We start from the raw sequence: 65040 nt of genomic DNA on the forward strand, positions 1-65040 counted from the left end.
TAATCCTGTAAGTAATCAAAGTAATCCGTACTTTGATCCATACTTTGATTTATTTTGTTAGTTTTGAACGTGTTGACTAAGACACAGATTATGTTATCTTCAACCTCACACAGAGACAGTTCACTAGTGGTTTCTTTGGTTTATCTGGTTTACCACTCTAGATCAGTGTGCTGGAGAAGTCCCTCAGTGGTTAGACCCACAAGAGCTAGAATGATTCATACTAATGTTTCATTTTGTTTTCTCTTGATAATTCAGTTTGCATGTTTGCTGTTAAGTCATCGACAATGGAAGTTATCCTTTACCTTCCATGCTATGATGGAAGTTCACAAAAGTTAGCTTCAAGACACGTTGCAAGGAAAGGAGTTTTCTGCAGGAAATGCTGCTGGTAGCTGTAAATAACTAAGGTAACACTTAAAACTGCATATCTGAAACATAAAAAGGCCACGTTGCAGCTCACTCTAGCGCCATTGTGGTCAAATAATAGATTTGTAGATTTCTGGTTTAGTTGGTGACAGTTTACTTGATGATAGATCAGACAGGGTGAATGTTCTTACTGCACAACACCACACCATGGCGCCCTCGTCTCCTAAAACTTACACCATCCAATTTCTGAGTTGACAAAGCTAAAAGATATTCTGAACAACAGTATTGTTAGCACAAATATATTCAAATAGAAACGAGTACTCATAAATCAAAACTGTGTCATTAAAGGACTTTTGCTATCGAAATTGTTTGTGTCCTTTTAAAAGGAGAAATATTGGTGTCTGTGTACAATTGATTGTCAGCCTCATTGAGATGATATTAATTTGTTATCAAATCATGGTAATCATCTCTGTAGTTGCTGCTCTTTTCATGAGCCAGCATTTTTCAGCTTTCTTTATGTCTTTTACTTAAACTTTCCTTGGTGTTGATTCCAGTGTACGTATAAACTCACAAGCTTTCAGAGTTCGTATACGTTCTCATTTCTGCATCACCAAATACATTTACAGTAGCTAAACTGTAAAAAGATCTCTCTGGATTGGTTTTTAATTTCAAAGTTGTTTTTTGGACTAGATGACACTGTTTGCACTTAGTTTCTGAATGTTTGCTAAGTGTTGTCACTTCACTTAAAATGACCTTGGTTAAAACAGATCTAGTAAATCATTGTCAGAACCTGTCAGTTCCCAGCATGTCTTCACCAAGAACCAGTTATTTTCAGTTAATAGTTTGTAGTAAAAAGAGCAACATCGTCACAAACACTATCAATAACACTTTACACTTTGTAGTATTATGGAATATTTTCTCATGTTGAACTGGGTTACTTTTATCAAACTGTTTGCAGCGTTGCCAAAATTCTAATTTGCACACACAGCAGGTAAGTACTTATTGAACATGTCAGCAATTTTTTAAGTAAATATATTTCTAAAAGTCCTCTTGACATGAAATTCTCACCGGATGTTGGTAACAGCCCATCCAATCCACACATGCAAATTAATCAAAGAATAGATGTTCATGAATTAAGTTTTGTGTAATAGTGAGAAATGACACAGGAACAAAAGTATTGAACGCACTTATTGAAATTAACTTTGTACAAGGTTGTCTTTGTTGGTGACAGCTTGAAGACGCCTCCTTCATATAGACTAGTGGCATGCGTTGCTCAGGTGTGATTTTTGTCCATTCTTCCTCACAGTCGTGAAATCCTGAAGGTTGTGTGGGTCCCTCCTACAAACTCTGAGCTTTACTTCTTTTCAAAGAGTTTCAGTTGGATTCAGGTCAGGTGATTGGCTGAAGCCATTGAGAGTTTCTTTAGCTGTGTGTTTGGGATCATTGTCTTGCTGAAACGTCCACTCTCGTTTCATTTTCATCATCCTGCTGCTGTACATAGCAGCCGTTTTTCTTTCTTTTTTTTTTCTTTTTTTTATCAAGAATGTCTTGTACATTTTTCCATAAATCCTTCTTTCAACATACCAGTGCCATATTCTAAAAAACAGCTCCACGTCATGATGCTCCTTCTTCCAAACTTTACTGTTGATATGGTATTTTGGGGTGCCTTTTGACCTCCAAACATGGGGTGTATTATGGCATGAGAACAGTTAAACTTATATTCTCTGATCAGACTATATTCTCCCAGCATTTCACAGACTTGTGTAAATGTTGTTCAGCAATCTTTAAATGTGCTTTAACATACTTTTTCTTCAGCAGTGGAGTCTTTCGTGTGCAAACAGCCCATGGCAGCATTACTTCCTGTTTTCTTTGAAACACTTGTACCTGCTGATTCCTGGTCTTTCTGTAGCTCTCTGCAAGTGCTCCTTGACTCTTGGGCAGCTCTGCTGATAATTCTTTTCACTACTCTGTCTAAAATGTTGCTAGGAGTTGATGACTGTCATGATTTACAAATAATTCAAACCCATCTCAGGGCTCTAGAGTGCGACCAATTTGGTCGCAAATGCGACCAAATTTTTCAGTGGTGTGACTAAAAAAAAATATTTGGTTGCACCTGTGCGACCAAATGTTCGGGTAGCAAAAAAAAAAAAAAAATCTGCAACCTTCCCTGTGGTCAACAACAGACACACATTATGCCCCTATCGTGGACTAAACCAATCAGAGATAGTAAGGGGCGGGACCTCTCTGATTGGCCGTGGTCCAGTTGAAAGTGCAGGTGGAAGTGGGAGGTGAGTAGCTTGAATAAAGCGATATCAATTCATTAAATCCTGAATCGACTTTTAAACATAACTGTGTTTCGCCAGAAACGCCAGATTCTCAGATTAAAACTCACAAAACCATTTCAACAACAACCAAACAGCAAATGAGAGCAGGTACACGGATTCCACACAAAGACGTAAACACAGAGGACCGACGCATCAGAATCAGCTTTGTCTTTCTCGGCTTTCTCACCCGACGGCCCTGTAGACGGACACGCTGTCGGAGCTTAGCGATTCTGATGCGTCCTGTCCGCGTTGTGTTTACGTCTTTTTGCGCTGATTCTGAGCTGCAGGTTTTGTCTCTCCAACCAAAATTCACCGAGCCAGCAGCAAAAGAAGCAGCAAACTGCGCTTCACATTTGATCAATGTCATCATGAATTTTGCTGTTTTGCTTCCACGACTATTAAAATCACACTTCATGCACAGCTAGCTCTCTCTCTATCTCTCTCTGTACTTCAAGAACAGTTTCCCGTCTCCAATCTCTGTTTTCTGTATTGTTCATTCGCTTATTACCCACCAGTCTACCGTTGTTTACAGCGCTGTCGGCTGCTGTCTTTTTCTTTTCTTTTTTTCACTTAAATGACCTCGGACAAGAAAGCCTATTTTTTCTGTTGTTCAATCCTGAAGTAATTTAAACTTTATATGCAGAACATTGTAGAATATTTTTAAGGTTATCTGCTATAAAAAGCCAGACCAGGAAAATCTCCTTCATGTTTTTCTGTTTTATTCTCAGTTACTTTCACACAAAGGCATCTGCTGTGATGTTCACAATTCTGATGAAGTCAGTACTGATAAGTGATCAGAATTATAATATTTCTGACTGTCTGAGGCTAAGTTGAATCGAATCGGGACTTTGAAAACCGGAATCGAATGGATTATAGAAATCAGTGATGATACCCAGCCCTAGTGAGAGGCACGACAGAAGTGGATGTAGCTGTAATAGGAAAAGAACTATTGCTAACTTTTCTGTTAAGTTAAGGCCCGATCCTTCTGAAATTCATAGCCAGTGCTCTGACACGGTGTCATCAATCTTTGAATGCTGAAAAAGCACAGTGTATCCAGAAAAACACATTATATTATATAAATTATTATAAAATTTGTGTGCGCCTAACTTTTGTACCGGTACGCCTAACTTTAAAAAGTTAGGCGTACCGGTACGCCCATGGCAAAAAGTTAGTCTAGAGCCCTGCATCTGGCATACCTTTTCATCATGACCTTCAGACTGCCCACTGGAATCATCAGGGGCATCATTAAAAACTTGCCATCCAACAAGAATGGGGGAAACATTCTGTTGAACTCTGTATTTCCCAAATACTCACAGTGTTTCCTACAGAAACACAAGTTTTCTCTTTTTATTGCAAACATGGTTGTACAGCATATCATCCTGAACTCACTCGCACAGGTCGACATGGTCACAAGTTACATCTACAGTTTGTTGACCGTTGCTCTTTTTGTCACTTGGTAGTGGGGCATGAACCCAGTGATTCTTGATTACTGGCATTATTACAAAAGCTGAGCGGAAGAGATAACCGAACTCAGACTGGAAGTTGTATTTAATCAGCCAAACTATTCCCATCAGTGGGCCGTGCTTTGATAGTGCCTCAGGGCAAATGTCGCAAGCTTCTATTGTCTTCCATTCCTCATTCTACGTGTGCATTTAGGAGAAAATCCTGATAGATGTCTACATTGCAGAAATTAATCCTATAAAAACTGCAAACCTGCCACATTTGGTATGATGTTTGAGTTTAATTCTTCCCTCAGTGTTCTTTCTGTTCCCTTGTGCCAAGTCTCCTGTATTAAGTTCATCCATTATTTAGTTGTTGCACCTTCTGCTTTATTTTCTTCCCTTTGATTTGCTTTTAGTGTTTGCTTCCCTTGTCTCGTTGTCTGTATATATAGTTGCTGTCTCCCCTTGTTCTTTAGGTCAGAGCGTCTGTTCCCTTTTACCCGGTGTTTTCTAATTTTAGTGAGTCTCCAAGTTTTAGGTTTCCCTTTTTGTGTTGCTCGCCTAAATAAACAGCTTGTTTTCAGTTCAATGCTGTAAGTTTTCATGCTTCTGCTTTTGGATCCTCAGAGTGGTCAGTTGGATCTACTGACCTTAGAAGGTGAACCTTTGGGATTAGTTGTTCAGCTTCCACGCCTCTCTTATGTGGATCCAGCTCTCACTTTGGATTTGGGAGAGAGACATCCTCTCTACTTTTAAATTTAGCCTTAAAACTTTCCTTTTTGATAAAGAACTGGATCAGGTGACCCTGAATTCTCCCTTAGTTACACTGCGATAGGCCTAGGCTGCTGGGAGATTCCCACATTGCACTGTTTGTTCTTCACTCACCTCTTTCCACTTTCTATGTTTTTACACACCCATCTGCATTTAATTATTAGTCATTATTAATCCCAGACTCTTTTCCATAGTGCATCTTGTTCTGTCTTCCACCCCTCACCTCATATGAATGTTGGGGTTTTCTGTTTTCTTTGTATTAAATTAAATTAAATATGTTAATATGAAGACAAACTCCCAGTCTAGTGCTTTCAGCGATGACAGATGTGAAAGTGAGTGTCTTGTTTTTATTTAAAGAAGATTTCTCAGTGTCTGATCTACACGATGCATGTTTGTGAAAGTGAATCATGGCATGAACAAAGGTTATTTCTGAGTTGCTGATCTTCACCATAAAGCAGCGGTCCCCAACCCCCGGGCCACGGGCCGGTGCCAGTCCGTGTGTTGTTTGGTACCGGGCCGCGAGAGTTGAAGCTCGGGTGTGAAGTTTAGCGGTTTTAAAGGTTCTTATCGTTAACTCGGTTTCCCTGGGTCTTTTCCTGTGTTTTAGTTGTGTGTCTTATTTTGAAAGAAATATTTATGCGTTACCATAGTGACCAGAGAGCATTAAGGGACATTTAAGAAGTACGCTGCCAATAAAGTTACACAATTACACAATGAATTCGCGTTTATTATTATATTTACAAAATACACACTTTTTGTCTTGGTCGTATCATTTTATTTTTTTGTATTTATCCGCGACACCTTAAAGGCCGGTCTGTGAAAATATTGTCTGACATTAAATTGGTCTGTGGCGCAAAAAAGGTTGGGGACCGCTGCCGTAAAGGGTTATAGAAGCATCTCGTAGGACTTGGGTCACTTAAGACTTACCCAATCCAGAGGAAAGTGAAGTATGCTGACTCTTCTGTGGTCATTTTTTAAAATTTAGGAATTTTACCTTTGAGGGAGGGAAGTATGTTAAACTCTGGGATGAGCAGATTTATCTGGGTTTAATCTTCACAGCACGTTTTGGTCAGAAGTGCATTATGGCACAAAAACACAAGACTCCTGAAAACTTCACACTTTAGCATTTTTGATTCTCATCAGGCTGGAAAAGGTCACAAGATTAACACATTTGGACTACACCAATATACAGTCAGGTTGCATAGATAATAGAGGAAGTTTTTTCAAACTTCCTTGTCAACCACTTCCCAAGAAAGACTAGGGAGTCAACCACTCCTGGGGAGTCAACCACTCCTGGGGAGTCAACCACTCCTAGCGAGTCAACTAATACCCAGGATTTTTTGGGGGTAAGTGGTTGACCAAGAACGTTCACTCAAACTGTAAGGAGTGTTGCAGTTCAGGAGGTCACAAACATTCATTACCAATGTCAGGCCATTTGGAAATATAGCAACATTTTCATAACAAAAATGTCAGCACATTTTGTATCTCAATATAAGAGGAAGCGAGTCTTGCACCTTACATAACACATGTTGTTTTTCTACCAAGGAAAGGTCAAATAGTCACAGTCAGGTTAATGTTTTGGATTGACCCAGTCATTTGGTTCACCTTAATCCATGAAATGTTGGTGATGAACCTGATGCATAGTTCATATGAAGAATCCCACCAACGTACGCAGGAACAGAGTCAGTTTCTCCAAGAGGTCATCTGCCTGTGCAGTTCAATAAAGATCAAGTCAGAAGACTGTTAGAACAATGTCTTGTGGAGGGATGAGAGCAAAATCTTACTTTTAACTTCAAATGAGTTTAGAGAAAGGAAAGCATTTCATTCCAGCATTACGGTGCCAGGTTAGGCTGGATGTCTTACTGTTATTGATGGAACAATAAATCCTGCATTCCACCACAAATGTAATTTTAAAAAATCACATCATCTGTCATTTCAGCATAGACCAGAGACACACCTCAATGCTTCACCCTGCACCTTCACCGTGTTGGTGGTCATAAAAGTAGCTCCAACTGAACCTACAGGCGTTTCTGCTTTAGAAACAAATGCGTAAAATCCATTACACAGAATCTTGTTTTGGTTTTTTTTTTTTTGAAAGGCCAAGTCAACGTCCTGAACTTCCAATTCAAATGTTGGGGAAGGATCTGAAAGCGACCAGTTCATATGAGGAAACCGAGCCCAGAGTTACACTTAAATGTGTAATTGCAGAAACACATGAACGAGAGGAGCCTGTAGAGAGTTTGCAGCGCTAATCTCGGAAAAGCAAAATGTGTCTGATTGCAAAAGCTCCCTGACAAGACAGGGTGGGAAAAAAAGAAACAAATATCATTTTAATTATGTTTGCAAATGCAAAAATAAAGCAAAGGTTCCCCTATTTTCTTTACTTGCACATATGCATTACTCATTTCCTCAAACAAAGATGATGACGTTTGTATGTTTATCTATTTAGGTTTAATAAGTTTATCTTTTATCTTCGGGAGGGGGGGTTGTAAGCTAAGACTGGAAATTGAGAAAAATCCAAAGCAATTCACAGACTTTGAGGCACTGTATGTGATTAAAAGTTCTCGTACTGGTACTTTGAACGTGATTGATTTGTATTTGAGCTTTAGCGCAATGTTTGTTTGAGACAAATAAAAATGTCAAAATAAATCAGACAATAAGGTCTCTCCTTTTTGGCGAGGAATTTAATTTAAAGACACGGTTGCTTATTTGTTATTATTTGTGTGCACAGTTGGCTGTGTTTAACTTTTGCCATTTACAGCAAATTAAGTCATTTATTTACTCCGCCTCTTCTAGGAAGTCATCACTACCCCTGGACATTGATCAGTCAGAGTCTTATAAAAGGCCCGCTGACTGCTGCTGACAGCAGAGGAAGGTTTTGGAAGGAAAAACCATGGCTGGTGGTTCTCAATTCATTTGGATTCCGCTCCTCTTCACCTGTGTACTCTGCACTTCTGATCCCAGAGCTGGTAGGGGGAAATAATATCGTCCTTTTTATTGTCAGTTAATAGGGGTTGAATTAAACAAATACCTGTAACAACAACAACAAAAAAGTAAATATTTATGTTTTCTCATTTATTTCAGGCCACAACAGGTTGGTCAGAACTGGGAATCCCGACTTGGACGCAATCCTTTCCAGGATCCTTGTAAGTCCCAGAAAATGTGACTTAGCAAATGTTTAGAGATGAACAGAAGTTTGGCTGCTACTACTAATGATACATTTCTTCTTGTGCATTTACCTTAGCTATCCACTGACTTTCAAAACAGCCCTGTAAATGTGACGGTAAGTAGTAATCATTAAATAGTTATTACATCATGTGATTTATCTCTATAAATGTTGTGATCAATAAAAGTTTTAGTATGTCTGTATCTGTATCTCCCACTGAGCATAAGATCGCTGGGCTCAGTAGCTTCTTTCAAAAAACAACTAAAAACACATCTTTTTAGAATTGCTGTTTGTCAACTGTCGTCTGTTTTGTTTTATGCTTTGTTATCCTTGTGTGAAGCACTTTGTGATCTTTTACCTAGAAAGGTGCTATATAAATAAAGTTTTACTTACTTACTTACTTACGATAGATATAAGAAACTTGTTATATTATCTTCAACTGATCTAAGATCAAATGTTTTATTACAGTCAATTGTCATCAAAACTTGCACCGGTAAGTGATTTTTATTATTTTTTTTACATCTATTTTATTTAACAATACACTACAATCCAAAAACATGTTCCCAGTAAGCTGCTTCTGCTCATCTGGAATGTTTTATTCACTCATCCAAGCGACGTCCAAATCACTCGGATAAGTGATGTAAAAAATGTTTCCCACTGAATATGCTGCATCCACATGAACAGAACCAAGTTTCTGGGATTTAATACCTGGATTATTGAGCGTGCATTACACAGATTCAAAATGTGATGCCAGTATCTAGCTGAGCGAGTGTCTTAGTGTAGTCTCTACATTATTAGTCAGATAAATAAAGATTTGAAAAACTAAATCTAAAATCTTACATTTAAATGTTTACCTCCTGTCACATTTGACCTCTAACCCCAACTTTAAGGTCAATAGATTGAATTGATAATATTCCTATATAGAGCTCTTTAAAACTAGGTTTCTTACTACTTTCTATAGGCGTGTAGGAAATGATAGACAGTATGGTAAATGGCCTGCATTTGTATAGCGCTTTACTCAGTCCCTAAGGACCCCAAAGCGCTTCACACTAAATTCAGTCATTCACACACACACATTCACGCACTGGTGACGGCAAGCTACATTGTAGCCACAGCTGCCCTGGGGCGCACTGACAGAGGCAAGGCTGCCGGACACTGGCACCACGGGGCCCTCTGACCACCACCAGGCGGCAAACTTGGGGTTAGTATCTTGCCCATGGATATTTGGCATGCAGCCAGGAGGCAGGCAGCCTGGGATCGAACCACCGACCTTCTGGTTAGTGGCTGACCTGCTCTGCCACCTGAGCTACAGCCACCCCAGTATGGGGATTTTTAACAGGTTATAACCATTTGAATACAAGTACAATGTTCCCGAATACTTTTTTGAAAACAAAATCAACTCGTGTGCAAAAACTCTTTTCCACTTGATATTTATTTACTAAATATTTAAACAAATTTTACTGAAATGAATGTTGCACACATGCTATAGCCACATAAAAAAATAATTATAAGTAACTATATATAATATATAATTGTGTAAAACTAATTATAAACAGAATCATGTCGAGTATATTAAAATGGGTTTCAGCAGGGCGAATAACAAAAGGCTGCACTTTGCTCTTGTTTTTACTGCGCTACTAACTTCTTAAAGTACATTTAAAAAGTACAAAGAAATTAAATATATATAAAATACAATACAATTTCCCTTAAGAGTAAATACTGCACAGAAAGTGAGCTGCCTTGGCAGATGTCTGCTTATTATTATTATTATTATTATTGTTGTTGTTATATTACCTCTGCAACTTTTAAGGATATTGGATGAACTTCTTAAATTTACATAAAAAATTAGTGTTTGACTCAATCAATCATTACATACATATTTTAATACATTAAACATGGTCAAAGTAAGAAAAAAAAAGAGGTCAGCTTACATAGAGGTTATTTAAAATGAGCCAAAAACTTCAGACTGCTCTAAGCCCTCTGTTTTAGACAGTTGCCCACATTTGGCCTTCTCAGGTGGAGCTCTGGCTGTGAGCAGACATGCTCTACTCACCTTCTGTTCAAATCTTCTGTTTGCAAAGCGCAGCCAGTCAGAAGAAATTAGTCTTAAAGAGACAGGAGGGGAGGAGCTGAAATACTTAGTTTCAAACAGTGGGTGAGCAGTGAGACTGTTTATCTTGCTGCTTTAATATGTGGCATTGCTAACAGTGGCAGGGTGGGGTTTGTGGCTCAGCTGCAGGGGAGGGGTGGAGCAGTGGGTTCAGGGTACGGTGTCAGGGGAGGCTGACACACACCTGAGCTCCATCATCTGATCATGTCTCCCCTATAAAAGATGGTGGGGTGTTGTGTGTGGGTGGCAGCTGGAAAGCTGGGACAGTGTTGGTGAAAAGTACCGAACAATTAAGGTGAAAGCTGTGTGTGTGTGTGGGTCCTCATTCGTGTCACCCTAACATTTCCTTATCAGGTGTGAAAGAAACTTTGGAGGTGTTACAAAGGAAACTTCAGCAGGCGAATCGCCGTTACAACCAACTCGGTGAGCATACATCCAGCGAAGAGTTTAAGTAGGCCTACTTTTGCTTTGGTTTGCTGCAACCTGTACACTTTCTTACAGGTGACGAGGCCTTTGGGCTGAGGACAGAGGTCATACAGCTGAAAGTGGAACTTGCTGCATGCATGTCAACAGCATCGTCTACATCTGGCAGTAAGCCTTTCCTTGCACATATGTAACAGTTGGAAACAATTTATATCAGCAAAAGTTAAAATGCATGTGTCATTTCCTGACAGCGTACCAACCCAATCTGCAGCTCAAAATGAAGCAGGTGCTGGAGAAGCTTGATGGTGACACACTTCTCCGTAAGTTTTTTGGAAATACAGTAAAATCTCTCGCACAGGTCACGATTTAATCATAATTAATTAAATTTTAATCATATGACGCTGCACAGTTCAGCTTTTATGTAAAAGTGTTTTCTTTCTTTCAGTTTTTAAAATAATGACACTCACCAGGGAGGTGACCACTTTGCAGGAGAAGACCAAGCTTGCTACTAATTCTAACAGAACTGCAGACGAAATCACAGGTGAGCTATTTTATCGTTAGCATGATGTGCTTATCTTGCAGTACTGAGAAATGTTTGAATTTGCCTCCACTTGAGCGCTATTCTTCTGATTGGAGCCACAGAAACTGAATGAAGATGTTTCATTTCTAAACTGGTTTCCTGCAGAGCTGCAGAAAGAGCTGGACAAGAAGACGGCTGAACTAAAAGATCAGATACAGGAAGCTGAAGAAAGCCTTTCAAATGCAACTCTCAGTAAGTGTATTTTTGAACCACATTTGAGGAACGGAAGGTCAACCGAAGGCGCTGGTGTTGTGCGAATGCATATATAAGCAGAAGGAAATGGCTCATTGCTTTCTTTTTTTTTCTCTCTTCTTTTAGTACTTCAGATAATCTCCCTGCAGAATCAGCTCTGGGCTTTACAAGAGGCAGAAACAAGAGGGGGAAAACCAAACTCTGGGAGTTCGAGTGGCATGACTCTGGGTAAACTGCGGGCTCTTTGATTTAACTAAAAAAAACTTTTGCTTATTATGTGAAAATTGCTTGTCCACAGTTCAGGCAGAAAAATTGACACATTGTTCAGTAACTACCATTCAGCACCATTCCTTGGTGGCTAATTTTTTAAACTTCATTTCACATTCTCTATTAGTGCTGCTAACAACAGCTTAGTATTTTGTCTAAATAAATTGCAATTAAAACGTAAAAGTTCTTACCCTTTAAACGTCAGTTATTCATGAAAAAGTGTTTGTCTTCATATAATATCAGACATGTTGTAAATAACAAAGAGTATATTCCAGTACAATAATAGCGAGAAAACCCCAACAATCAAATAACCCCTTATGAGCAAGCACTTGGCGATAGTGGGAAGAAAAAACTCCCTTTTAATAGAACCAGGCTCAGGGAGGGGCAGCCGTCTGCCGTGACTGGTTGGAGATGGGTCCATAGATTAATAATAACTCGTCATTAAATGCAAAGTAGTGTATAAACACAAAGAATTTTAAAAAAAAAACATGAGTGAAGCTAGGCCCATTGCAGTATAACAGCAGGAAGGTTCAGGCTAACATTTGTTAGACAACAAGAGGCCTTGGGTACAGAGTTGAAGGTGAGCAACTTTATTTGGCCTTGTAGCAAGTGGTCACCCAGTCAACTAAACAAAACTAAAGCAGCACCTGAAACTATGCTTTTTAATGCTGTAATGTAGCTACTGTAGCGAGTGGCACTGTGGTTAGTGGCTAATACATTTGCCCCCACGCAAAAGATCCAGGAGAGGATATAAACCTCGCATTATGGGGTTACAAGGTAGAGCATTTCTAGTACTAGCTCCAAGTTGAGATAAAGGGGTGTGTCTGGTATCTGTAGTAATTCAAACATATTGATCTGGAGCTGATGGCTACCTCTTTGGAAAAAAAGATGCAGCAGAAGTGTCATCAATGTGGCAATCTCTGGGAGTCGGTTCATTTTTGAAGCCACAGCTCAAGTGTGACTTTTTCTTGTGGTACCATTTTAACTCCTAAATATGCATAGCTGTGCACTGTGGTCTCCCACTTCCTTCTTTCTTGGTCACAGTCGGTTTCTGCGTGAAGGTTGCATAACACACTGTTATATGAAATCCATTTAGTTTTTTGGTAACTTTTTGGTTGCTCAGGACAAAATGGAGCAAAGAAGTGATGGTTGCTGAAATTGATCTAATGCATGGCTGCATATTCCGTAAAAAAAAAAAAATCTTAAGGAATTTACAATAGGTGTTATGAAATATTTAATAATTATTTAGATTTCAGATTAATATAATGCTAAACTAGGAAAAAAGGTCATCTTCTTTCATTTTATTATGTTATTATATTTCTGTATCCTGACCATTTTCTTCTGCTGCTCAGTGAAAGAACAGCTCAACAGGAAGATCGTTCTGCTGCAAGAAAAAGGAGATGGCTACTCTGCTAATTGTAAGTGAATCTTTCTAAACAGGCCTGCATTTCTTGTGTGAGTAATAATGTTAAAGGCTTGTCTTTCAACATTTCCCAACACTTCGTTCTCTGCTGGCTGTCCAGTGCTGGAGCTGATTTATGTGCGCACGAAGATTGCAGAGTTGAAGAGGATGATCATCGATGCTATTGAGAAATCCAAAACCTTCGCCGCTGGTGAGTTGTAGATCCCGTCTCTCCTTTGTGGAGCAGCACACGTTTATTCTTTTTTTTACTTTATTTATTTAATTTTTTTTTAATTCAGATGCCAGGAAGCAATGGATGCAAAAGATTGATCTCCTCAGAAAGCTGATTATACAGCTGAAAGATGAGGAGAACAACAGAGAACTAAGTAAGTGAACATTCAGCGTCGAGCACGTCCTTTGTGTAGTTATTGCGCCATTAACTCGACACCCTCTTGATTCTTTCGACAGCCTTGCAAATTATGAGAGTGCAGGCCGAGGTGCTACATTTTGAACAGCTGATGAGAAACGCCAAAAACATCACTGATTCCCAAATTCAAGGTAAATGGCAGCACAAATCTTTGAAACTTTACACTACGAAGTCAAGTCACATATGTACTTGTCTTATTTGGAACTACCAAATTATGATCTGCTAATTGCAGTAGAAACATTAATAGCTGTTTATTCATCCTAGGGTTCCGCCTTTTGTTGGACAGAGAGAAGCAAAGGCATGACGTTTTACAGAGGCAACTGGAAGCAGTGGAGTATGTTAAGGCACAGCAGAGTAAGTATAAAGGAGAGGCGGAATGATCACCTCACCAACCTCACCACGTATAAATGTGCTGCTAAGGCCCAACACTCAAGACAATGGTGTTTTCTTTGTCTTTGAACAGTCATGCAAGTCATCAGCCTAATAGAAGAAATTAAAAAGCAGCACCTGACAGGCCAGCCCACCAGTAAGTCCACCTGCACTAACTTTAGTGTTAAATTCAGAAAAACATTTAACATCATTTGTTTTCTGAGCAGAGAATACTTTCTTAATCCTTGACATTAAGATTGCGATCTTACATTATGATACTTTAAATCTGCAGCTGTGCGTGAAGTTACAGAAAAAAAATACATCGAAGCTCAGGCCAAAATAAGGGGTGAGTGCTTGGTGTGTAGTTTGTTTTTTGTTTTGTTTTTTTAGAAATTTTGAAAACTGTGTCTGATAAGAGCTTCAAGTACCTGATTTTATCCTTTTATACAAAAGAGCTGCAGAGGAAACTGCGACTGAAGACTGAATTAGATTCCAAATTTGTGAAAAGATATGAGCGTAAGTTTTTAAACTGGCTTTCAGCTACAACCTCTGATTATTCCTGCTTGATTTTAAAGCATGTGTCTCGTTTCTGTTAGAGGTGAAGATCGACTTTGACCGCAAGATTGCTGAACTGAACAGAACCGAGGACTTCCAACCAGCTCTCAGTGAGTCACATTGCCGTACGCAGTGTTCAGCGGTGTCTCTCGCTCGGCTTGTAATCTCGTTGTGTTGAATTTGTAATCTGTGTAGTGATGTTTCTGTTGCTTTCTGCTCCAGTTGTAAAGCTGATGAGCCTGCATGATGAACTCAAGGCTTTGAAGGATCAGATCTCTCTCTCAGAAGACAAAGACTTGACCTCCGGTGAGGGACAGAAGTCACAGATATATACCATACCTTTGTTTTTATTCTATTAATTAAGTGGATTTTTTTAAAGCAATTTTTAAACAGTTTTGCGCTTGAGACAATTAAATTACATCTTTACATTTTCCTTGGGAAAACTGGGAATTTCTCTGATATGTTTAACATCTCTTAATAACCCCTATTTCTGTCCAACAGAGCTACGGAAACAACTGGAGAGAAAACAAGAAGAACTGAGCTCAGGAATTGCAGACATAGAACGTCTGACTTCTAGCCCAGGAGCAAGTGAGTTTCTTGACTTTACTTTATGTGAACCAGAATTATTGTTTGAACGCTAACCATTGTTTTTAAGCTAAACTCAAACTGACATTCACAGTTATGTACATAAAGTGCATATTAAAAAGGGACATAACATCCAGTTTTAAAGGGAAAACTAGTGTGGAAGAACCTTAAACTGCTTCCTTTCTAGTGGCCAGCAGAGTTAAGGATTGTAAAGTATAATCATTTAATGTGAAGCAGCTAATAAATGGCTGAAATGCACGACGACTTTCTGATCCTTGTTTTAGACAAATCCACCAATAGTCGCCCTGCTAGGTCCTTGTGCTTTCAGCTGTCGTGCTATTAAATCACAAGCTAGTCAAACACAAACTGAATACAGATGAGACCTGGACTGTCACATATCATGGCTTTTATGGTTAAATCTAACTCAGGTCACATGTAAACCTGCCAAAACCAAGATTAAAGAAAATGAATTAACAGCAGAGTGAAAGAATAATGTTGAGAGAGGCTTTGCTTGATATGCTGGATGTTTTGGGGGTTTATGTTTTATCAATCATTAGTTCAAAAGAGTGTAAAGTAGAGACTTGTTGGAGTGGCACAGGGAGAGAAGGGAACCAATGAGATTCTGAGTTGCTTACAAAAAGCAAAAAATTGGTAGACATTGTTGCAGTAAGATTCATTTTCTAACTTAAGGACTGCACGTTGCTTTGCTTTAGTTTTAAAGATCCTTGAACTGCAACATGAGTTATGGACCCTTCGGAACAAAGCCACCAATGGAACCACAAGTGATCGAGAAGAGGGTTAGTGTTGTTTAAAGTCAAGATAGAACCTGCAAAATATAATCTAAATACATACTTTCCTTTTCCTCAGAGTTACAGGACAGACTTGACGGCTTCATCGATGAAATCAACAACAGAGCCGGTGAAAACACAAAACTGAGTGAGTCTTGTGAGAAACTCTAAAACTCTCTGCAGTCGTATCTTTTGCAGTCAGCTACATTTTTTTTTAACCTTTTTTTCCAGTTCTGAAAATCATCAGTCTGCAAAGTCAGCTGGAGCACCTGGAGACGCTGCTGTCACAAACCTACAATTCAAACTGTAAGTATCTCACCCAAGACCTCATGTTAGCATAGAGTGTCATAATGTTACTGTAGCAACTTGACATGTGTGTCACTTTCAGCTCCAAGCATGGTGAGCATAAGGAACACTCTAACAAATGAGCTTACATTCAAGAGAGCAGAGCTACAGAAATATATCAATGAGCTGAATAACAAGAATCCGGCTAATGCCAGATTAAGTAAGTCCAGAAAAACACTTGGATCAATCTTGATTGTTGTGAAGTAGCCTAAAACATAATTCTATACACCCTGACTTTTGTATTTTCTGTAGTTCTGGTTATCGCTGAACTCTACAAAAATCTCAAAAGAATTGAAAGAGAAAATCGTGACGATAACGCAGAATCCTCTTTAACATTAACTCGTAAGTATGTCCTACAATCACTGTATCACTTCAAGCGAAATGGGCTTTCATAGAGCGAACGGAACAACATTCATGCCACATGCCTGAGATCGAAAGCTGTTTGCTGCAGGATGTTCATGTTGCTAATTTGCACTATAGTGTTTCAGTCCATTTCTTTTCTTTTAAAGTCCATCAGATGTTTCTTCAAAACAAAAACAGGGAATATGCTCTTATGAAGGATAAATTCGCAGGTGAGTTGATTTTGTTTTTCTGAATAAATCCATAACTAACAGTTTGTGTCAGAGAGACAGTTTTTGTTAACTTGGATTTCCTTTTTCACTGAGCAGAGTTGGAGAGGCAACTGCTGTTAAAGACACATGAGTGCTCTGGACTCGAACAACAACGAAACCGTAAGTTGCGAATCTGACTTCGACCTCAGAGTGTCTGAGACTGAGTTTTGATGTGACTGATTTATTTTTTGTCAGAGCTGAAGACTGAAGTTGAAGATAAGATTGCAGAACTGAACAAAACGAAAGACTTCAAAACTGCTCTGCGTGAGTGTGGTGCAGTTAAAGTCTCTCTTGTTTTTGCTCACATCCTCACATTATATTTCAGAACTAATCTGTGCCGTCATATCTGCTCACGTTTGTCTCTGTTAGTCCTGAATGTGATCAACATGAAGGCTGAAGTGAGGGCTTTGAAGGAGCAGATCTCAAACTCAAAAGATCCAGAAATCATCTCACGTGAGTATCAGCTGTCATAGTCAGCACACTTCCTGGAGGAAAAATGTGAAACAAATATGACCTCAAGTCATATATCTGTTTCTCTCTGCTTCCCCACAGAGCTGCAGATGCAACTGGAGAAGAAGCAAGATGAACTGATTACTAAGACTGCAGAAATGGAGGAATTGATTGCCAACCCGAGAGTGGGTGAGTGCACTGCTGTACTCTGTGATCAACACTGTTGACAACCCGCTGCCTATTATTGCAATACTAAGCCTCTGGGGACAATTGACAACATTTGGGAGCCAGGATTTCCTGCTCTGTGCGTTCTGTGCAGTGGATACTTTTCACATGGGGACCTTATCTACTTGGAAAAGGCCTATAAATCAGTTAGCTTAATGTCTGCATGGTGTTAAAGAACAAATGATCTTGATGGCTGTAACTTTGCATAATTTTAGAAGAAGCTAAGATTTGTAAAATCACCATCATACTGGGAAAAGAATGTGTTTCTGTCACGTTTTTGCAATTTGGTTGCACTGACACACATTTCCATTTAAAATATCCCTCTAAATGACACAACCAAACCTTACCTGTCATTCATCAGATGTTTGTTTGTTTGTTTCAGTTTTACAAATCGTTGAGCTCCAGAATGAGATATGGGGCCTGCAGAACAAGGATGTGAATGGGACAGCTGGTGACCAGATAAAAGGTACTTTAAGGTTTAAGGTGCTGATTGAGGGTGACACAAAGTCATAGTAGGTGACTAAATGTTATTAATACAATTCACTGTTTTTTGCAGCGCTACAAAACAGAATAGACACACTCATGGCTCAAATAGGCAGCAGTGATCGAGATAACACCAAACTGAGTGAGTATGAAGTAACTGTGAGCACAAAGGTTCACTGACAAGTTGAATTTTCTTTCTTTTTGCCTTTTTCCCTCTCATGAAGTAATTCTCTCACAGCATGTCTTATAGCAAACTACTCTTTTTGCTTCTTTGTGCTTTAGCACTGAAAATCCTGAATCTTCAGAGCCAGGTGAAGCACCTGCAGAATCTGCTGTCAAACCGCGAGACTCTACAAACCAGTAAGCTAACTGGTAAGTATCTCCCATTGTGCTTTTCCTCTAGTGATAAGAGTGTGACAAATACAAGTGAGCAGGCAGAAGCACAGAGGAGTCAGATATGGGGCAAGTGAGAGTTTTAGTTTTCCCCATCCTTGTAGAAAAAACAAAATAAGTGTGAGAGATAAAGAAACTTGGTAGCTTTTGTAATTCACAGTACAAAACTGTGTACGATGATCTCTCGTGTCTGACCAATAAACCTGTTTTAACTTCTTTAAAATGACCTCAGAGATCACAAATGAGCTTGCAGCCAAGAAGGGAGAGCTGGAGAAACATGTCAATGAGCTGAAACAGAAGAACCAGGAAAATGCCAACCTGAGTAAGTCAAGAAAGAACATGGTGTCTGCAGAAATGATGAAGGAAAAAAGTTCTGCTTTGATTCTTTCTTCCTCTGTTCCTCAGTTTTGAACATCACTGATCTGCAAAGCCAACTTGAAAACCTTGAAAAAGTTAAGACAGCTGAGGATAAAGAAAGTGCTGCTACAATTTCTAGTAAGTATTTTTCTTTTGATCTCTAAAAGCAAGTATCACCTCTGATACCTTCTTCACCTGAAGCTAACTTTACATTTTGTTAGATCTCAGAAAACAACTGAAGGTTAAAGAGGAGGAGCATTCTCGTGATCAGGAAGTGATCCTCGGTAAGTTCATCTGTGGCATGTTTAAGTTTCTGCAACAAGAAGGATTAAGTTGATTTTTAAGATGCTTCCAAGTTTCGGCCGGTCTCAGCAGATTGCTGCCCCTCCCTGGTTCTGCCAGAGATTTGTTCCTGTTAAGAGGGAGTTTTTCCTTCCCTCTGTCACCAAAGCACAGCGCCTTGAGGCAACTGTTGTTGTGATTTGGCACTGTATAAATAAAAGTGAACTGAACTGAATTATTGGAGAAACCTGGAATGAATAGTTTTACAAACTCATAGTCAAAACCCACTGAAAGCCAACAAAATATAACAATATGAGCTTTCATGCTGACCTGTATCAAAAAATAATGAACAAACTGTCAATGAAACTATAATGAATATCTATTGGTCTAGAATCATGATGTTAATACTATTTTTTAATTTTATGAACCTAAATACTTTTACTCACTCATAGTTTTATGAGTGTAAATACAGCAATATTCAAGTTCAAGTTTCTCTTTATTTCAAGTTTCTGCAACATGTGGATAGACTACAAGTTTAATAGCATTACTAGCCTAGACTATTGCTTAGTAATGTAACCTTTCTCTTAGACTTGCAGCAAAAGCTGAACGAGACAGAAAGCTGTTCAGATTATGAGCAGAAAATTACAGGTGAGTGCAATCTTTGACTTGCTGTTCTTTCTCAATATAGAAAACTGTTCTCTGTGATCAGCACCCATAATAAATGTCTCTGTGCAGATCTACAGCAAAACCTGAATGACAAAATCAAGGAGCTGCAGTCCAAATCGAGCTCTGTTACTTCACTTGGTGAGTGTTGAATCTGTTAGCTGTACTGTATTAATATGCTCCATCTTCCACCATCCAGTTGATCATATTTAACCAATTTATTTCTGATCTCGGTGAAATGATTTAAAAAGGGAAGATATTAGAAGCCGTTAAGAAGCTCACAGTATTGCAACACTTGATACATTACAGGACAATAATAAATAATACATCATGATACATGTAGGTATATTTACTGATTAAAAACCCTGAAAGACCATAAGAATAACACCAAGATATTTACTGCATTGTGTATCATCATTAGTGGTGCATGCCTAATAGTACACAATGATAGTGCTATATTAATGTTTGCCATGTTTGTGCACTTGGCCAACAGATATAATCATATTGAGCAAAGTTTTCTTTTTTAATGCTTGGTGGTTGGCAGGCATGCCTAATTCAGCTCTGTGGCTAAATAATGCTAACGTGCTTTTTGCTTTGCTCATGTATGGCACAGAGATGTGTGGTTAGTTTCTCATCATTCTTAACATTTTTGTTATGTGACTGTATATAGTCATATTTGGTTTCTAAAAAATTCTTACAAAGAGCAAAAAAATCTAAACATAATATACATATAAAAATGATATTTGTATTCTTTGGAGACAACATAGTCAATGAATAAGTTGCCCTAAATTATTAAGTAAAAAAGTAAGCTCTTACGTTGTTTTGAGATGATGAGTTTGCATAATTTCTTTAAGTTCTGAGAATTTGGATGATTATTCGGTGTACATAGTACGTTCAGTTTTAAAAACAAACAAAACCTGACCTGTAAAGCTTGGGTTTGACATTTACGTGGACTACTGTAATATTGGCATGGCCCCTGACTATCACAAAAACGTACACGGGAAAACTGTAGCTTTAAAAGAGAGACTTAAGGAGTATAGCAAATGTATTGATATCTTTGGTCAAAAAAATGTAAGATCCAAATTGTAATATACAATGTACACTACAGCAGGAATGATTAACAACAGCCACAAAACATTTTAAACTAAAAATGTAGTTTTTCATAATATTTAGCAGTAATGGTGCTATGGTTCATGCAGTCCTCATGGTCAAATGTCTTCAGCATTACCATTGTCTGCTCATGCTGATTTTTAAGGATTTTATTTCTAATTATTCATTCCCCGTGTAGTGGTGACTTGAACAAATTTTCATGACCTCTGAGTGACGTACGGGTGACATACACAGAAAGAGGCAGGTGAAACAAATGCAAATGGAAAACGTGATATTGGGGTGGGAAATGGAAGAAATATAATACATATGAAAATCCAAATAATTTGAATGTTTTCTTTAAAAACATATATAGATGTTAATGATTGATATGACGGCATTTGTGCAATTATTATAGAGACATGCTATTATTCTGGAATGGAAATAAGGATGTTTTCACAAGGTGTTAAAGCTGCATAAAAGCTAAAAACAGGTCATTTTAGCCCATTGCAGGGTTGTTTGCAGATTTTAATGTTGTGTAATAAAAATGCTTTTATGTGGTCTTACAGGTGCATAATTGCAAAGAAAGGGACACTTAAGTCCTTTGCTAGGTGGTTGATTGGCAATATGATGAGGCCAAAATATCTGATAAGTTAGAACCTTCAGGAGCCTGAGATGTATTTGTATGCTAATTTTTAATGCTTAGTTCCAGATGGTCTAGTTTGCAGTCAAAGAAACAAACACACAGACAGATAGAGCATTTTAATATATTAAAGAAAAAATAGGTTTTAATAATGTGTCACTAATATAAACTGTCTCCCTGACTTGTTTCATCACACTCTCAGTGTTTTATTATCACTTCCTCACAGTTAATGAGTTTGTGGTGAAGCCAACCTGAGAGAGATGTAATGTAGACACTAAAGCCGGTGAGCAAGAATGTCATACTAAAGAGGATGGTTCTTTTAAATACAGGGGGGGGGGGGGGGCGAGCGAATCAGAAACCCCGGGCACAATGATGAAGCAGGCCTGATCAGAAACAGTTTATTCCCGAGACAGACAGTAGGAATAAAACAACCCAAATACTAATAAGAAAAAAGTATACAATAAAATGTTATTAATATACTAAAATCCCCCAGGAATAAAAAAAAAACCCACTTCAAAAACTGCTAAAAATATAATTCTCTGCATGCACTAAAATCCCATCCGGTTCCCTGATGTAACTGTCCACAGTCCAGGATGAATGTTTGTTAGGTGTTCATGAGCTGGACAGAAATTCCCTTTGCGGAGGGGGGTCCACGCCAGCCTCGTCCCAGGCTGACGGGGAGGAGCCTCCCCATATGGAAAAGAAATAGTAAAAATTTATAAAAGACTTGCATAAGATGTGGCCTACTTCATATAGTGAATCATATAAGGCTTATAAGATTTACTCATGAAAGTGGCCACTTTCATATATTGTTTTAGTAAGTACCCAAAACATACAAGTTTCATTTATATAATTTTTCAAGGGATCTTACATCTGTTTTTACTCTTGTATGCTTTTCATACAAGTTTCACACAAGACAGATGCAAACTTTATAAGATTTATACATATCTTTTCCATATGGGTCTATCCCCCTCTCATCCTTTCACTGGGCCCATCACACACTGGCGTCCGTCGCTTGATACCACCGCGGCTCCACTTGCGTCATCGCCCTGTAAATAAACAAATAGGTGCCAGAACCATCGTCCCGGAAGCGGCCCTGGCTTATAGCCATGGCAACCCTCTGCCAACACGGCTGCACCCAGTGAATGACAGTGGAGACACTACTCACAAATGTATGCAGAGGTATACCTCTCCCCTGCTACTAATCACGCACGTTGTCTCCTACTGTCGCCGTTCCTGCTGTCGGGACTGGGTCGCCATGTCACGCTGACTGGTCCGTCTCCAGATGAGGCACCGCACCCCCGCGATCAACCAGCGGGTCCCTCTTTTTCTCCTGGCCTTCGCGCGTTCCTCCTTATATCTGGGGCCTCTCTCCTCCAGTATCCAGCTAGCTTCCTTTTAATAGGTGTTTAGACAGCTGATAGGCCACCTCTGGACACACACATGCCTCAGCATGTGATCCAGCTAATTTGCCCCATGCTCAGCCAGTCCAAATAGAAAGTGTCCTAGCTGGTATTCACAAAATTTCTTATATGGATCATAGTTGTTAAAATCAGAGCCTTTGCTAAAAACACAACTTACATTGGGCACATGCACAGATGTTGTGCACATTTTCATGTTTCTTAGATGAGAACAGTGAACGCTGATGTTTATTCTGACTGATTCTTTCAGCTCTACAAATTTCTACATTAACTCAGCAAGTGGAGCAACTGAAAGCACAAATGAACAACTCTGTGTCCAAATCCAAGGTTGATGGTGAGTGTGTTTCATTGTCAAGTCAAGTAAGCAGCGCTACTGGGGTCCAGTATTCACATGGTGTACATTAAAGGGTTGTTGTACAGCTTTAATATTAGCTAAATAAATATTTACATTTACGCATAAATCCCCCCCAAACAAAGTTTTGTCTGATCTGCAGAGCTCCAAAAAGCCATAGATGAAAAGAACGAGGAGCTGGACAAACTAACAAAAGAGCTGAAAGAGAGAAGCACTCAACCACGTAGACGTGAGTACAAACAACCCTGCTGAAAGAATCCAGATTACTTACTCAAGTACAAATACTTATAAGTGTTCCAACCTTCTTTCAGTTCTGCAGATTATTGCACTGCAAACAGAAATCGAGAAACTGGACACTGTGGCGGAAAATGATAGAGATGACGAGAAGATTAAAGGTGAGTGACATATCTGTGTAAAGCAAAAATAGGATCATTTCTGTTTTGTTTTTTCTTCTTGAAAAAATCATCTTTTTTTCCCAGTACTTCAAGGAAAGCTCACTTATTTGATTGATGGAGTTAAAGATGAACAGGGTGAAAACATTAAGCTGAGTGAGTAACAGTCAGAGTAAAATACTTCCCTCACTCTCTTCTTGTTATATATGCATAAACCTTTTTTGTAGCATTTCAGATCTTGAATCAGCAAGCTGAAATAGCAAGACTGAAGAAGGAAGAAGAAAAGAAGAATCAGGCACAAGAAGCAAAAATTAAAGGTGGGCTCTCCTCAAATGCGATCATAGTAATACTACAAATATTTAAGGACATAAAACATCACTTTTGCCTATTTTTGTAGATCTGGAGAATCAACTGGAGGCCATGAGAAATCAGAGAAACACAAGAAGTGGTATGAGTTCAGTCATGAGTTCTGGTTCAGTCAGCAACGAGGAGTGAAATATCAAACAGCATCAGAGTCCATAACGTTTGTGTTTTGTTTTAGCTGCTCAGATTATGGAGCTTGAAGTGCAAATTAAAGAACTGGAAGATAACATAGAAGCCCTCAAAGAGTCTCATACTGAGAGCCTTGCAGGTACAGAACAAACTTTGAAATGTATATTGCATGAAGTAACCTGTATTTTAAGCTAATGGTTGTGTTTATTAATCTCAACTCACTTTCAGACCTTCAAAGGAGACTAAAGTTGAAAGAGAGGCAGCTGGATGACACTGAAAGTCAACTTGAGCATATAGATGCAGAGAATTATAAATATGGTATGAATATTGTTGAATTTGCTTTTTGGTGTCATGCTGTTCGTGTCCTTTTAGTACGATATAATATTCCAGTTTTTTTTGTATTTCCACTAGTGATGGAGATTGCTGATCTGAGGGTGAAACTGAAAGAGGCGGTGACGCAGACATCTGACAAAATCAAAGGTTTGGGATTTTTGCAGTCATTTAACAATTTAGTGCATGTAGAGTCAGTCTCATAAATATTTTGAAGACCTGCAACACATTTCTGCTTGATCTTAAATCCTGTTTATTTATTTATTTTTGTTTATTTTATTTAGGACAGTGCATGTTAATGAACATAAATGTAAAAAAAAAAAATTACATGAATGTAAACATACCAGATTATAGCCAAGGGCTAATTTCCATCTGTTGTCCTTAAGCATAAAAAATAGACATAATAATTCATAAAAATTCATCATTCATTCATAATAAAAACTCCATCACCAAACTTACACATACACACCATTCTGTTCCCAAATAAAACATTAAAACTATACAGCTCATACATGATCACACACTTGAGTTTAAAAGTACTTTTTTACTTTCTTTGTCAGACGTGGAGAAGAAACTAAAAACACAAGCTGAGAATAAAAAACTTGAAGCTGCAAACAAAGGTTTGTATTTTATTTTTGTTGGGTTTAAAGATCTATTTAACTCTTATAGTACAGGGAGTGCAGAATTATTAGGCAAGTTGTACTTTTGAGGAATAATTTCATTATTGAACAACAACCATGTTCTCAATGAACCCAAAAAACTCATTAATATCAAAGCTGAATGTTTTTGGAAGTAGTTTTTAGTTTGTTTTTAGTTTTAGCTATTTTAGGGGGATATCTGTGTGTGCAGGTGACTATTACTGTGCATAATTATTAGGCAACTTAACAAAAAACAAATATATACCCATTTCAATTATTTCTTTTTACCAGTGAAACCAATAGAACATCTCCACATTCACAAATATACATTTCTGACATTCAAAAACAAAACAGAAACAAATCAGCGACCAATATAGCCACCTTTCTTTGCAAGGACACTCAAAAGCCTGCCATCCATGGATTCTGTCAGTGTTTTGATCTGTTAACCATCAACATTGCGTGCAGCAGCAACCACAGCCTCCCAGACACTGTTCAGAGAGGTGTACTGTTTTCCCTCCTTGTAAATCTCACATTTGATGATGGACCACAGGTTCTCAATGGGGTTCAGATCAGGTGAACAAGGAGGCCATGTCATTAGTTTTTCTTCTTTTATACCCTTTCTTGCCAGCCACGCTGTGGAGTACTTGGACGCGTGTGATGGAGCATTGTCCTGCATGAAAATCATGTTTTTCTTGAAGGATGCAGACTTCTTCCTGTACCACTGCTTGAAGAAGGTGTCTTCCAGAAACTGGCAGTAGGACTGGGAGTTGAGCTTGACTCCATCCTCAACCCGAAAAGGCCCCACAAGCTCATCTTTGATGATACCAGCCCAAACCAGTACTCCACCTCCACCTTGCTGGCGTCTGAGTCGGACTGGAGCTCTCTGCCCTTTACCAATCCAGCCACGGGCCCATCCATCCAGCCCATCAAGACTCACTCTCATTTCATCAGTCCATAAAACCTTAGAAAAATCAGTCTTGAGATATTTCTTGGCCCAGTCTTGACGTTTCAGCTTGTGTGTCTTGTTCAGTGGTGGTCGTCTTTCAGCCTTTCTTACCTTGGCCATGTCTCTGAGTATTGCACACCTTGTGCTTTTGGGCACTCCAGTGATGTCGCAGCTCTGAAATATGGCCAAACTGGTGGCAAGTGGCATCTTGGCAGCTGCACGCTTGACTTTTCTCAGTTCATGGGCAGTTATTTTGTGCCTTGGTTTTTCCACACGCTTCTTGCGACCCTGTTGACTATTTTGAATGAACCGCTTGATTGTTCGATGATCACGCTTCAGAAGCTTTGCAATTTTGAGACTGCTGCATCCCTCTGCAAGATATCTCACTATTTTTGACTTTTCTGAGCCTGTCAAGTCCTTCTTTTGACCCATTTTGCCAAAGGAAAGGACGTTGCCTAATAATTATGCACACCTGATATCGGGTGTTGATGTCATTAGACCACACCCCTTCTCATTACAGAGATGCACATCACCTAATATGCTTAATTGGTAGTAGGCTTTCGGGCCTATACAGCTTGGAGTAAGACAACATGCATGAAGAGGATGATGTGGACAAAATACTCATTTGCCTAATAATTCTGCACTCCCTGTATAATGCAACAGCTCATTAGCTTAGCTTAGCACACAAACTACAATTAATGGGCAACAGCTCGCCTGGATTTATCTGCTGACTTCTATTTTCCAACTCTGTTTGACACGTATGGATTACAGTAATTGTTGAACATGAGCAGAATAAGTGTGACATGTAATTCCTTTGCAAGGCTTTTGCTGTAGATTAAACAAATAAAGTAAAACATATTAATTTGTCTTTAGGAATCATGTAGTTAGCTTTAGGGAGGCTAGCTGTTTCCCCTTCTTTCCAATCTTTATGGTAAGCTAACATTCACATTATATAGCATTTTATATCCTGAGATAAAAATTTACAACATAATCTTTAGCCCCTTATAGTACCGGTATCTACTCGGATCAACTTGCCACCTTTTGCAGCGGTTTTCAGAGTTTTCCATTAGCTTAATTACCTTCAGTCATGGCGAGCCCATCCCAGTAGAGACTAATGGAAAACGTGCTTTCAGTCCTTTTAATTTGTTTTGAGTAAGTCCTCCAGATCTCTTTTTTAAAAAGACAAAGACACAAATTAGGGGTTTTTTCTGAATATATCCATCATATCAAAGAGTTTTGTGCAGAGATCCAATTTTAGTTGTTTGTTTCTTTTAATTCAGAGTTGGAGAAAAAACTGCAATTAAAGACTCAAGAATGCTCTGGACTCGAGCAACAACGAAACCGTAAGTTGTAAATCTGACTTCAACCTCAAATTGTCTGAGCCTGAGTTTTTGATATGACTGTTTTTTCTTTTTTTGTTTTTTTTAATCAGAGCTGAAGACTGAAGTTGAAGATAAGATTGCAGAACTGAACAAGACAAAAGACTTCAAAACTGCTCTGCGTGAGTGTGGTGCAGTTAAAGTCTCTCTTTTTTTTTTGCTCACATCCTCACATTATATTTCAGAACTAATCTGTGCCGTCATATCTGCTCACGTTTGTCTCTGTTAGTCCTGAATGTGATCAACATGAAGGCTGAAGTGAGGGCTTTGAAGGAGCAGATCTCAAACTCAAAAGATCCAGAAATCATCTCACGTGAGTATCAGCTGTCATAGTCAGCACACTTCCTGGAGGAAAAATGTGAAACAAATATGACCTCAAGTCATATATCTGTTTCTCTCTGCTTCCCCACAGAGCTGCAGATGCAACTGGAGAAGAAGCAAGATGAACTGATTACTAAGACTGCAGAAATGGAGGAATTGATTGCCAACCCGAGAGTGGGTGAGTGCACTGCTGTACTCTGTGATCAACACTGTTTAAACAGTCTGACAACCCGCTGCCTATTATTGCAATACTAAGCCTCTGGGGGCAATTGACAACATTTGGTCCAAACCATAGTTTCCATGTGATGTCAGAGCCCACCTGGTGGACAAAACAGTACAGTGGCCCTTTGCCCTCCAGCCATCCTTTGATTATCTTCAAATTTAACTTAGCCAAAATGCAGCAAAACGTGAGCACACCTCTCCTAACCACACCTCACAGTCCAAATCACACAAATCCCTGCTTCTCCACTGAAATCCGGACTGTCATTGGAGGTCATTTAAGAGGAATGATTTACCTGACACTGGAAAACTACTTTGTTAACTTTAATGTTATATTATGACAATAATATGACATATTAATACTACTAGAACTTTTCTGGCTCTACACTGTAAATGTCCAGGTCAACAAAACATAAGATTTACGCATGGTACTTTGTTTAAGCTAGCTATATAGCACTTACCTTTGCTTTAAAAATAAATTTATTGTTCTTCAGCTCCCACACGATGCCATTATTTACCCATCCTGACTGAAAATACATGTAGTCCCTTGGTTTGGATATGTTAACTGCTGTGTCTTAAGAAGCATCGCAGTTGAAAAACTGGGATACTTTTTAATGGTTTCATAAAGAATTTGCTCACCTGTTGCATCTGTCTCAAAATACTGTGTAAGCACAGTATATGAACAATCAGAAAACAGCACTTGGTGATGGTGGAAAGGAAAAACTTCCTTTTAACAGGAAGAAACCCCTGGCTGAATCAGGCAGAGGGGATATCATCTGCCATTACCGGATGAGGAGAAGGAGAAGGAGACAGAACAATAACTAATCATTAAATGCAAAGTGGGATATAAACACAGAGAGCAAAAAGGTGATTCGGGTTAGTGAAGATGAAACACTAGCAGCTTCAGCATGTTGCAGTGTAACTGCTCAGAGTCATTTGATCCAGCCCCCTAACTATAAACTTTGTCAAAAAGGAACATTTCACAACCAAACCTTACCTGTCATTCATCAGATGTTTGTTTCTTTCAGTTTTACAAATCGTTGAGCTCCAGAATGAGATATGGGACCTGCAGAACAAGGATGTGAATGGGACAGCTGGTGACCAGATAAAAGGTACTTTAAGGTTTAAGGTGCTGATTGAGGGTGACACAAAGTCATAGTAGGTGACTAAATGTTATTAATACAATTCACTGTTTTTTGCAGCGCTACAAAACAGAATAGACACACTCATGGCTCAAATAGGCAGCAGTGATCGAGATAACACCAAACTGAGTGAGTATGAAGTAACTGTGAGCACAAAGGTTCACTGACAAGTTGAATTTTCTTTCTTTTTGCCTTTTTCCCTCTCATGAAGTAATTCTCTCACAGCATGTCTTATAGCAAACTACTCTTTTTGCTTCTTTGTGCTTTAGCACTGAAAATCCTGAATCTGCAGAGTCAGGTGAAGCACCTGCAGAATCTGCTGTCAAACCGCGAGACTCTACAAACCAGTAAGCTAACTGGTAAGTATCTCCCATTGTGCTTTTCCTCTAGTGCTAAGAGTGTGACAAATACAAGTGAGCAGGCAGAAGCACAGAGGAGTCAGATATGGGGCAAGTGAGAGTTTTAGTTTTCCCCATCCTTGTAGAAAAAACAAAATAAGTGTGAGAGATAAAGAAACTTGGTAGCTTTTGTAATTCACAGTACAAAACGTGTACGATGATCTCTCATGTCTGACCAATAAACCTGTTTTAACTTCTTTAAAATGACCTCAGAGATCACAAATGAGCTTGCAGCCAAGAAGGGAGAGCTGGAGAAACATGTCAATGAGCTGAAACAGAAGAACCAGGAAAATGCCAACCTGAGTAAGTCAAGAAAGAACATGGTGTCTGCAGAAATGATGAAGGAAAAAAGTTCTGCTTTGATTCTTTCTTCCTCTGTTCCTCAGTTTTGAACATCACTGATCTGCAAAGCCAACTTGAAAACCTTGAAAAAGTTAAGACAGCTGAGGATAAAGAAAGTGCTGCTACAATTTCTAGTAAGTATTTTTCTTTTGATCTCTAAAAGCAAGTATCACCTCTGATACCTTCTTCACCTGAAGCTAACTTTACATTTTGTTAGATCTCAGAAAACAACTGAAGGTTAAAGAGGAGGAGCATTCTCGTGATCAGGAAGTGATCCTCGGTAAGTTCATCCGTGGCATGTTTAAGTTTCTGCAACAAGAAGGATTAAGTTGATTTTAAGATGCTTCCAAGTTTCGGCCGGTCTCCGCAGATTGCTGCCCCTCCCTGGTTCTGCCAGAGATTTGTTCCTGTTAAAAGGGAGTTTTTCCTTCCCTCTGTCACCAAAGCACAGCGCCTTGAGGCAACTGTTGTTGTGATTTGGCACTGTATAAATAAAAGTGAACTGAACTGAATTATTGGAGAAACCTGGAATGAATAGTTTTACAAACTCATAGTCAAAACCCACTGAAAGCCAACAAAATATAACAATATGAGCTTTCATGCTGACCTGTATCAAAAAATAATGCCTAGACTATTGCTTAGTAATGTAACCTTTCTCTTAGACTTGCAGGAAAAACTGAACGAGACAGAAAGCTGTTCAGAAGATAAGCAGAAAATTACAGGTGAGTGTAATCTTTGACTTGCTGTTCTTGCTAAATACAGAAAACTGTTCTCTGTGATCAGCACCCATAATAAATGTCTCTGTGCAGATCTGCAGCAAAGCCTGAATGACAAAATCAAGGAGCTGCAGTCCAAATCGAGCTCTGTTACTTCACTTGGTGAGTGTTGAATCTCTGAATAAAAAACCTTCTAAGCTGTCAAGTTCATCATAATACATTCATTTTTTTCCTATGAAATTGATTTAAAAGTGAAGATTTTAGAAGCTGTAAATCATATTTTACTTAACTTTTTATCACCTTCAACAAAAAAGGTTTAATTCATGATGATGCAATTTTGTAGTTATTAGGGGAACGCCTGAGTCACTCATGGTCAAGCAAGAGCTGCAAATGTACTGCATTATTTATTATAATTACTACTACATGCCCACGCTACAGTAGTGCTACTGTAGTGTTTGGCCTATTTGTGCAGCTGGCTGATTGATATACTTAATCACATTGGGGGTTGGGGTAATCTCACAAGGTCCTAGGTGGTTGGTAGGCATGTGTAATTCAACTTTTTGAATATAAATAAAACTAGCTGCCTCATAATAAGATAATATCCAAATAAAAGGAGGTGCATGTAGGTGCATAAAGGCAAAAAATGTCATTTTTAGCCACTTGCTAGGTTTTTGCAATTAGGATGGTGTCAGTCAGACTTTTTGAATTTAAACTAGATGTTAATGTTGTGCAATAAAAATACATTTATGTTTTTATAGGAGCATAATTGATAAGAAAAGGAACTTTTTAGCCCTTTACTGGGTGGTTGCTAGGTGATATGATGACATCATACTATCTGAATATTAAAATATCTGAATATATCTTAATATGTCAAAAAAAAAATATTGCCATGATTTCTTTCTCCACATTCTCAATGTTTTACTATTCGCAGATGTTGTGCACATTTTCATGTTTCTTAGATGAGAACAGTGAACGCTGATGTTTATTCTGACTGATTCTTTCAGCTCTACAAATTTCTACATTAACTCAGCAAGTGGAGCAACTGAAAGCACAAATGAACAACTCTGTGTCCAAATCCAAGGTTGATGGTGAGTGTGTTTCATTGTCAAGTAAGCAGCGCTACTGGGGTCCAGTATTCACATGGTGTACATTAAAGGGTTGTTGTACAGCTTTAATATTAGCTAAATAAATATTTACATTTACGCATAACAAAGTTTTGTCTGTTCTGCAGAGCTCCAAAAAGCCATAGATGAAAAGAACGAGGAGCTGGACAAACTAACAAAAGAGCTGAAAGAGAGAAGCACTCAACCACAACGACGTGAGTACAAACAACCTGCTGAAAGAATCCAGATTACTAACTCAGGTACAAATACTTATCAGTGTTCCAACCTTCTTTCAGTTCTGCAGATTATTGCACTACAAACAGAAATCGAGAAACTGGTCACTGTGGCGGAAAATGATACAGATGACGAGAAGATTAAAGGTGAGTGACATATCTTACCTGCACATAGTGTAAAGCAATGACTTCTTAAAAAATAAAATACATGCATTCGGTGGGAAAAAAAAAAAGTAATTCCTCATCTTTTTTTCTCCAGCACGTCAAGAAGAGCTCAATTCTTTGATAGAGGGAATTAAAGATGAACAGAATGAAAATATTAAGCTGAGTGAGTAACAGTCACAATAAAATACTTCCCTCGCTCTCTTCTTCTTTGTCTTTAATATGTATGCACATGTATGTTTATCACAAAAAGTCTGTTTATCTGAATGTAGTGCTTTCAGTGAGTGTTTTCAAGTGACGGAACATTTCTCCCACTGAAAACGCTACGTCCGGATGAACAGACTTAATTTTTCGGGGATTTCCTTACCTGGATGCACTGATCATGCATGAAGATGATTTTCTTTTTTAATAGCATTTCAGATCTTGAATCAGCAAGATGAAATAGCAAGACTGAAGAAGCAACAAAACAGGAAGAATGAGACACAAGAAGCACAAATTAAAGGTGGGATGCAGTGGGCTCTCCTCAGATGTGATCATAGTAATACTACAGATATTTTAAGGACGTAAAACATCACTTTTGCCTGTTTTTGTAGATCTGGAAGATCAACTGGAGGCCATCAGGAATGAGATACAACAAAAGACAGACCTGCTGGATAGAAAAGATATAAATATTGCTAATCTGTGTAAGTATTTTGCTCTGGTTCAGTCAGCAACAAGGATGAAATATCAAACAGCATCAGAGTCCATAATGTTTGTGTTTTGTTTTAGCTGCTCAGATTATGGAGCTTCACGAGCAAATTAAACCACTGGAAAATAACATAGCAGCCCTCAAAGAGGCTCATACTAAGAGCCTTGCAGGTACAGAACAAACTTTGAAATCTATATTTTGCATGAAGTAACCTGTATTTTAAGCTAATGGTTGTGTTTATTAATCTCGACGCATTTTCAGACCTTCAAAGGAAACTAAAGTTGAAAGAGAGGCAGCTGGATGACACTGAAAGTCAACTTGAGCATATAGATGCAGAGAATTATAAATATGGTATGAATATTGTTGAATTTGCTTTTTGGTGTCATGCTGTTGGTGTCCTTTTAGTACGATATAATATTCCAGTTTTTTGTATTTCCACTAGTGATGGAGATTGCTGATCTGAGGGCGAAACTGAAAGAGGCTGAAACGCAGACATCTGACAAAATCAAAGGTCAGTCATTTAACAATTTAGTGCATGTCGAGTCAATCTCATAAATATTTTGAAGACCTGCAACACATTTCTGCTTGATCTTAAATCCTGTTTAAAAGTACTTTTTTACTTTCTTTGTCAGACGTGGAGAAGAAACTAAAAACACAAGAAACAAAGAATAAAAAACTTGAAGCTGTAAACAAAGGTTTGTATTTTATATTGCAGGTAGTCACAAAATTAATTTGATATTTTGTTGCAAACATGTATCAGGGTTGGATTTAAACATCTGTTTAACTCTTATAGTATAATGCATTCATTTAGCTAACAGGAACTGAAAATGATGGGCAACAGCTAACCTGGCTTTCTCTATTTGTTATGTACTCGACTATTTTCTAACTCGATGTTTGTCATGTATGGATTAGACAAATTGCTGAGCAGAAATAGAGGCGGGCAAGCTGTTTTCCCTTTTTTTGCAGTCTTTATGTTAAGCTAACTAGCTAGTGGCAATACAATCAGTCAGTGTAAAAAGAAAGTATTGGGTCTTAAATACAAGCACAGATGAACTGCAAAACATGATATATTACACCGTCATTGTTTACCTAACAAAACCTAAACCAAAAGGCAGAAGCACTGTATGGAAAAACAGATGCATTTATGAGTGACTCAGTGACTGTGAGGTGCCCGGGTCCTGTGGCTGCAGTAAACAAATAGGGGCTTTTATAGCTGGTGAATAAACGTTAACCTTGATAACTCTTACTACGCTCGGCAGTAACGATACTCGGTTCTCGGCCCTTAGACAGATTATCAGGCTGTCCCGTATTTCACAATAAAACTCTCTCACTTGAGTCTTCTCCAAACAACTTTTTCGGTCTTTTTCTAGTTTTACTGTCATGAACTTTAACATTTAACATGTGAACTGAGGCTTATAGAGTCTCAGATGTAGCACTTTTTGCCCCAGTTTCTCTGAGTATAGCATGGTACATTTGCTGCAATATCCTAGCCACTGTCTTGAATATTTTCCACTTTCGTGATTCTCTCACTGTAGAATTATGGACTCTTTTTTTTGGAAATGGCCTTTCAACCCTGCCACTTACCCTCCTAATTCCTATGGAAGCAGTAAGGGTGTAGTTCTCCCAAAGTTGATTCTGTTCATCTGGATGTAGCGTTTTTTGTTTGTTTTTTTAGTGGGAGAAACGTTTCGTCACTCATCCAGGTGACTTCTTCAGTCTCAGCTGACTGCAGGTTTCCCCAATCTTATAAACAGTACATTTGCATAATGACTGAAACCAGCCCACTGAGGAACAATGGGCTGGGAGGTCAGTTCCTTAATCTTAATTATGCAAATTCTCATGACCATTGATCAACCACCACTGATCAAAGACCACTGATCAATGGCCATGAGTACCATTCACAGAGAGTTGGGGAATGGCTGCAATCACAGCATTGTAAGATGGCAAAAGATGTACCCTTAGGCCCCCTCCTCGATTCAGAGATGGTTTTTCCCTTTTCACGTAAATGGCCTCCTTGAGTCCACGCTCAAATCACCGTTCCTCCCTGTCCAGGATGTTACATCCTCATCATTGAAAGAGTGGTGTAGTTCACTAATGGTGTAGTTCATTTTCCACACGCTGCTTCTTGTTTTTGAACTACTTTTTGTCCATCTGAGGTTGTATTTACTTAATTTCTGTCTGGTATGATAAGAACCAGATTTTCTTTATGTCTGGAAACATCAAACCTTGGAACTGACAGAGAGTGTACTTTCTTTGGAGCATGTTGTGACTGTCTGTCTATGAAAAGTGCTTAATAAATAAACTTTACTTTCTGACATCTTTTCATCTAAAATTAAACAAGGACAAATAAATGCATTTCTCAAAACATCCAAAACTATCCAAATGTGACTCTCATTTAGCTGGTTCATGTTTAATCTCTCCCTCTGTCAGACCTAAAGCAGGAAGTCACAGAGCTGAAGATGTGCTGCTCTCAACTGCCACAGGAGTGTGAAGGTAAGATTCCCAATGTGACCGCATTATTATTGTGTGGATATATTGTACAGATGCACTCCTTGAGGTTCTGAAGTATGTATTTCATCAAACAGATTTGCAAAGACATTTGCAGCAGTGCCATGATGATGCAGACCACCAGCTGCAGGAGCTGCGTCAGAAGGATGACAAGCTCAACCAGTTGGAGCAGGAGTTACAAAGACAGAACAGGGAGAATAACAAACTGCAGAATAATATTGACAGTATGTTCAAGCCACAGAATGAGCAGATTCAGTATAATATGGGAAAGTAGGTAGTAGTGAATGTAAGATTCTTAATTGGATAATTTAATCTTCTTGTTAGACCTGCAAGCTGAGAAAAACAAACCTCAGGAAATTGTAGAACTTCTAGTTTAGCCCAGAAACATACAAAGAGTAAACTGTTATGACACAAAATCCTCTGACAGACATTCTCTTCTTACTCTGCCCTCAGGGCTTCAAAGGGAACTAGGTGATATAGAAGAAAAGACCATCCATACCTGTGAGTCACACACGAAAGTTTGTTTCTTTTTTCTTTTTCTTTGCACTTTTGTTTAAAGCTAATAAAGCTGCACAGATGCCATGAAAAAAAATACATGACTACTCACGCTGCATATAACAGCCTGTTGTGTGAAAACGTCTATATAACTTTAAAGCACACCCTTACATTTTCCACATTAAGGTTAAATTATGCCATCTGTGTTATCAGGGTTGTTTCACTACATGCTGATTTCAGATGGTGTTTCTTTTAACAGCAAAGATGACCTTCGATCCAGACACAGCGCACCCAAGAATAGTTTTATCTGATGATGAAACCGAGATGTCCACTGCAGATTTTATACAAGACTTCCCCAACAATCCAAGACGGTTTGATGTGATTCTGGGGGTCCTAGGTGCCACTGGCTTCTCATCTGGCAAGCATTACTGGGAGGTTTCAGTAGCTGGAAAGACCTGTTACCACCTTGGGATGACCAGTGAATCTTCTCGAAGAAAGGGATCAATACTCTTCAGTCCAAACAATGATTACTGGACTATAGTCCTGGACAAACAGGGTCAGTACAGAGCTATAGAGCAGAGGAGAACGATTCGCATTCCTACTGAGATACAACCAGTTACCCTGGGTATCCTGCTAGATTACAAAAAGGGAACCATCTCGTTTTATGATTCAGGGTCCAGAACTCATATGTATTCTTTTGTAGGTCAGCACTTCACAGGAAAAATTTATCCATTTGTCAATTTCTGTGTAGAAGATGGCAGCGCTCCAAATCCAGTAGTTTTAATTACTCCTGGAGCAACTGACTGGATAAAATAAGGGTCACGAGAAGTTCTGTCCGCACCCATGTCAAAATGTGTGACATTTATGAGTATGGGAAATAAAATAATAACTGAAGAATAAGTGCACATATTTCTGCTACTGTTGCTATTAAATGCTTCAGACAGTAAAACAAATATACCATGCTTGCAACATTCTCTCCCTGTCTTTAAAGCCAACCTTAAGTCTGCCTATTCTCTTTGATTTGAATCCTGCTGTTAACTCTATGGTTTTTACCAGCTGTTATTTTTATCAATACTGTGATTTTGATATTTGATTCTATGTAAGGTGTCCCTGAGTGTCTCAGCAGGTGCCTATTAATAAAATTCATTACTAAAATATTTTGTTTATTCTCGTTATCAAAAAAAAAAAGTGTTTCTTATCCATGTTATTCCAGATGTGTTAATTGCCTCACAGAAGAGCTAAGCCTGTTTAGATATTAACCCACAGCTAGATGTTAAACCTGTTTATTTACAAATTCGTGTCAATCAATTAAAAACTTAAAAAAAAAAAAAAAAAAACCCGGCGGAGCAGGCATGCAGAACTTTACTTACAAAACGTATACGAACACTACGATCTACAAGAAGGCTAAATTTTCTACAAAGAGACTCAGAGAATGTGTTTTCCACACCACACATCACCCCTTTATTACTTGCTTTTCTATCACAATGCAAACATTGCTCAGTCTCTTCCTGCTGTACCCGCTACACTCCTGTAAAAGTGGGTAACAAAATCCGCGTCCCGCTCTTCCAGCATGTGTAGGAAATGATTCCTCTCCTCTTCTCCCCAAGACACAAACCACTGCGTCCACAGGCGGAGCTGGCATTCAAAGATGTTTGGAAGTTTGTCTTTAACCTACACAGAGGAAGAAAGCGCCAGTTATTTACTAGAAATGGCACTCCTCTCCAGACCATGTGTTTGCAAGTTTGCATAAAGTACCTGGAGAGTGCTGAGTGAGTCTAGGAGGGTGCACACTTTCCCCGGCACAGCTTTCCCCAGAAGGTCCTGGAGAAACCGCTCCCTCTGAACGGGAGTCCAGCTCTGGAACCAGCTCAGGACACACCGCTGCTCCTGGAAGGTTACGTAGGAGATGGGTTCGGGCTCTCTAACTTGACCTGCACTCGGAGAAGCGCAGGACAGCTTCTCGAGGCTGGGAGGGCTGACTACACCTTGAGGAGCTGGGGGAAATTCACCCAAGCTGGGAGAAGGGAAACTCGCAGGGCACGTGAACACTGGGTTGGGAGAACTGCACAGGATGCCTGCAATTCCTTGATTGTCAGTGGGCTGGTGTTGACTTGAGCTTTGACTGACACAATTAAACCACGACATCTTAAACAGCTCAATAATCCATTTAGCTTAGCTTAACGTTTTATTTAAGGAGCACAAACGGGCGGGCTCTGACTTTAAAGTCGCTATTGCTAGCTAATAACTACCTTTAAGATATAGAGTTGTGACTCCCCATTATTTTAAAACGTATATCAACTCACTACCGACATAGTCGAGGTGCAGAGAAGCCGAACGACAGTCACGTAAATCCAGAGCTGCTAACAGGAAGCGGGGTGCAGTTAACTAGTTGTGCTGTGTAGGAAGTCAGGTTTGCGCAGATGTTGCGCAAGATGTGGCGCATACAACATCTAAATATTAATACCATAATTTTTTAACGACGCCATTTCAACTAATACATTTGGCTTATGAAAGTAATTTTGGTTTGGTCTGGGATTTAAAATATTTATAAACGTTTTATTTTATTTGATATTTGATTTCGGGGGGGAAGTCGTCGGCGATGACGTGACGTCGATGAAGGCGTTGATCGTCGCTCTCGCTGGGAACTGACAAGAGGAACGGAAAATGGCGGACCTTGAAGACGTTACGCTGGACGGGAGACCGCTCCAGTCCCTTCGAGTAGCGGACTTAAAGGCCGCTCTCGAGGAGAGGGGGCTGTCGAAGAGCGGCCAGAAGAATACTCTCATCAAAAGACTCAAGGGGGTGAGTTTTACTGCGATATATGGTGCCACGGTCGCTGCAAGCTAACGTTAACGAAGAGACGGGCTGATGCTCTCTCGAGGGCCGACAACTGAGTATCGTTACTGCTGAGCGTAGTAGAGTTATCGAGGTTAAAGCTCATTCACCAGCTGTAAATGTCTTTATTTTGTCAGCGCTGTGGTTATGCAGTGCTGTGGCCCTGTAGAAATGTTCCAGCTACGGAAAGACTGGCACTTCACTCAACTTATCGGCTAATCCTAAACTGTGTCTCGGGTTGATGTTGTCCCGTTAGCTCGTTAGCTCTCCTGGCTAACGCTATGAGTTGATCAGTGGCCTTAGCGACTCGCTTGCTGCTGTGTATGCTGCTTTTAACGATGTGTACACTGCTCTTGTGAGTTTGTCCAGCAGATTAACATTTCACCACTTAGAGTTATTGAGAAAATCGACAACTTTTAGCGGCTAACCCGCAATTTTTAATTAACGTTCTTGCCTTTTTTGTTGGTAAACGCATTGGCTAGTTTTAGGAGTAGTTTCCCTCAAAATCTGCAGCAGGCCCGTGAGCTGCCGTTGGTCTTGAGCTTGTTTGTTTTTCATTGCGACAGATCGTCAAACCTTATTAAGATAGCTAGGGCGTTCTTTTCTTTTTGTTACTGGGTAGTCCCGATAGCATTATTTCACTGAGCCATCAACGCTTTACTGTGTGTTTGCATTGCGTTTATATAACCTATATTACGCCAGACAGTGGCTCTTTTCTCACAAAACCCAGAATATGTTGATTATTTTAGTCGTAGTTACCAGCTAACGTACTTGCAAAGCCCATATAAAGCCATTGGGTTATTAACAGTTTCGTCCTACCAGCATCTGATAATGACAGTGACATTATAATGGACATAATGGCAATGTAAAAGATCAAGTATGTCCACGTGCAAAGTAATAGATCATGAATAAAGTAGTAGTAATAGTGCATAGATTTATACAAGGTGTTTCATTGGTGATCAATGAAATTTAAGAAAAGTTGATCACTGGTTGGTGTTTGACCACAGCTTTAGAGTAACCTTGTCAATTATTGTTTGACAGACTCCCATGTCCTTTACCATCTTACATGGGAACATTGTTACATATCATCCTCCTTCGTTTGTCAACAAGTTTTGCAGTTTCTCACAACTGCAGGCTTTCTAAAAAAGTATCAAAGACAGAATTCTCCAAGTCTAACATTATTATAAAAGAGGAGCAGCGATGCTTAGTACATAGAAACTCATTATATTTTTTCAAGGGCGGAAATATCAGCGGCTGTGATAAAACATACTACTGAATAGAGTGCAGTTACAAGGTTGCCCATGAAAGAGTGTTCTCCTTTTATTGCTTAAAAACATCTCTTATCTCACTAACAGGCTCTCATGCTGGAGAACTTGCAGAGGACCTCCACAGCTCATATTGGACTACAGCCAAACTCTCAGGTGTGAATCTCAAAGATAATTTTAGTTTCATATAAAAGGCTGAAGTGTCTTGATAAGTGATGGCCTTTTATGTATATATGGCAAACCGTGCATTTACACAACCTCATAAATGTCTGCAAAAAGTATGCGTTATTAGCCTTGAGATCTTGCATTGTATTTCAAAATTTCTCTGTGTGTTTAGATTGGTGAGGAAATGAGCCAGAACAGCTTTATAAAGCAGTATCTGGCTAAGCAACAGGAGCTACTGAGGCAGCGTCTGGAGAGAGAGGCTCGCGAAGCATATGATACAAATGGCAAGTTGTGTTGAATAAAATACTGTACACATTATGGATGGTTATTGTAAAATCTTGTGATTTTTATGTTTATTTCTCTTTTGTGAACAGAGCAAGAGGAGCACGCAGAAGTCAACAATAGTACATCGTGTCCTCCTCCAGCCCAGGTTAGATTGTACTTTCTCTTCTTAAGTGTTAGGTGTAAAAGTAACTTTCTGATTAAAATTGTGGGAGGGGATAATAAATAAATCTGTGCTCCCTTTTTGTTCTTGTCAGGATGTCACACCAGCATTACCTGAGCAGCACAAGCCAGCTGGCACCTCTGGTGAAGAGGGATTGTTGGGTGCGGTAAATGAGGGCCAAGCAAACAGAAACCAGGAGGCTGACATGTCCAGTCCACCTGCTTCTGGCTCTGTGCCCATGCGTGTTCCTGCCGCTGAGCAAAGGCCAGAGAGAGGCTCTGCATCCAGTGAAGTCCCAGGTGACAGCGACGATGACGACAGCGAGGATGGTGACGAGGACGGTGACGATGACGACTGGGACAGCAGCGCTCGAAGGAGAAACTTCAGAGAGCCAGCCAGGGGACCCACAACAAGGGAGAGGTCTGCAGCGTCCCGTCAACCGCAGCAGCAACACATCCCTTCTCTTTTGTCACCTCAACTCCGCCAGCCAACACCGCCTCCTTCCCCTCCACCAGAATTATCATTCCCTTTGCCTGACACCCCTAAACAGAGTCCACCTAGTCCAGATGTTCCCCAAGCCAGGCGTTCCCCCAGTTCTTCCAGCTCTGGTTCCTCCAGCGGTGGTAGTCGTAGTAGCAGCCCTGAGCCACAAAGGAGTGGACATGCTGAACGCAGGCCTGGCCCACTAACCCTTCTGGCACGTAAAATGGAGTCAGAAGGTGCTTTCTCCGGAGGAGGATGGCATGGCACTGATGGCGAAGCTGATAGGCAAGAAAGCAATTCATCCTCAGCTACATCATTTCCTGGCAGAGGACCACCAGAGAGCCTGGTATCTGCCACCACTCACACCTCTAACACTGCAGAGCATGTACCATTTCCAATAATGCCAGGCACCAATCAGGGTGTTACAGGAGCACATTCAGCCCATATTCGCGTACCTGTGAGTACGCTTGAGCCCACTGTGCCTGACGAGAGGGTCAGAGAGATGGAGTCTGACCTAGAAAGACAAGAGAAGTTGAGAAAACGTCGGCAAGAACGTACCACGGCGGAAGAGCGAGAGAGAGCCCTAGCACTGGAGCGAGAAAGAGAGCAAGCTTTGGAGAGAGAGAGGTTTGAGCAACAGCAGGCCTTAGAAAAGGAAGAGAGAGAGAAGGCTTTGCAGAAGGAGAAGGAACTTGCTCTAGAAAAAGAGAGACAGGAGAGGGAGCAAGCTTTGGCTAAAGAGAGGGAAGAGCAAATGAGGGCCTTGGAGCTTGAAAGGCAGGCTGAGCTTCAAAGACTTAAACTTCTGGAGCAAGAACGGCTGCAGAGAGAAAGGGAGGAGAGGGAAAAGCGCGAGAGAGAAGAAATGGAGAGAGCAGCTTTGGAGCGTGAGCGAGAAAGGCTAGAAAGAGAAAGAGCTCTGGAGGCTGAGAGGCAGGAAAAGGAGAGGATTGAGAGAGAAGAGGCTCTGGAACGGGAAAGGTTAGAGAAGGAAAAGGCTTTGGAGCAGGAGAGGATAGAACGCGAAAAAGCCTTAGAGCAAGAGAGAATTGAGAGGGAAAAAGTCTTAGAGCAAGAGAGGATCGAGAGAGAAAAGGCTCTAGAGCTAGAAAGGTTGGAGAGGGAGAAGGCCTTGGATTTGGAGAGAAGAGAAAGAGAAAAAGCTTTAGAGCTAGAAAGGCTGGAGAGAGAGAAGGCCTTGGAGTTAGAGCGAAGAGAAAGAGAACGACTCGAAAGAGAGAAAGCTTTAGAGCGAGAGAGGATAGAGAGGGAAAAGGCCTTGGAACGAGAGAGGGTGGAAAAAGAGAGGGCAGAGAGACGGGCGGCTCTTGAACAGGAGAGAATTGAGAAAGAGAGAAAGGAAAAGCTAGAGAGAGAGAGAGCCCTACAGCAAGAAGAACTAGAAAGGGCAAGAAAAGAGATGGAGAGAGCTCTGGAGCAAGAAAGGGAAAAAGCTCTTGAACATGAAAGGCTGGAGAATGAGAAAGCAGTGCAGAAAGAAAAGGAGGAGCGGGAGAGGAAGCTGGAGCTGGAGAAAGATAAAACTGGGGTGGCTGAAAAGGAGAGTGAGAGTCACCTTTCTCCATCCAAATGTGGCCTTGAGGCTGGTCTCACACCCCTGCCAACTCCTCACCCCCTCTCCACAGGACCCGCTATAAACTCGTCAGCAGAGGCAGGAGACCGGGAACAAATCCATGCTCCAGAACCCCAGAGCGAAGGCCAAGCAGCAGAGTGTAGTGCAACCATTTCAACAACATCTCTTTCACCACACTCGTCATTTAAAAAATTCCGGTTTGTAATGGACCGAGCACAACCCTCATCCACGTCTATGGTTATTAAGCGGCCCCGTACATTTTCTGATAGCCCACAGCCTCGCACCTCACCTGTCACTTCTCCCACCACTGTTGGGAAAGGACAGTCTGAAGGACATAGGCCCTCAGTTAAACAGGAAGATTCAGAGCTACGGACAAATCAGCAGGTTGCTGCTGCACCACCGGGATCTGTGAGGATCCAGTCTGAGGAGGACACTGCTGTTATTACTGAAATGGGTCCCAAAGAAGAAAGAGCCACAAGGCTAGTGTTGGAGGATAAAGAACAGGCAGCTTCAGGAAAGACTGAACAGGCTGCCAAGGAGTCCATCAAAAAAGTAAAAGAAGCTGATGAAAGCAAGGGTTTGTCAAGCTCAGTGAGTGGAGCGGAGCAGAGAGGAAGAGATTCAAAGAAGGAAAGGATACGAACAAGACAAAGATCATCATCCGATTCCTCTTCCTCAGAATCGGACTCTGGGTCCTCATCTTCTCAATCATCCGGTTCATCCTCGTCCTCTCAAGAGAAAAAGAACTCCACCTCCAGAGTTACAAAGGTAAGAATAAATGATCTGTCTCTCTTTGGCATTAATGCAAAGTTGTATTAAATCTATATAAACCAAACTAAATTAGTTCCAAAATGAACATATTTGGATAAATATCCATCACCTTAATAATCAAGGTATAAAATCCACCTGTGTTGTTTCCAGCAGTTGGACATATTCTGAATTTACATAGAGCTTGAACAATGGCACCATACACATTTGCAGTCATTAATCATGATTTGGCAATGGTATAGATGCTTGACTATTTATTTGTGTCACACTTGTGACTATAAAGTTGTATAACATACCAGTTTATTTATCTTAAATCATATTGTTGCTCAGATTGCATTTCTCCACAGTCTGTTGAATTCTTTATGCTAATTTTTTTTTTTTTTTTTTTTTATCATTTAAAAAGAAGGCTACTTTACTTTTAAGGGGATCTGTATTCCTTGGGTGTAGTGGGCTCTCAGCAGAGTGGTATTAGTCTCTGATCACGGCAGGTGTTTTCTGGCAGTATCTCTGAATACAAGCGAGTGGGTACAATTTTTCAATTTAATTTTTTTTTTATCTGTTAAAACTGTCTGGTTTGTGTTTAAGACGCTGTTGGCTATAGTTCCTTAGTTTAATACTTGTGGGGCTAAATCCAAAGTTGTGCTTGATGCATAAATAGCACAAGTCAGATGAAAACATTTGTATCCCTCTACTAATTTTATCAATGTTTAATCATCAGTTTAATCAATGTTCAATCATTGTGAGTTGCAAGGTAAATAAGAATAAAAGGTAACTCAAGACTCTGTTGTTGACTAGGCTAGTAACCAATTTTTATTTGGTATAGTATTGTTTTTTTTCCTCGTCAAACTTTGTTTTTGCAAAAAGAAAAAAGAGAACTTCCATTTGCATCAGTCACAGCCTCACACCCATTTAGTAGTCTATTTGTTTATTTGCTGGGGTAACATTTCACTCTGTGTTGCCTGAAACATCACCATTAATGTGGATCAGTGTCTTAACAGTTAAAATACTCTCTCACCTGCTCAGTACAGTTAAGATACCTGGAGAATGCTAACCACTCCGTTGTGAATAGTAGCTTACTGCTTCTTCTCTAATAGTTTTCTATAGTTTGGAGCTGTGTCTTGGGTCATTGTCCTGTAAGGCAATTGGCTCCAGTCAAAGGCAATGGCTCACGCAGTTTTGCAAAAATGGAGTGATGGCTGTCCTTGTTCTACAACTATTTCATCCTGTGCAAATCTCTTATTTTACCAATGCCAGAGCACCCAAATTCATCCGTTTTATCCGTCATGACAGGTGGCATCAAACACCCCTTCAGGTTCTTTTACACATGTTCTTCTGTGTTTTTTTTCTACCCAGTCACCTCAAACTTGGAACTTTATGTTCAAAAGCTTTTCTTATTTTGTAATTCTTCAGTAGCTGTGCTTGCCTTGCCATCTTAATCTTTTCCTTTTATTGGCCGCTCTCAGATATAGCTTTACTTACCAACTCTAGTAATGATCAGCATCTTGGATTTCATTGATGTTGCGACTGGGGGGTGGGGGTGGTTCTGCGGGTGGCTCTTTTTAGAGGCGCTGCTAATTTTGTTTAACAAACCAGCGACTCAGATGCCCTGTTCTGTAGATCACTGGGGCCCCTCGTTTCTTTTTTTTTTTTTTTCAGTTTGTGTCTGTAGATTGTGAAAATATCATAAACATTCTTTCATGAAGTCGACAGTTTTTTCCTGTGTTTTTAGGGGGGGATAACAGCCTTTATCAAGGACAGAGTTTCAGAATCAAGCTATTTCCTTTGCTGTTTTGCTATATAGTCCTCAATTCTGCGAAGTCTGATAAAGCCAAAATTTTTGCTTCTTTAAAAAAAATGAAACAATAAATCAAAAAGATTTTAGTTGTGCACACATGGTGAAATATTTTTTTTTCCTGATAATTAATTATTAATACATGAAAAGGATTAACAACCACTGAGGAAAGCAGGTGGAATGGTGTCCATCTCTTTATACTGCCACGTATTATTAAAACTGTGTATGTAACTGTGAGTACTTGCATGACTAGCCCTTAGCACAGTGGTTAGTATAAGTAGGTGCAGAGCCCTTGGAAAAGGGAAATATATACAGAGCTATATCCTGTGACCCGTGCTGAATAAAGGAGCAGACAAAAGCAGCTAGCAATAAAGGTTGTCATTTATTGTTTCCATTGATTTTTAATGAATAGAATAAAAAGATTAATTGCCATTTACCATTTCTGAATAATCATATTATTATAAATCATATTATTTAAACTGAAAATTTTTTTTTTTTTTTTTTTTAAACTTACCATGTCTATTTTGTAAAAATAAATTCAAAGTAGACTTTATATATTTTTGCTCCAATGCAAAAAAAATAAAATAAAATATTGAACTGCTCTCTTTTTTTTCCTTCAAGGAGGAGACATCTAAAAGAGATTCCTCAACACAGCACATGGCGGCTCAGCATGAGGATGTAAGGAAATCCTCAAAAACCTCTACCTGCAAAAGAGAGACGTCTGCAGAGAAGGCTAACACAACTGCAGATGGAGACAGTCACAACGTGGTAAGTTGCTTAGAATAAGTTCCCCAGAAGATTCACCTTGTCACAATATCTGTGTCAGAATGGGCAGGTCTTTGATAATAAAACAGATTTGCCATAAATGAACCACACTGTCTGCTCTTCATCTTATTCCCTGCCCTTTAAAATTCCCAGGCACAGTTTTCCAAAGCACCGACTGGAGAAGAAAAACATGGGAAGAGAACAGACAGTGAGGAAGAGGAGGAAAAGGACAAACAAAGGTCTGGTTTTCAGTCCCAGTTTTCTGAAACATATCTTATACTTTGTTTGTGTGTCAGATTTACTCACTGGGATCAGTGTATTTGTGCTCTTATTAACATGCAAGTATAGAGGCTGTTAACAATGCTCAGTAACTATTTGACCTCTTCTGCATCATGAGTGGGGATTTGCCAGTTTGGCCCTGTTAGGTGGACGGTGGGCCAGTCTGTTCAAATTAGCTTTGTTGCTCTGTATACCACACAACACACCAAACACTAATGCACTCGCTGCTAATTGAAGAGCTACAGCAAAGGCTCAGTTGTTTAGGGGGTCTCTCTCCCTCCCCTCCCCCTCTTTATATTCAGTTTAAAACTGGTTGGAAAGATATATTTTATTTTTACTTTAGAAAGTGTTGTTGTCAGCTAGATTAATAGTTTTCATTTCACCAGTCTCTTCAGCTCCATTCCACATGTGCCCGTGTGACAGTAGATGCACTTAGAGTAAAGAGCTGGAAAGAAGAAGCTAGTGGGACAGTAAATGACAGCCGTAGGCGTCAGGCTGATGCCCACAGTAAGCTGAAATGAGACTAGTGCAGCTAATTAGGTGAATAACAAATATAAAATTTAAAAAATGTATTTTGGTCCTGAAGCCATTTATCATTTTATTTATAAATAAATATAGGAGTTGTATTTATTTCATGTATGATGTTCTCTGTACCTGAAGTGATGGCATTATAATTCTCAGAACTGGAAAAATTTGGACTGATAGTTCCTTAATTGTCAATACAGTCAAAATAAACATTTCTTGAAACATGAATTGATTACATTGCTGTGGAGAGGTTTTCCACTTTCTGAAAAAACAAACAATGGATAACAATGGCAAAGAAGTTTCATCTCCTATGATATATTATGTCAGTTAAGGTTCTTAAATCTAAACTAGGGACAAAACCAAAGTTGTGAATAACCTTGATCTTCAGCCCCTCCGGTGGCACTGGAGTAAAATCAGACTTGAGTCTGTAGTGGAAATTGCTGCCTGATTTTGTATGTCAAAAGTGTCAAGTAACACAGTTTGTCCCAAAATCCACAAATACAAATGAAAAGCATCATAGAAAAACAATATGATAGATGAGCAACATTGGGTAGGAAACCTTTTTCACATTCCAGTGCTTGCTTTACCCTTTTGTTTTACCTTCTTCTTAAGGACCTTTTAAGATGTCTCTTCTTATTACAAAAAAAATACAAAAACAAAATGATAGAAACATGTTTTTGGCAGGATTAAAAATAAAAATAAAATGTTTAAAAAATTTAAAAAACAAAACAAATTGTAATAAAACACTGGATTAACTCCACATAGGTCAACACATTCACCACTCCAAACATACAAAACTACTAATAAAATTACCAGTAATAACCTGCCATGTCTGAGGCTATAGTTCGATTCACTCATGTATAAAAACACAGGCATGTATGTGAATTTATCATGTTATTCATTGATCTTCATCACATCAGTGTATATCCAGTGCATCTGGAAAGTACTGACAGTGCTTCACCTAGATGCTTGGTCCTTGTTCCCAATTTTGTCAGAATGCAGCCTTATTCCAACATGGAATAAATTCATTTTCACACAATACCCCATTATGACAAAGTGGGGAAAAAAAAGGTTGCTTGTAAATCTTGCAAATTTAATAATAACATTTTTTAACATGTACATAAGTATTCACAGCCTTTGCTCAATATTTTGTTTAAGCATGTTTGGTAGCAATTATAGCGTCAAGTTTTGTTTTGTTTTGTTTTTTTTAAGTAAGCTTGCCGCACCTATTTTTGGGCAGTTTCTCTCATTCTTCTTTGCAGATCCTCTAAAGCGCCATCAGATTAGGTGGGGCGTGTCAGTGCACAGACGTTTTTCAGATCTTTCCAGAGATGTACAAGCAGGTTCAAGTCTGGGTCTGGGTGGGCCATTCAAGGACATTTAGAGCGGTCACAAAGCCACTGTGTGGTTATCTTGGCTGTGTGCTTGGAGTCGTTGTCCAGTTGAAAGATGAATGTGATGAATCTGAAGATTAATCAGATGTACAGAATGCTCTGGAGCAGGTTATGAAGGATGTCTTTGTGCATTGCTGCGTTCATCATTCCTTGACCCTGACAAGGTCCCAGGTGTCAAAAACATCCCAACAGCATGATGTTGCCACCACCATGCTTCACTGTAGGGATGGTAGTGGCCAGTTGATGAGTCATGCTTGGTTTCCTCCACACACAAGAGGCTTGGCATTTTTTTCATCAGACCAGAGAATTTTGTTTCTCGTGGTCTGAGAGTCCTTCGGGTGCCTTTTGACAAACTCTAGGTGGGGCCGTTTGTGCCTTTTACTGAGGAGTGGCTTCTGTCTAATTGCTGGAGTGGTGCTGAAATGGGTGTCCTACTGGAAAGTTCTCCTCTCTCGACAGAGCAACACTGGAGCTCTGTCAGAGTGACCATCAGGTTCTTGGTCACCTTCCTGACTAAGACCCTTTTACCCTAATTGCTCAGATCGGCTGGGTGGCCAGCTCTAGGAAGAGACCTGGTGGTTCCAAACTTTTTCCATTTACAGATTATGCATAATCACTTACTTATTAGCATCAGTCTTTGATTAACTCTTATTTACAGATATGCATTTTTCTTTCTATTGCAGCATGCAGATAACTAAAGAATATTTTTTAACATAACAACGACATAATTGTAACTATAATGTAATTACTAAATTAAGTAAGAAGTAAGTAAGATGTTAATGCTAGTACTCTAGGCAGTTTTTATTGTAAGTTTCATCAAGATGGATGATCAGTGTAAAAGAGAGGCCTACGATCATCATAGTAAGATGTCAGGTTGTTTCTCCCACAAAATATAATGTAGCTTTATTGTGCTTAAACTGTCCTTTAGGCGCAAAGCTAGTGAAATGACCGAAAGCTTTTTTTTTTTCTTCTTTTTTTTAATCTCATTATTTCATAAATATTTCAACTTAAAAAAACAACAACTCCTCAATGGTAAGAGTGGAGTAATTATTTTGCACATCGCTATTTACATATTGTAGAAAAAGCACGTGGAAAAAAAAGCCAGTTCCGTGGACATTGTTTTATGTAATGACATACTGATGTGTTCACTTTAACGCTTCCATGATGTCATTATAATGAAGACCTGATAAAAACGGTGTAAGAAAAAAGGCTGGGCATTGAATTTCCCATCAGGCGATTGATGAGACTACCTTAAATCCGGCGTGCTAGAAAAGATGTGGGTCCTTTTTCTTTTTTTTAATACAAGATCTTTTTTTTTTCTTTATTCGTTGCAACATGGCTGTGCTCAGTCGGCGGGTTTAGCAGCCTATGCCGGCCTTTGGCTCTCCACACCGCGGCTCAGCTAGACAGCAGGCGACACTTTGTCCGCTGCAGGTTCCGGTTGACAGCCGCTGCGGTCATGGACGTATTCACAGAGGAGTAGTGTTCGGAGAGAGGAAGACAGCAGGGAGGGAAGAGAAGCGGTTCGTTGCGACGCAGTCGTTTTAACGGCAGTCGCAGTCTGTGTGCTGCGTGTGGAGCGAGCACGGCGTGGTCTCAGTGGTGTGAAGTTCCCCAAGTTGATTTCAGTCGCAATGAGTGGACTTGTTCGCGTGTGCTTTCACGAGGATGGTGTGACGACGTGAGGCGTACGCTCATTCGTCAGGTACCGTGTAGCTGTAGTGCGTGTCGGATCTGGACGGGCGCAGCTTGGCTAAATAAGGAGTGTGGTAACTGCGTTTAATTTCTGTTTTATTTTTCTCGCCTCGGCTCAGTTCTTTAACCCTGAGGGGGACGATAGCAGCGCATTTGATGTGGTCACCAACGTGTGATGCGGTGAAGGCGCAGTAATTTTAGCATCTGCTGGTTGCTGTTTGTGCATTACATTGGAGTGGGTCCACTTGCTGAGATTTTAACGCGTTTTTATGCTTTGTTGTGGTTCCTTGACACGTGTTTGAGAAAACGTGAATTTTTGAATTATGATTGCAGTGTAATGATATTTAAAGGACTAGAGTATTAATTTTGCATGCACTGCCCAGCTACTGGCAATATTTACAAAGGCATATCCATTTTAAATCAGTTTTAATTTAGGAATCAATTAAGTTTCTGATTTTAATCCTTTTGTTCCTATTGCTAGGAATATTTTTAATACTTTAGATTTGACATGTTTTGTTTTTGTTAAACATTTACATAGTGTTTTGATTGCTTGTGTTAAGCTATTAATTTAATATTTTTAACATCTTAAGAGTGAGTTTTCTTTCTTCATACTGATGATATTTTTTTTTCTTTTTTACCTCTTTTCTTTGATGTGTATTTATTTTTAACAATATGCAGGCAGATGAATGAGACTACCATGGCAGATCCAGAGAAATTTCAAGAAACCAGTGAGGAGGTAAGGCACCTGGAGAATCCCAAATCATTTCAGTTCTGAAGGCTTTCATTAATTAAGTACTTTGCAGGGGAGATGCAGTTTTTAGGGATGTTCCTCGTGACTAATTTACTAGTTGTTTAAACAAGAGAGAAAGCATGGCTATTCATCTACTTGAAAAGACAGAAAACTCTGACTATATTAAAAACTGGACACAAATTGATCGACAAATTTCAACATTGGCCCAAAATGTATTGCATGTGTGTTTGTGGAACTATATGAACTATAGTATGAACTGTAACAATGTCCTGCACCACAGTGCAGTGTGATTACTCGGGGGTTTAGTTCCAGTTTATTCTGACACAAACGATATTTATTTATTTTTAAACAGTGCTGAAGAACAGCGATGGTTCGCTGTCTCGGCTGTCATCTGTTTACTTTCCCCCCTCGCTCGTTACTTTCCTCCACAGAGATAGGTAGAGAGACAGAGACATAGCTGGTGTTAGCGCTGCAGGCAACATGAGTGCCCAGCAGCATCTTTGAAATGGCAACTGCTGTTGTATAGTAATAATATAATAATACATTTAACTGGCAGCCGTGTTTAAACGTCTAGTCAATTAGTCACAGGCATCCATAATAGTTCGATTTTTTTTTTAGTGCACTTTTTGAATTATTCCTAGTTTTTAAACATGTTACATTTTACTGTAAGTATTTAGATTTTTGTTTTGTTTTTAAACAACAAGAAAGGGTCATTAGAAGGTTTAATGGGCCATTTTCAAACTTGGTAGTATGTTAACCTTGGGTACTGTCATAGGAACAAACAGCAAGGGTGTTTTCTCACTGTGGCTGATGTTTAAACCCCAAATGATTCCTTTGTTATAAAGGTGCTCATGCTTCTTCCATTGCCCCTATTGGTACCTGCGTACTACCTCTGGCACTACTGCTACTGCTGCACCTGTTCCACTGTCCCCAAGAATCCAGAGTTGACCACAGATAAGCCCCAAAGTCTGCACTACAGAGGGACACGCCTGGCAACAAAGTCTGCCTCATTTTCACCGATATGGCTGACAGAAACTATTAATTGGACCAGAAATTTTAAAAAGGGGGTTGGCTAGTCAATGTTGCCCACATCTTGCAGCCTGATTTTTACCAAACTAGCCCCACACCCTTAAAGTCTACATCGAGAGCATGAGGAAAGAAGCTTGCTCACTTAAGCCAAGTTCAAGGCTGCCGTGAACAAGTTTAAAGAAGGTTTGTTTTTTTTTTTGTTTTTTTGTTTTATTATTATTATCAAAGGCTTTTTTTTTTTTATCTCATAACAATCAAAGAAAGTGGGCATTGTGGATTATGACCTGGAGAATGGTATGAAGGACATTTCCATTTTTTTGTGTATCTGTTGGAAGAGAGATCTGCTGCTTGGACACTTTTTCAGATAGCTTAAAGCAAATATCTGGACTGCAAGAGGCTGGGAATGTTTTCTCCTGAAAAAGGACTTGCCATTTGTTGCCAGAGTTTTGCTACTATGTGACTGCTTCTTAAATACAGCAGAACTTTTAAGTCAAACGTATGGAGTTGTTGCACAGTGACTGTTGACAGCATTCATTATCTGGTCTCAATTTAAGTGGACTGATCACTCTCTTCTGCCAGTATAAAAGTCTGCCACATCTTTAAAAGGACTAACATCTGAAGACGACTGCTTTGGCCAAGAACATTTGAAAGCCCAAACTCAAATGAACTATTGAGCCCAACCTACCAGCCAGCAAGATTTCAGATTTTCATCCAGCCACCATTGATTGGACCCTTGTTCCCTAAATACAGTACATGCAGTCGTGATTGGGCCATATCCAAAACAGTAAGGATCAGGTGTCAGGGAATAAGTAGATGTTTACTCAGTGCTGTATTTCATAGCTTATTTTGAATGTGTTTAATATTAATTTATATTCTTTTTAATCACTGATGGAGAATGAGCTTTGGATTTTTAATTGCGCCTCCTGCAGTTTAACAAAAACATTTCTAAACCCCTATTTGGTGATCTTGTGTCTTAGTTTACTTATAGCTGACTAAAGTAGTTAAATATTAGTTTTGTTGAACTAGTTGGAGTTTGTCTACAAACATTTAAAAAACAAAACATTTTAGTGCTTAAATTGAAACATTAGTTTCCACTAGGTCCTTGGTTTTTGTTTTTTTGTTTTTTTAGAAAGTTCAAGTTTGAGAAGTTCAATCTTTAAAAGTACGCAATGTTTTAAAAAATCTACAGGTGTAGAGCTTAAAAAGTTAGGAGAACACATCATAAACATAAACAAACGCAACATAGCTTGCCGTCAATAAACAACGAGTTTTAAGGCGAGGTGTTGTTTTCACTTCTCTTTACCCGCTTCTTGTTTTTATTCCACATTTTCTCCAACTTGACCATTTGTCTCATTCCATGGTGTCGGCGTCTCACCTCTCCCATGTATGTCGGGTTGTTTCTGTCTTCTTGTGTTTCAGAAATCAAAGGCCTTCTCAGCTCGTAAGATCTCTCTTAGCAGTGAGTACAACCTTTCACCTTGTTCCATTCTTTACTAACATTTGATCATTCATGTTGATATTGTGGCTTTTTCTCCTCATATTTGTATTAATCTATTTTACAAATATTTTTGATATGGGAGGTGCAGCATTGATACGCTAAGGTTTGAGAACACAGCAGCGTTAAAAAATTCTTAAATTTGGTTATTCAACAGAATATATAATTCAGTAATCATTCAAAAGACCATTGTCTGTATATATTTCCAGTTGATGTGTTGCATAAACGTCGAGCATTGTATTGATTCCATTAATTCCCAGGCAGTAAATCATCCCCGGGCACCAGCAGTGCAGAGGGTGAACAGGAGTCTGGGACAGTGGCTGGTCGCAAGAGGAGGTGGGGCTCCAGCACAGCTGTCACTGCCAAGAAACCTTCCATCAGCATCACCACTGACTCACTCAAGGTATTTGCAGCAAAGCATAATTTGTTTTACATTGTAGTTAACAGTAATTCTCACAGATGCATTGTAAACACTGTCTCGTAGAAAGCTTAACCATGTTGTTTCCTCACGCTTTGCCTGTAGTCTCTGATCCCAGACATCAGGCCATGTCTAGGACAGGAAGCAGTAGTTGACTTGCATCCAGAGGAAGCTGTCCTCTCTGGGGCTGATGATGAAGACAGGGAGCGCTCTGATCAGGACCTTCAGATTAGACGCACAGTTACACAGGTTACTGTTGTTAGTGTTTAACTACTGATTAACCTGACTCTAGTATCTTCACTTTCATTAAGTGTAAAGTGCTCTTTAAGATTGTTTGAGGTTATCTCTCAGTTGATGATTGCTTGGTGTGATATCTTGTATTTAAGGTGGTGCATTCAGAAAGCCAGGAGAATGGGCAAAGAGAAGCAAAGAGGAGCAGGCAAGAGGAGGCAGAGGAAGATGATCTACAGGTAGACCAAGAAAGGACAAAGGCTCACGAAGAGCAGATGGATACCTCTATTCCTGTAGCTGTTGAAACTCATTCACCAACACATACCAGCCATGATGTAGAAATCAACACTGGTAAGATATCCACCGTAAGATGGCTTCTCTGCAGAAATAAATTCATCAGAATTAATTAATGTATTCCTGAAATCTAATTTTCATATTACCTTATGTTTAAGAAAGTCAAATGGGTGCATAACAGAAAGGCTGACAGAAAGACTTGAATGATTCTTTATATGGATTCAAACAACTATTTTCAGTCGGTGCTGATTTCTGGCATGCCATCTTGGGTGTAGCAATTCAAATAGTTTAATTATTTGACACTCAAACATACAGACCTCTTGCCTCGGTAAAGGAAAATATGTTCTATTATAAGAACTACAAAGACAGTGATGTAATGGAGACACTTTGCTCACTGCTTTTCATTCTAGTGACCCCCAGCGACACCCTCATCCGTCGCTCCATCAGCCAGCAGAAAACAAGTGTTTCCATCACAATTGATGACCCTGTTCGCACGGCCAAGCAGCCCTCACCACCTCGCGGAAAAGTCTCCACTATTGTTCACATCTGCAACCTGGTGAGAGAATAGGACCCATGAACAAACCCATGTTGGGCTCAAATTTCTAAAATATGAGCTATAGGACATGGATTTTTGTTTTCTTTCTTTCTTTTGGGGTTGATTTTAGATTTTTATTTTTATTTTTATTTTTTTGTTGAGGTATAAAACTTGCACAATATATTGTCTTCTACTGTCATAGACCCAGTTAATTTATAATAAATCAAAACAGTTAAGTTAAAAAAATAATTGTATGGAAAGGTTTCAGTTATTTCAGTTAAAGGTTTCAGTTAATCTTGCTGACTTCTTATTGCATGTGTTTTTATTTAATTGTTCCACTGTGTTTATCTTGTTTGCAGTGTGTAAATTGTTAGTAGTCGCACTTTATTCATGTTGTAATGGAGTCTGTGACACTGTTCAGGTGAGGCCATTCACTCTGGGACAGCTTAAGGAACTGCTCAGCAGAACTGGCAGTCTGGTGGAGGAGGGCTTCTGGATTGACAAAATCAAGTCCCACTGCTATGTCACTGTAAGTTATTAAAAGCATTGAGTTATATATCTGCAGCTCAGACTGCTTTTAGAAATTGGAAGTATTTTCTCTCTCTCACGGGTCCCCCACTATACTTTCCGTGTCTAGTATTCAAGTGTAGAGGAGGCAGTCGCCACACGAGCAGCTCTTCATGGCGTGAAATGGCCACAGAGCAACCCAAAAGTTCTCACTGTTGACTTCTGTCAGCAGGATGAAGTAAGAATATTTTTGTTTTGAGTTTTTTTTTCCCCTCCATAAGTGTTAAATGTTTGGCTATCTGTAATCTGAACATGTCTCTGCCCTGTAGTTGGACTTCCACAAAGGTTTGGGTGCAGGTGACAAACCTGGAGCAGAGGAACATGGTCCTGGCTCTGGCCGTGGTCGAACATCAGGCCTGCCCTCTCTCCTTCCTGAGCGAGATCAGTGGGCTGAACGGGAACGCGAAATGGAACGCAGGGAGCGAGCTCGAGCAGAGCGGGAGTGGGATCGCGACAAGGTTAGAGAGTTTGGAAAACACGGAGAAGAGAAGGAGGGAGGTCCTCGAAGGTCGCGATCAAGAGAGAGGCGACGCAAGGAGAGGGGAAAGAGCAAGGAGAAGAAAGGTAAGACATGGATTTAGACTCAGTGTACCGCGTCCGCTGCCAGAGGCCTGTTCTCTTGTCTAATGTTGTGTGTATTCTCTGTCAGAGAAAATAGCCGAGGATCCCCCTGCAAAGCTGCTTGATGACTTGTTCCGCAAGACTAAAGCTGCTCCTTGCATATACTGGCTTCCACTTACAGATGAACAGGTGATGAAATAAACCACTTCATACCTTTTGGGGGTTTTGGGTTTTTTTTTTTTTAAAGTATTTTTTTTTTTTTACATTTTCATTGTAGTTTGCCCAGCGGGAAGCTGCCAGAGCAGAACGGGCAAAAGAACGTGAGAAACGGCGAAAGGAGCAAGAAGAGGAGGAGAAAAAAAGGGAAGAGGAGCGCAAGGAGAGGGTGAAAACTGGAGGAGGCACAACAGAACGCAGTGAGGGTGAGAAAGACAAGGACAGAGAGAGAGACAGAGGTCGAGATAGAGACAGGGAGAGAGAGAGGGAAAGGGAGAACGACAAACGCAGGGATGGCTACCGTAGGCCCGGGGGCAGCGGGGCGGGCGGAGGCCGACGCTCACGCAGCCGCAGCGAACCACGAGAAAGGCGGCGCTAATGGCCAATCAACTGATGGAACTGTCCTAGAGACCGCCCTCCTCCATTTGCCTTTCACTACATGTACTTTGTTACAACTAAGACCCAACAGAGGACCAACCGATGTCGCTACCATCTCTCAAATTGTCATCTTCTTTTTTTATTTTAAAGCACATTTACACCTACACACATTTATGCTTTAAGGGGACCATGATCTTTTTTTGCAGTGTTGTTTTTCAGAGCGCTGTCCGTGGCGTTACTGTCAAGGTTTGATATTTTTCTTTCTACATTTGCCTCTTTTTCTTCAGTTTTTGTCTTGACAGCATAGCTGTTTGACTCACTGGGTAATTTTGATTATTTAGCTCAACGTGCCCCATTTGCCCCATAGTGTGGGTGCCAATTATGATTTGCAGTCACTTGTTGTCGCCTCTGTGTTTAACAATTTGGATGAGGAATCCTTTTGTTGCTGCATGTAGTACAAGGCTCCTCCTGCCAGTCCTGCCTAAAGAGAAGACTCGGTCCTCTGCAGAGAGGACTGCATAAATCAGACAATACTGAAATAGGTGTGTTTGGCTTTTTGTACAGACTTAAGATTACTTCAAATCAAGTCTTTAAATGAGGCAGCTCTGGGGTATTTTTAAACAAGCGTGGAATAACTACTAAGGCAATGCAGTGTTCCTCTGTCTCTGTTAAGAGATGAGTTTATTCTCTGTGGGAGAGAATCTGTCTGTCACAGCTGACACAGATTATGTTTATGTCCTTATTGATTCTCCTCTTCTCCCTTTCCTCCTCTTCCTCCAGTACTCTGACCCTGTAGTCAGTACAGGCCTGAGAGGGGAGGTTGCATTATGAGTTTTCTCACCAATGGTTTTAATTTTTTTTTTTTTTTTTTTTTTTTTTTTTGTATCTTTATCATTTTAGTACAAAGATTTGTTTTTTGTTTTTTTGTTTTTGTTTTTTTAATTTCTTCTTGAGTACGCCTATCAGTGGTGAATGTACAAATAATAAAAATTGAAGTTTGAAACGACTGTGACGTTTCTTTCCGTTCTCCATGCTGATTGAGTTTGAAGTCAATTTTGTTTCTCTGTGATAACAGTTAAAAGTACTGTAGAGATGCAATACTAGGAATATGTGACTTCAGCAGTTATCCTTGGAATCCACAAGGTGTCAGTCACACCATGCTGTGGCTCAACTCATGTATCGCTTTGGAAATGAGAATGATCTAATGCTATTGGGTGACTCAGATTATTAACTTTTACCTGCTTTCTTAGTTGTTACAGTTTACCTACTTTACTAGCTGTCTTTGTGTCACCCTGACTTTCTTTGTCTTTATTGTAAATGTGTCCACATTTCCCCTCTTCATTTGCTTTGTGCCATCTCTCTGGGTCTTGACGTTTATCCTGCAGAGCTCAGCACTGCTCCTATGTAATTACAGCCTTATGGTCGCTGAGCATAACATTTTTTTGCCCTGATACAACTCAGTGTGGCTGGACTCTGCGAGGACCAGCAAATCGCTTGAGCTGGCATCTCTGGCAGACCAAGAGCAAAGTTCTAACTGGGGCAGCAAAGCTGGATTGACAAAGAGTTTCATCTGTAATGATGACATTTCACTTTTCAAATTCCACCCCTCTCTCACACAAGAAAGCTCATAAACATCAAACAGTTCAGTATATAGTAGTTTATATTTAAGTATAATGACATTTTATTTACGTGGCACTTGCATAGTCTTACTGTTCACTCAAAGCACTTATGACTGCAGGTTGGATATTTAACCATCCATTCACACAGCAACTTCTAAACCATTTACAGATCATCCTTGTCCAATTTGGAATCTCCACTTAATCTAACATGCATGTGTTTGGACTGTGGGAGGACCCCCACACAGACACAGGGTGAACATGCAAACTCCACACAGAATGGCCTCAGCTGGGCTTCAAACTAGGAGCTTCACATCACCATACCAGCTCAGGGGCGGGTCTGCAGTACTGGCCAAAATATTAAAAAAATCATGTCAGCCTTTTGAACCCTGGATTAAATAACATACTGTATTTTTCGCACTATAAGGTGAACTTAAAATCCTTTAATTTTCTAAAAAAAAAAAATCGACAGTGCTTTTTTAATCCGGTGGCCATATGTATGAATTCTGGTTGTGCTTACTGACCTCGAACCAATTTTATGTGGTACACTCAAAAATCTGTCAAAAATGTTTTAGTACGACTTTGGTAAGCAATTATAGCTTGATAGATTGTCGGAGCATTACGGCTACCGTAGTCAGGAGCCTCGCGGAGTGATCTGGGCAGTGTTGCCAACTTAGCGATGCTATATTTAGCGAGTTTTCAGACCCCCTTAGCTACCAGCGACAGATCTGGCGACTTTTTCTGGTGTTATTGGAGACTTATTTATGACGACTTTTTGACGTGAAAGCGCGTATCGCTTTTACTCTCAACAAGCAGCAGGTGCTGCCATGGGCACCTCGCCCGTTCCAAAGCGCTCACGGGCAGAGCGCTATCAGGGCAGAAGATGTTCACACCTGTGCGTCCAAACAGCAAATGAATCGCGCATGAGCGAAGCCGCTGCTCCCGCACTGACTGTAACGCAGTCAGTTCTTCTTATACTCTTATGCTGTTTTGTGGATCACAAGGTTTAAAACTACTTATGAACACACACACAAAGTAATTCCACCAGAGTGCCTATTTCGGGTCACTTGCCGGTCCAAGGCCGGGTAAAGGAGCAGGGTTGGAATTGTGACATTAAAACAACAATAATTGCTAAAAGAAATTTAATTTGTAGTTCTAAATAAACTCTAAATGCATTTAGGACGTTTTTTTACTCACTTTATGTCTCTTCCACAATGTTATTTCTCTCTCCAAGGTAGGTAGGTTATTACAATTACATTAGCGCAGACCTTCCCAAAGTGTGGGGCCCGCCCCCTAGGGGGGCGCAGAGCCATTGCAGGGGGGGGGGGTGGACAAAACGCTTGGACACTGCTAGCATGGGCGGCCACAGAAACGCAAAGCAGGAGCTGAAGCATAGCTGAATATGTTTCCAAACCAACTTCATTCTAAGCCAAAGACTAGAAAATATGTTGAAGCATATCTTCCCTTTGGCTTCACCTGCACAAGTGCCAAGGTAGGTCTCCCCTGCAGAATTGGTCTTTCCTTCGTCAGGAGCATGTGCTGGACTTTTCAAATCACGGGCAAACAGTATCCCAGATTCTTGATTTTTAGTTCACAAACACTTGTTGTAATGACTAACTACTGACATTTTGGAGAAGTTAGCTCTTTATACAGTAAAGTTACAGTGGGATACAAATAATGGAGGATGCCCCTCCCTAGGGCCAGCTCCCCCGCTGACCCCAGTAGGCACCCCCGTCCTCTGGTACCCACCAAGGCAAGGGAGCCCAGGTCCATCCAGACCGGGGCCTACGGTAGCAGCACTGCCAAGCCCCACAGGACCCGGGGCAGCCCACCCTACCCCACCGCAGAGGAAACTGTACCCACCCCAACATTCAATCATCTCCCAGACTACACAAGACTGCCATTCTGCAATTCCTCTCACGTAAGCAATAACGTGGCGCACTGCCTGACGTGAAAAAAGGCACATACCTTTGACGTTGCATGACGAACTCTGTATTTCTCGTCCAAACGTAAACGCAAAAAAAGAGTTTTAAAAAAATCTCAGTTTTCGGTGAGTCGAAACGCCGTTTATATGTGGACGAAACAGCTGCTTTTTCAAAAATACCCGTGTAGGTGCAGACGTAGCGTAAAAGAGTTAGTAGTTTATTTTATTACTACCTGTCATTTATTGCAGATTACTTGTATTTGCTTAATTGTTTACTAAATGTTTGAGGCGTGAAATAAACCGCAAACGAGCAAAATATGGATGTGTGTGGTTGGAGAATGTGTTTGTGTTTATGCGTGTGCGAACATTTTTCCTGTAAAACAAAGGGGGGCCTAGCAAAAAAAAGTTTGGGAACCACTGCATTAGCGTGACAAATTATGCAAATTAGGCGATGATGTCATTTAGCAACTTTTAGGACAACCAATAGCAATTTTCCTTACTGAGGCGTTGGCAACACTGGATCTGGGTCCAAAACTCTGTCCGATTCAGGTCCCAAAGTCAAACGAGCACTGCGGTGTCACTGAGCGTTAAAAACTGTCTAAATTCTGTCATCTTTAATAAAATGATCAGCGTTGCTGCTTTACCAGGTGTAACAATTAAGTTTAACATCCAGGCATCTATGAAAACAGAATCTATTAAATTTAACGGAGTTAGAAGTTAGCAGGAAGTTAGCTCGCTAGTTTACACCTAAACATGATATACCATGTTCTGACCGAGAGATTTCTGAAAAAATTAAAACCTACAGCTCTGCTATCACTTCCAACATAAATGAAGACAGAAAACTAAACAGCAGTTACTTTTCTGGGGTTACTGAAGTTGGACTAGCTGGTATATAATGATGTGCTACGTGATCGCTAGCGACACAGCTATGTTAGCATAACATAAACGGTGCAACTGGAGGATGAATGTTAACTTTTTTCCACTCGATAAAAGTTAATGTGAGGGTTCTCGATGGTTAGGGACAAATACAATCGCATGGCAGGATGCTGTAAACGGACCAAAGGTCAGTCAGGAGAACAACTGAGATAATCCATTCACAACACAACGCTAGTCATCAATATACTGCAACAACATGGGAATAGAGTCGCTGCCAGAGAGTTCAGCATTAATGAATCAGTGGTACGCAAGTGGCGGAAGCAAGAAGAATGAGCTGAGTAAAGTTTGACTTATCTGACTGTTTGGTTTTGCTTAATGCGCCTTATAATCCGAAAAATACAGTACCTGTAAACTGTGGGGAGACATTTATTTTAAGTCTACAGTTTACATTCACTCTTGTACTGTTGATAGAAAATACTGATTGATTAAACACACTTTAATATTACCTCTCCACTGAAATCTTAAACAGTAACCAGTGTATGGATCTGTCCAGAAAACTGGCATCACCAAACTGAGCTGAACATCTTTACTTCATCCACAACCAGTCTGCTGGAATGGAGTACTATATCCTAAAAAAAAATCCTATGTTACTGCCATTTTAGGCCATCAGCAGCTAAGCCACTGAATGTTGCTTTAACCTAAGTTGAACAGAGATCTCTGAGTTTAAGTCGTGGCTTCATAACTTTAGCCAGCAGATCTGAAGTGAAGTGGCTGGACTGTGCAGTGTCCACATATGTAGAGATGACTCAAAACAATGTTTCTACAGCTGTGGGTCTTTTGCAAAGCTGCTAACAGCAGCTGGAGGACCACAGTAGAGGTCGGGTCACTGGTAAAACCCTGTCAGCTGAGCAAGTCCGCTCTTACCGGTGTTTAACAGGCAGTAAGAACAATATGTTTTCGCTCTGTAAGCAGTCCCCCTGACTGCCCTTCTCCTCCCCTCGTCACTGTAACCACATAAGGTATTCGTATCCACCGCTGTTAGGATCTTGGCACAAAGAAATGCCAGGCTCCCCTTTCAAAGGCGATGTCTGATGTGGCCTTTCTGATCTCTGCGTGATTCACTGACTCTCCTCAAAGAGCATTTCTTGCTTTTTTATCCCGTTCCCCTGGTTTCCTCATCCTTACTGTCTTTTGCACGTGCGTACTTGCTGATGGCAGTTTCCTTGTATTCTTTATTGACAGGAAGCTGACCCCGGCCACCTCATATCATGCGAGAAGAGGTTTGTGAGAGTTTTAACACTCCTTGAAGTACAAAATTCCCTCAGTATAGATCCACACAACCCTTCCCCCTCCTCTTCAAGTCCTTGCCTCCTTTCAGCCCCCTCCTCTTCTGTACGATGACATGTACTGTATATGCTTATGGAAACCAGATGTGGCCTGTTGTGATGGAGGAGGCAGTGAGTTAGAGAGAGAGAAAAACTAAGCATGAGTTTGTATGCTAGTTCATTAGCACGCTGCAGGAGATGTGGGAGACTGAGGAAGAATAAGGAGTTGCGGTTGTTTTGCTGCTTCACTTTGGTGATTTAAAGAACTCAGATAGCAAATGTATGCACATTTGTGTGTCATGGGAAAGTGTGTGTGGGGGGGGGGGGGGGGGGGGGGGGTTCCTTGTGGCTATAGCTGGGTCGGGGCGAGGGTAGTCTGGTTTTGAAGAGCCTGAATCAGCATCTTCTATGATGTAGGTGTTTTCCTGCAGTGCTTGGGAAAACCATGCCACATGAGAATAAGAAGTGCATTAAAATGTTGATTATTCAACTTCCTTTTTTTCACTCATATACCACCTCTCTCTGCCATAAAAAAAGAAAGTCCGGAGCGACTTGAACCACCCATTTCAAAGTGCAGATGTTGTGATAAGTGTAATACAAACAGGCGTGTTGAAGCACCGATGGGCCAGAGTCTGGCAAAACTGCACGATCAAGTAAACGAAGATCGTTAAAGCGAATGCCTGACGCAACGCCAAAATATGTTTAAAGGGTAGTTTTTTCCATGCATAGCTCCATGTGTAGCTAAATGGAATATTAATATGGAGTTGAAATGGGGAAAAAAAAGAAGCATAAGGTATTAATCTCTCTTCCTGTGGCAGTGTACGCCACAAATAAACTGTGTGCACGACCGCTTGGGAATACTGCGGAGTGCCTTATTTAAAGGTCAGCATATTTTGTGTGATAAAACTATACAAGAAAGCAATTGAATGGAAAGCAAAGATAACAGCACCAATGGACCTTTTTAGCACATTTTTGGCCAGAAGCACACAGGTTTAGTAGATAACCTCAACAATGACTGCTCTCTATTCACACTATTTCAGCTGGATTGAATGGGACTGGTACTGAACAGGCATGGCTTTAAAACTAAAGAAGCTGCTTGACTGAGGTGTTCTGTCTGCATTTGCCTACATGCAACTCAATAAAGCTTGGAGTTGGCCTAAACTTAGACTAGACCTCTGTTACATTGTGGCAGCCACAGGCATCTTCCAAACAATAAAATTGTTTTCTAACATCCCAGGCACACAGGCTGGTGACCATCTGGCAACCGCTGGTTTCTAGGGAAAAATAAGTATTCCCCAGCGAGTCTGCAAAAGCTTGGTGGCAGTCGCAAGGTGAAGCTGATCTTAAAGAAGTGTACGATGCTGCGTGCAAAAACCTCCGTCCATTTGCTACAGACCTGTTATGCACATTTTTCCTGGTATCGGGTCACAGTGGGGTCTTTAGCCCTACGTGACTGAGACCTATAAGATGCAGGGAGATTACATAATAGGAAATGCAGGCTGTTTTATTCTTAGACGAGTTTTGGCGAAGGACGTGGTGATCAGAAGCGACGCGATTGCCACCATGTGTCTGTTTATGTAATCCTTGTGTGTTTGTGTGCGAATAAGAGAAGTGCAGCATGTGACTGAGCTTCAACTGATGCAAATGAAAACCATGTGTAACCTATATAGACACTCACCAGCTGCCACCTTTCTGCCCACATCCTTGTTACCAGGCAGAATGCTGTTGCTCATCGTTCTTTGTCATTCAGCGGGGAACTCGTAATTATGGTGTAATGGCTATTATGGAACACAATAGGTCCAAGCAGGACTTCCCCTCTTTGGGAGTTTTTCTGCATTCATCAGCCTACAGGCCACACAGCTGACAGAGGGACGGGAAGTGTCCAGCTCGGAGAAACATAAAACATAAAGCCAGCTTGTTATTGAAACCTGCTGACTTAAAAACTTGATTGAATTAAAGAAGGGGATTAAAATAGTACATGGCATGGGGGGGATGGATAGAAGAATTTGTCGATCAGCCTTTAAAAAAAAAGACAAAGTGGAATCAGATGCAGGAATTACCTTTGCATTTATATGGGTGAAATGTGAGCACTGGAGGATGGGAGAAGGCTGGAAGAGGCCGGGGCATTGTGGTGTGGTCTTTTGTTGGGCTTTGTGAAGTCATTTTGCAGACAGTGAAGAAAAGCTCTCCGGTTACACACACAGAAAAGAGGACTGTGGGGAAGAATTATGCTGAAGCATTTCTTTTCTCTTGCAGTCTGCAGTGTCAGCTGGGTAAAGAGAGAAAACATCAAATGTTGACCCACAGCTCAGGGTCTGACTTGTGAAGAGGACCCCAGAGATAAGCAGAGCAAATAAAACAGTGTGTATAAAGATATTACACTAAAAATCCATTAGAGGAAACTAATCTTAAACACAAACAAACAAACAAATAACACTTTTTCATGTTTATTGTGTTTTTAATGTCTTTCACCTAGATAAAGTTAAATTAAAATGAATGAAACACATCCTAAAAAAGAAAAAATCCCATCCCCCATTCCCTCATTGCCGTGTCCTGCTGTGTGTCTGGCTCACATGATGCAGTTGGAATTCCAGATGTTGTGCATGGAATTCTGCTCCATATCTGGCTTCCAAATGTGACTTAACCATCCTCACTCCTCCTTCATCTCCTCCCACAGCAATCCTCGTGACTTCTCTCTTAAGCTCCAAGTCTTCAAAACACTGCAGCGAGAAGTGGAGAAGAACGGGCGCCCAGAATCTCTTAAACACAATAGGAACAGAGCAAAAGTGCACAAAACCCCGTCGGTGTTATCATAGCAAATCATAGAAGCGCTGCCTTCCCGGCTTCCACCCTCACCCACTCTTGTTCTGTTGCAGTCAGTCGTCTTTACGGCATGTCTCGTGTCTGTATGCCAGTTGTTCATTAGTGGAATCATTAAGGAGTGGGGAGACGCCTAGGCTTGCTGTTTGAACGTTTATTGGCTCGTGTTGGATGGGGGTGCACACAAACACAGTGGATAACACACAAGTACAGGCATTTACAGTTTTTCAGAACATGCACGAGTGCTTGTTTGTGCCAATGTGTTTGTCAGGACCTCCATTAATCAAATTGTGAAACTACTTTTCCAACTTCAAAGTCTTGATAATAGTTTGATAGTTTGGGGGACTTTGCACGCTTTTCCTTGTCATCTTATACTTGCAGAGGTTATGTGGTCCTCATAAGAATAGAAATATACCCAAG

The 65040-nt window shown here is 40.1% G+C and overlaps 3 protein-coding genes across 3 annotated transcripts; 2 read left to right on the plus strand and 1 right to left on the minus strand.

Annotated features, from left to right (window-relative positions):
- The first annotated feature begins 7737 nt into the window (after positions 1–7737).
- si:ch211-14a17.10 (restin homolog) lies at positions 7738–36729 on the plus strand. Its single transcript, XM_040044841.1, has 75 exons — positions 7738–7869; positions 7985–8046; positions 8145–8183; positions 8535–8559; positions 10531–10599; positions 10678–10767; positions 10851–10919; positions 11045–11140; positions 11285–11371; positions 11498–11599; positions 12991–13056; positions 13162–13251; positions 13340–13426; positions 13509–13598; positions 13732–13821; positions 13931–13993; positions 14129–14182; positions 14290–14352; positions 14433–14501; positions 14614–14697; positions 14893–14979; positions 15690–15773; positions 15844–15912; positions 15996–16070; positions 16153–16269; positions 16362–16451; positions 16619–16681; positions 16778–16840; positions 16916–16984; positions 17090–17173; positions 17273–17359; positions 17778–17861; positions 17952–18020; positions 18161–18250; positions 18504–18593; positions 18677–18766; positions 18850–18912; positions 19499–19558; positions 19646–19714; positions 22974–23057; positions 23218–23304; positions 23387–23470; positions 23555–23623; positions 23695–23784; positions 23865–23915; positions 24009–24098; positions 24188–24277; positions 24371–24439; positions 24850–24909; positions 27154–27216; positions 27306–27374; positions 27482–27565; positions 27665–27751; positions 28821–28904; positions 28995–29063; positions 29204–29293; positions 29546–29635; positions 29719–29808; positions 29892–29954; positions 30337–30396; positions 30484–30552; positions 31395–31478; positions 31622–31708; positions 31790–31873; positions 31986–32054; positions 32301–32390; positions 32482–32571; positions 32657–32746; positions 32838–32927; positions 33019–33087; positions 33209–33271; positions 35007–35069; positions 35162–35308; positions 35538–35585; positions 35839–36729. The coding sequence occupies exons 1-75, from the start codon at positions 7794–7796 to the stop codon at positions 36393–36395; spliced, it is 6297 nt and encodes a 2098-aa protein (XP_039900775.1). The 5' UTR covers positions 7738–7793; the 3' UTR covers positions 36396–36729.
- A 194-nt stretch (positions 36730–36923) lies between these two features.
- Positions 36924–37927, minus strand: cunh14orf119 (chromosome unknown C14orf119 homolog). The gene is made up of 2 exons (XM_040044866.1): positions 37335–37927; positions 36924–37250 (listed from the first exon to the last, which is right to left on the minus strand). Exons 1-2 carry the CDS (start codon positions 37722–37724, stop codon positions 37077–37079), a joined length of 564 nt encoding a protein of 187 aa, XP_039900800.1. The 5' UTR covers positions 37725–37927; the 3' UTR covers positions 36924–37076.
- A 75-nt stretch (positions 37928–38002) lies between these two features.
- acin1a (apoptotic chromatin condensation inducer 1a) lies at positions 38003–57066 on the plus strand. Its single transcript, XM_040044843.1, has 18 exons — positions 38003–38381; positions 39770–39835; positions 40017–40128; positions 40219–40274; positions 40384–43134; positions 45548–45694; positions 45845–45930; positions 50263–50320; positions 52784–52823; positions 53120–53262; positions 53383–53526; positions 53664–53859; positions 54213–54358; positions 54759–54866; positions 54975–55082; positions 55174–55468; positions 55554–55654; positions 55743–57066. The coding sequence occupies exons 1-18, from the start codon at positions 38244–38246 to the stop codon at positions 56058–56060; spliced, it is 5013 nt and encodes a 1670-aa protein (XP_039900777.1). The 5' UTR covers positions 38003–38243; the 3' UTR covers positions 56061–57066.
- Positions 57067–65040: the final 7974 nt, after the last annotated feature.

This window comes from Simochromis diagramma, unplaced genomic scaffold, assembly GCF_900408965.1.
Source record: "Simochromis diagramma unplaced genomic scaffold, fSimDia1.1 OVJJ01000663.1, whole genome shotgun sequence".
Lineage (NCBI taxonomy): Eukaryota > Metazoa > Chordata > Actinopteri > Cichliformes > Cichlidae > Simochromis > Simochromis diagramma.

What these genes read in the sequence shown, in the direction of transcription:
- acin1a (XM_040044843.1), top strand. Translation starts at nt 38,244, where the DNA reads ATGGCGGACCTTGAAGACGTTACGCTGGACGGGAGACCGCTCCAGTCC. An exon ending in TCATCAAAAGACTCAAGGGG is followed by an intron (nt 38,382 to 39,769) that starts GTGAGTTTTACT and finishes TCTCACTAACAG; the next exon opens with GCTCTCATGCTGGAGAACTT. An exon ending in TGATGTAGAAATCAACACTG is followed by an intron (nt 53,860 to 54,212) that starts GTAAGATATCCA and finishes TTTTCATTCTAG; the next exon opens with TGACCCCCAGCGACACCCTC.
- cunh14orf119 (XM_040044866.1), bottom strand. Translation starts at nt 37,724, where the DNA reads ATGTCGTGGTTTAATTGTGTCAGTCAAAGCTCAAGTCAACACCAGCCC. An exon ending in ACTCACTCAGCACTCTCCAG is followed by an intron (nt 37,251 to 37,334) that starts GTACTTTATGCA and finishes TCCTCTGTGTAG; the next exon opens with GTTAAAGACAAACTTCCAAA.
- si:ch211-14a17.10 (XM_040044841.1), top strand. Translation starts at nt 7,794, where the DNA reads ATGGCTGGTGGTTCTCAATTCATTTGGATTCCGCTCCTCTTCACCTGT. An exon ending in AGACAAAGACTTGACCTCCG is followed by an intron (nt 14,698 to 14,892) that starts GTGAGGGACAGA and finishes TCTGTCCAACAG; the next exon opens with AGCTACGGAAACAACTGGAG. An exon ending in AAGCACTCAACCACAACGAC is followed by an intron (nt 31,709 to 31,789) that starts GTGAGTACAAAC and finishes ACCTTCTTTCAG; the next exon opens with TTCTGCAGATTATTGCACTA.